Below are 72,089 nucleotides of genomic sequence, written 5' to 3' on the forward strand. Positions count from 1 at the left end.
CTAGCACATTCCATCCAAAAACAACAGAATACACTTTCTTCTCAAGTGCTCATGGAACATTCTCCAGGATAGATCATATCTTGGGACACAAATCAAGCCTTGGTAAATTTAAGAAAATTGAAATCGTATCAAGTATCTTTTCCGACCACAATGCTATGAGATTAGATATTGATTACAGGAAAGAATCTGTAAAAAATACAAATACATGGAGGTTAAACAATACACTACTAAATATCCAAGAGATCACTGAAGAAACCAAAGAGGAAATCAAAAAATACCTAGAAATAAATGACAATGAAAACACGATGACCTAAAACCTATGGAATGCAGCAACAGCAGTTCTAAGAGGGGAGTTTATAGCAGTACAAGCCTACCTCAAGAAACAAGAAACATCTCAAATAAACAACTGAACCTTACACCTAAAGCAACTAGAGAAAGAACAAAAATCCCCCAAAGTTAGCAGAAGGAAAGAAATCATAAAGATCATGTCAGAAATAAATGAAAAAGAAATGAAGGAAACAATAGCAAAGATCAATAAAACTAAAAGCTGGTTCTTTCAGAAGATAAACAAAACTGATAAACCATTAGCCAGACTCATCAGGAAAATAAGGGAGAAGACTCAAATCAATAGAATTAGAAATTAAAAAGGAGAAGTAACAACGGACACTGCAGAAATACAAAGGATCATGAGAGATTACTACAAACAACTATATGCCAATAAAATGGATAACCTGGAAGAAATGGACAAATTCTTAGAAAAACACAACTTTCCGAGGCTGAACCAGGAAGAAATAGAAAATAAAAAGAGATCAATCACAAGCACTGAAATTGAAACTGTGATTAAAAGTCTTCCAACAAACTAAAGCCCAGGACCAGATGGCTTCACAGGCGAATTCTATCAAACATTTAGAGAAGAGCTAACACCTATCCTTCTCAAACTCTTCCAAAATATAGCAGAGGGAGGAACACTCCCAAACTCATTCTACGAGGCCACAATCACCCTGATACCAAAACCAGACAAAGATGTCACAAAGAAAGAAAACTACCAGTTTCACTGTATCACTGATGAATATAGATGCAAAAATCCTCAACAAAATACTAGCAAACAGAATCCAACAGCACATTAAAAGGATCATACACCATGATCAAGTGAGGTTTATCCCAGGAATGCAAGGATTCCTCAATATACACAAATCAATCAATGTGATACACCACATTAACAAACTGAAGGAGAAAAACCATATGATCATCTCAGCAGATGCAGAGAAAGCTTTTGACAAAATTCAACACCCATTTATGATAAAAACCCTCCAGAAAGTAGGCATAGAGGGAACTTACCTCAACATAATAAAGGCCATATATGACAAACCCACAGCCAACATCGTTCTCAATGGTGAAAATGGAAACCATTTCCACTAAGATCAGGAACAAGACAAGGTTGTCCACTCTCACCACTATTATTAAACATAGTTTTGGAAGTTTTAGACACAGCAATCAGAGAAGAAAAAGGAATCCAAATTGGAAAAGAAGAAGTAAAGCTGTCACTGTTTGCAGATGACATGATACTATACATAGAGAATCCTAAAGATGCTACCAGAAAACTACTAGAGATAATCAATGAATTTTGTAAAGTAGCAGGATAAAAAATTAATGCACAGAAATCTCTTGCATTCCTATACACTAATAATGAAAAATCTGAAACAGAAATTAAGGAAACACTCCCATTTACCACTGCAACCGAAAGAATAAAGTACCTAGGAATAAACCTACCTAAGGAAACAAAAGACCTGTATGCAGAAAACTTTAAGACACTGATGAAAGAAATTAAAGATGATATGAACAGATGGAGAGATATATCATGTTCTTGGATTGGAAGAATCAATATTGTGAAAATGACTATACTACCCAAAGCAATCTACAGATTCAATGCAATCCGTATCAAAGTACCAATGGCATTTTTCACAGAACTAGAACAAAAATTTTCACAATTTGTATGGAAACACAAAAGACCCCGAATAGCCAAAGCAATCTTGAGAAAGGAAAATGGACTGGAGGAATCAGGCTCCCTCACTTCAGACAATACTGCAAAGCTACAGTAATCAAGACAGTATGATACTAGCCCCAAAACAGAAATATAGATCAATGGAACAGGATAGAAAGCCCAGAGATAAACCCATGCACATATGGTCATTTTATCTTTGATAAAGAAGGCAAATATACAATGGAGAAAAGACAGCCTCTTCAATAAGTGGTGCTGGGAAAACTGGACAGCTACATGTAACAGAATGAAATTAGAACACTCCCTAACACCATACACAAAAATAAACTCAAAATGGATTAAAGACAGAATTTAAGGCCAGACACTATAAAACTCTTAGAGGAAAACATAGGCAGAACACTCTATGACATAAAGCACAGCAAGATCCTTTTTGACCCACCTCCTAGAGAAATGGAAATAAAAGCAAAAATAAACAAATGGGACCTAATGAAACTTAAAAGCTTTTGCCCAGCAAAGCAAACATAAACAAGACGAAAAGGCAACTCTCAGAATGGGAGAAAATGTTTGCAAATGAAGCAACTGACAAAGGATTAATCTCCAAAATATACAAGCAGCTCATGCAGCTCAATATCAAAAAACCAAACAACCCAATCCAAAAATGGGCAGAAGACCTAAATAGACATTTCTCCAAAAAAGATATACAGATGGCCAACAAACACATAAAAGGATGCTGAACATCACTAATCATTAGAGAAATGCAAATCAAAACTACAGTGAGGTATCACCTCACACCAGTCAGAATGGCCATCATCAAAAGATCTACAAACAAGAAATGCTGGAGAGGGTGTGGAGAAAAGGGAACCATCTTGCACTGCTGGTGGGAATGTAAATTGATACAGCCACTATGGAGAACAGTATGGAGGTTCCTCAAGAAACTAAAAATAGAACTACCATATGATCCAGCAATCCCACTACTGGGCATATACCCTGAGAAAACCATAAATCAAAAAGAGTCATGTACCACAATGTTCATTGAAGCTCTGTTTACAATAGCCAGGACATGGAAGCAACCTAAGTGTCCATCGACAGATGAATGGATCAATAAGATGTGGCACATATATACAATGGACTATTACTCAGCCATAAAAAGAAATGAAATTGAGTTATTTGTAGTGACGTGGATGGACATAGAGTCTGTCTTACAGAGTGAAGTAAGTCAGAAAGAGAAAAACAAATACCGTATGCTAACACATATATATGGAATCTAAGAAGAAAAAAAAAGTTTCTGAAGAACCTAGAGTCAGAACAGGAATAACAACACTGATGTAGAGCATGGATTTTAGGACACCCGGAGGGGGAAGGGGAAGCTGGGACCAAGTGAGAGAGCGGCATGCACATATATACACTACCAAATGTAAAACAGATAGCTAGTGGGAAGCAGCAGCATAGCACAGGGAGATCAGCTTGGTGCTTTGTGTCCACCTACAGGGGTGGGATAGGGAGGGTCGGAGGGAGATGCAAGAGGGAGGAGATATGGGGATATATGTATATGTATAGCTGATACACTTTGTTATACAGCAGAAACTAACACCCCATTGTAAAGCAATTATACTCCAATAAAGATGTTAAAAAAACAAATAAAAACCACCTAAGAATAAAAGAAAAGAAACAAACAAAAAAACCCTCCAGAAACAAGACAGCAAAAAAGAATAGAAGGGCAAGTACTCGTGGATATTTAGTTTTGTGAAATTTTTGTTTGTTATATATGTATTTCTTTGTCTCTGTATCCAGATGTCCATGTCTCTATAATTCCACTTGTGTATGATGTTCTGCTGTGTTGCAATGAAAAAGTCTAATTGTGTGTGGTGGGCAAAAGAGATAGAAAAACATGGGCTTATGGGATATGAAGTCTGAGCTCCTTTACCAGGCATATAAGGCCCTCTATGATCTAAACCCTTGATGACCCCTAACTCTCAGCACTGTCTTGTCCACTAATTTAGAACTGTTTAGGTGGTTTCACCTAAGACAACGAAATTTTTTTCTTTCTTTCATCTCTGTGCCTTTGCTCACGTTGAACCTTCTGACTGGACGGCTGATCCTACCGTCTCTTTGCCTGGACAACTTCTACTCATGTAAGCCTCAGTTTAGAAAACATCTATTCCAGGGCTTCCCTGGTGGAGCAGTGGTTGAGAGTCTGCCTGCCGATGCAGGGGACACGGGTTCGTGCCCTGGTCCGGGAAGATCCCACATGCCGCGGAGCGGCTGGGCCCCTGAGCCATGGCCGTTGAGCCTGTGCGTCTGGAGCCTGTGCTCCGCAACGGGAGAAGCCACAGCAGTGAGAGGCCCGCGTATCGCAAAAAAACAAAAACAAAAACAAAACATCTATTCCAGGAATCCTTCCCTGAACGCCCCAGGGTGGGCTCGGCGCCCTGCTCTGACCTGTCATAACATGCTGCAGACTTCCGTTAACAGGGTAATAATGCTGTAATGATTTATTTACGTATTCATTTCCAGCACTATACTAACTTCTTTCCGTGCTAGTACTATTTTACTCACCTTTGTATCTCAAAGGAGAAGCACAAAAACCTGGAACATACTGGCACTCAGTCAATGAATATTTGTTCAAAGAATAAAGGAGCGAAGTAGGCAAGATAAATTAATCCTCTATGCAGACAATACAAGTGCATGGCGGACTCCGGCCACCGGAGGGCGCCTTGCACCCGGGCTGGTGCGCAGGCGTGCTGGGAGGGCTGGCGCCCCCGCGGCGGCAGCTGCGGAGGTGTGGGTTGTGGTCGCGGGAAGTGAATGGTTTTACCCAGAGGGCCCTGCGCCGCCTTTCTCCGCTGGCACCGGCGCTGCTCCCTGCTCCTCCTCCCCGGCCATGGCGTTCACGTTCGCGGCCTTCTGCTACATGCTGGCGCTGCTGCTCACCGCCGCACTCATTTTCTTCGCCATTTGGCATGTGAGTAGCCGGGGCCTGGGATAGAAGGGCGAGGTGGCGGCGCAGCCTCTTTTCGCCCCGGGCCCGTGGTCTGGGCGGCCACGGCCCTCGGAGGTCCGCACGCCTGGGAATGGGGCCAGGCCGGGGCGGTGCCGGCCGCGCGGCCAGGGCCCTGCGCGCCCTCGGTCCGCGAACCGGGGGCTGCAGGTCCAGGAGGAGCCGAGGCGTCCGGCGGCTGGCTGGCTGCGCCCGCTGTGTCCCGGCGCAGGCCGCGCGCGCTGCTACTCCTCCCTCGCCGGGTGGGGCGGCCGCGGTCCTAGCGGGCCCTGCGGGACAGCGCTTCGCTGGCCGGCGCCGCATCCCCGCGTTCCCTCGTCCCTCGGGAGGATGTCAAGGGCGCAGAGGGGCGTGCTACGTGCTGACCCGGAATGAAGTTTGCCGAAATATTATTTAATGCAGATTGCCTTTGTTTTCTGGTGTCCACAGGAGTGTGGCCCAAATGAGGTAGTTATAACCTACTTGAGATAAATTTCCAGCTGTACTTTTCAGGCACTTGTTGGGTGCTCTTCAGGTAGAATCACCGCCCCCGCCCCCGGCATTGTCTCCTGGTGAACTTTGATGCCGGTTGAATTGATTACTTTGTTGACCGTTATCTCCGAACTTTCCCCCTAAATCATACTTTGACCGACAGGTTTCTCGAGAGACTTCCTAGCCACCTCTGTGTTCGGAGTAGCTTGATTTAGTAGAGGTGGTTTTAATTCGATTTTGAAAATGCTCAGAAACCTTACGCTTCTCTAGGATAATTTTTTTTTTTTTCTCTTTTACTCACATCATGTTGCAGGACAGAAGCACATCCTTACTGGACCCTGTAAGGAACAAGTTAAGTTCCCTGTGAAATACAAGAGATTTTAAAGGATTCCTGTTTCTCTAACACAAAATTAGAAGCAGCCTTTTGGACATCAGCATTCATTAAAAATTTATCTTATTTTTGCTCTGCCCTCCATATTCTAGTACCTTCTGGAATATTGGTCTTAGTTTGAATGATTGGGTATGTTCACTCTCATGTAAATTTTCAGTCAGGTTTCATCATGCCCATAGCAGGGATTTGTTATGGAACATACGTGGTAGCAGTGTCTTGTGGAAAAAAAAAAAAAAAATCTCAAATCCATTCCCTTTTGCTAAGGAGTGTAATTACATTTATAATTATTTGAAACCCAACTGCTTGTGTAGTGGGGGAATGCTTATGTAGGCTGCTCCCTCAGAATGCTTTGTCAGTAAGAACCCATAACTTGAAGAGCATTTTGGGCTCTTCTTTGGTGGAGTAAAGACAATAAGTAAAGATAATTTGGGATGCAAACTAGCTCTGCCTTAGTAAGCCTCTGATGAAACTGAAATGTGTGGTTCCCTGCCATTTGTAGATGAGGATTTAATCACTTCCTGCTTGATGGGCACTCTGTTTTCTGAGCTGATGAGGATTCTTAGAAGAGAGCTGTGAATGGCTTACATTTTGAACTAGATTGTGTTTTGCTAAGAAAACCTGAACTGCACTTTAAAGAAAAAAATGGGTAATTTAAATCAATATGTATTTGGGTAATTTAAATGAATATGTGTTTGGGTGAAGTAGATGATTTTAAGTCCTGTTACAGAATTAAAAATTTGTTTGTACTCCACAGATTAGTGGAGAGCTTATACCCTTAGGGATTTCTAGTAGTTCAGAGGATTGTGCATCCTTTGGGAAAAAAATAGAAAATTTTAAATAAAGATATAGTTTTAATTTTTCTGTTAACTATGTAACCTTCAGTTTCTTTTTTTTAACTTTTCTTTTTTTATTTTTAATTTTTTAAAAATAATTTATTTTTGGCTTCATTGGGTCTTTGTTGCTGCACGCAGGCTTTCTCTAGTTGCAGCGAGCGGGGGCTACTCTCCGTTGTGGTGCGCAGGCTTCTCATTACGGTGGCTTCTCGTTGCAGAGCATGGGTTCTAGGCACATGGGCTCAGTAGTCATGGAGCACAGGCTTAGTTGCTCCACAACATCTGGGATATTCCCAGACCAGGGCTTGAACCAGTGTCTCCTGCATTAGGCAGGTGGATTCTTAACCACTGCCCCACCAGGGAGGTCCCCAGTTTATTTTCTTAGGTCATTTTAAGTATCTGTCAGAAGACGCATCTGGAAATTTCAAGTATAAATTCAGAAAATCCAGTTTATGTTAATTGTTGTACGGAGGATTTTTTTATGCTGATGGTTACGTCTGTCAGTTTAGTTCTAAATCATGTGATTGATGCTTTTTGGAGAATAGAGTTGGGAGCATAGGTTTGTTTGAAAGCTAAAAATGCAGAAGTCATTCCGCAAAGATGTGCATCGAATTTGAAGGTATCCTGAATTGTGTAGTTTGCTATCTTTAGGGATTTTTGTTTGTTTTGTTTTTGCACTTTTTTGGAAAACTTTGTGAATGTCCTTGTCCAGACCCACAGTCACAGAAGATTTGAAAACCACTAGTTTAAGAATCTTTTCAGAAGAGTTTTGACAACTCTAGCTTATAGCACTCAAACAGAAACCCATTCAGCAACATACGCATTAAAAGATCCTTTGAAATCACCTGAAGAAACGGTGCAGTGGGAAAAAAGTTAAAACACAAGTTTTGTACTCTGCTAGTAAATTGGATCTTGTTATAGGGAAGTAATTGTATTTGCGATCACAGTCCTTGTCTTAAATGTTATTACTAAAATGCATTGGGAATGTATCACAGCTAATGTCAGGTAATTGACTGATTATATCCATAAATAATCAGAAATTAGTATCTTCTATTTGTACATTTATATTTTTAACATTTATATGTGTTAGGGGTCATTAGCAAAGGAAAATGCCTTTTGGCGAGTTCTGTACTTTTTTTTTAAGCGTAGGACTAGTTTTTCCTTTTTCCCCCCTTTCATTCAGTAAATATTTGCTTTTAATATTTATTTGGCTGCATCAGGTCTTAGTTGCGGCAGGCGGGATCTTGGTTTCGGCTTGCGGGGTCTTTCATTGAAGCTTGCGGGCTCAGTAGTTGTGGCACATGGGCTCCAGAGCATGCAGGCTCAGTAGTTGAAGCCCGGGGCACATGGGATCTTAGTTCTCTGACCAGGGATCGAACCCGTATCCCCTGCATTGGAAGGCGGATTCTTAACCACTGGACCACCGGGGTAGTCCCATTCAGTAAATATTGATTGAACACTTATATAGGTGCCAGGCAGTATTTTAAGCCCTGCGACATAGCAGTGAACAGAGGAAAAATCTTTGCTCTCATGGAGCTTACATTTTAATGTTTAATTATTTTCCTTCTATTTCTACTTTCATTAAAATTTTTATTAGGCCAGGTTGGTAATTTTATAAAATTCTAGAAATTAAAAAACTCATCTTTTTATGAAGCTAACAATTTTAACAGGGTAAGCCAGTATATTAAAAGCTAGAAATATATGACTTCAGTGATTACTGGTAATATTGAGTAGCACTGTCTCACATATAAAAATACTAGTCCTAGACCACCAGAGCAAGGGCAGATTAAATTCTTTGTCCCCTGGGCGACTGGTGGCAGCAACTAAAATAGCTCCCCCATAAATTTGGGGCGTTTGGCTTCTTACTTTGACACAAAGTGGTGTGTCACCCCTATTTGATTTTTAGTGCATTTTGACTTTGAAGTTCTGTGTTCAGTGACCTTAAATGTTAAAGCCACATTTCTTCTCAGAGTGTGGACAGAAACATTCTTGATTCTTGCTGTTTTTTTTGATGGTATGATATAAAATTTTTATTTATTTACTTATATTAAAGTATAGTTGATTTACTCTTGCCATGCATTTTATTTGTTTATTATTTATTGGCCACGCCACACGGCATGTGGGATCTTAGTTCTCCGACCAGGGATGGAACTGTGTCCCCTGCAGTGGAAGCATGGAGTCTTAACCCCTGGACCGCCAGGAAAGTCCTTGCAATGCATTTTAAGTGGATGAGATCTTTCTTCCCTTATCATATTTATAACTGTTTCACTCATCACACCATGAGAAGCTGGCCTTACCTGGGCTTTACCCTTCTTCAGTCTTTAGTTTGGTGATCAAATGAAAGGACCTGCATGTGGTAGGAATATACAGAGGACATGAAAGGAGGTCAGATTGATCATTTTTGCAGTGCCCTTAAACAGGCCTGCTCTTGCCTGTGGTGCCTTAAGGTGAATTAGAATAAGATGCCTCTTGAGGCAGAGGATTAGAAAAGTCCTCCCTCCTGAATAGCCCCTGGTGCAGAGCCCATGCCAGGGTGCTTGGCAGCAGAAGCGTGTGTGGCATTGTGCCCTCACCTGGCCTTTTGTTCTGTGCAGAAACTGCAGTACTGTATGCGGTGGTCCTGGCTGTGAAGTTTAATATTCTCTTAGTGTTCCTCTATTCTGAGGCTATTTCTTGAATTTCCAAATCGAAGCAGGACCATTAAATGTATGTGTTTAGGTACAAATGGGAACAAATTGAAGCATACAAGTCCATTTCTAGTGTCCCGCTGAACACTGTGACAAGGGAGGGACATGCACAGATGATTAAAAACACTTCACCCTGAGGGGCACACAGTCTAGTGGGGGGACACAAACCTGAACTTAAATCCTCTCCTCCAGTATGAGAAATGCCAGCCTGATAGCGTTATAAAGCCTTGTTCTATGTGGAGATTAGAAAGGCGTGCAATTATTTCTGCCCAAGGGAGTTAGGGAGACCTACAGGGAGGAGTTGACATAGGAAGAATGTTTGTTTAGGATAAAGAGGAGCTTCTGTAGTTACGGCTGGGGGAAAGACTATTTCAAGCAGAGAAAATAACTTTAGTGGAGGCAGTGAAAAAATTGAGAATTGAAGGTATTTATCACAGTGATATCAGATCATTTTAATGATAACAATATACAAGTGTTTTCAGTTCTTTGAATGTGATTCTAGTTATTTATTAATTACCATATATTGAGCTTACTGTAAACTGGTACGTATAAAGTTGCTACACCTGTGCTTTTGTCCTATTAACTTTATTCAGTTATTGTTTGATGGGGCAGGTTTATTGCTGCTTTTTATTAAAGTGAGAGATCCTAACTATTTTATTTTTATTTTAGATTATAGCATTTGATGAGCTGAAGACTGATTACAAGAATCCTATAGACCAGTGTAATACCCTGAATCCTGTAAGTTATAATATAGGCTATTTCTCTAGATTTTTAAACTGTTTTTGCTTTTAACTTGATATAATTTGAAAATGGCCAATATTCTCAGTAGCATGATAAATTTGTACTTTTTGAAGTAGGCAGAATTTTAAAAAATATTCTTTTTCCTGTCCTGCTTGACTATTCTATTATTAATCTGCTGGTGATCGTGTCAGCTGTCATACTAACATTCTTCCAATCTGCTTTTTACATTGTCGGCCAAAGACAGTTGAAAAGGTCAAAAAGATTAAAAGAGTCAAAATTGCATTAAAGGTGTGTACTTCTTTTTAGTTTAATGTTTTAATGCTACATTCATTTCATGGGGAGGGTTAGGGCATTTGTATTTGTAAACTGTTCTGTTCAGTGTGCTTGTTCATATGCCTGTTGAGGTTTATGATTTCATGAAATTTCATATTTTATGCAAATGTTTGCTTGCTGGCCCAGTCAAGTAGGGAAAGCTGTTAAATGCTCATGCATTTAAAAAAATGTTATAGCCATAGGCACTTCGATATTAAATTATTAGGTGCAGTGTTTGAAAGTTGGTTAACATGAAATGACTTTAATAGGTGAGATTATTCTTTTGTGGTAACTTACTCTGAGGTAGTCTGTAGGTGGAGTCTTTAGTACCATATCTATTTTTATCTTTGGTTTTGTCTATTCTGGAATTTATTTATTCTTTCAGCAGCTGTTTATTTAGAGCCTTTTAGGTGGATAGCTCTGTTCTCAGGCTCTGGAATTTTGCAGTAAGGCTTACCTTTGGATTCATGCTGTCAGAATTTTGTGGATAACAATTTGTATACAAATGTCTACATAGTTATTTCTAGTATATATCCACTCTAAGTTTCTAAAGCAGACCTGTCTAACACTAAGTTCTGAGCTCTTCTGGATTTAGTTATAATGTGGCCCCATTGTGCTTAGGGGTTTTATATATATATTTGACTTCATTTAGTTTACAGGAAGATTCTCCTTTAGCCTGTAGGTTTGATTTTTGCCTAACTGGTCAGAAACTGAAAGGTTTTTTGTAAGAAGGCAGTGAGTATGTCTTCAGGAAATAGAATGTAATAATTCATCTTTAAACATTACTTAATGAAGATGAAAACATGTACAGACTTTAGCTGTGTAAAATTGTAAAGCCCTAGCATGCTAGAGGGATTTTATTTAGAAAGGGTCTATAAAGTTGGTTTGCTACTTTTATCATTGTTTCCTAGATAAATAGCCATGATGGAATAGATTCCTGGTTTGTCTTTAAAGAACTGCTACAGTAAGACTTGATGTAGGTACAATTAAAAGTATTAACTTGCTGTTTCTCTACTCTTATGAAGCAAAATGTGAGCTGAATCGGCTTTTTCACTGGGAAGTAATAATGTTCATTGTAAAACATCTTAACTTACTGTTTAAACTAATTGTTACCAAGAAATTAAGAAACTGAAATTTCTCCTTTTGATGGCTATGTATTAATAGTATTCTATCTTCTTTGGCTTTTCATTACTTCAAATAACCAAATGATGATGAAGATGATAATAGCTGAAATCAGATGAGGGCTTTCCTGGGTGCCAGGCTCTGTGCTAAGCATCTTTACCTGGGTTTTTTCATTCAGTTTTCATGACAATCCTAAGAGGTGAGTATATTATACTAACGAATAGGAGAGTAAACTGAGGCTTAGTGAGGTTCAGGCACTTTGCCCAGGGTCACACAGCTAACATAGAGTCAGAATTCAAACCCAGACAGCCTGATTTTTTTAGGTTTAGATTCTTGTATTTTCCTAATTTACCATAAACTTAAGAGGGACTAATTTCATTTTAAAATATAGAGTGTGATTTTTGGCTTTTTTTTAATGGAAAGAAATTCTCACTTTGTGCTTGGGACATCCTAATGCTGCAGTGGATTGGAAGGAAGTTTCTACACCAGCACAAGCTGTGTTTTGGATAGGGTGCCGATAATTGGCTTAATAGCAGTGCATCTGACAGTTTTCCCTATTGAAAATTTGTTTTGACAATTCTGCCAAAGTATGGGGGAAGACAAATACCATTATATTTAAAAATGTGAACCTTAACTACAGAATATTATGATTTGCATGTTTAAGTACTATCATTTCAGCCATATTTGCATGTGGTATTTATGGATACTAGTTTTTGTGTAAATGTGGGTTCCTAAATGGAATCATTTTGTGCCACTAATGGGGAAATTTCATCATTAAAGAATGATTGAAGAGGACTGGTCTTCATGAGAGATGCATAGTAAGAGTATCTGGACTGTTTTGCTGAGAAGGGAGGGAGTGTGGCATTTGTTTCATATTAAAACTGGTAGAGGGCTTCCCTGGTGGCGCAGTGGTTGGGAGTCCGCCTGCCGATGCAGGGGACGCTGGTTCGTGCCCCGGTCCGGGAAGATCCCATATGCCGTGGAGCGGCTGGGCCCGCGCGTCCGGAGCCTGTGCTCTGCAACGGGAGAGGCCACGGCACTGAGGGGCCCCCGTACCGCAAAAACAAAACAAAACAAGACAAAACAAAAGACTTGTAGAGTTGCAGATTATCTTTATTATCACTCTTATTAAAGAATATTGTTTAAGAGCAGTAGGGATCAAGCTTTCAAAATCATTTTCTCCCCATACCCTAGTCTGGAAAACTTGGATGATGATTTGTATTGTTAGATCACTTGGTTTTAGAGGGCCAAAATAGACTCATTATATTTTAAAGAAAACTCTTGTAATTTAAACTAGTATTATAAACAGCAGCTTTAGTGGAACTCCTAATAAAATGTAGTATATATTTTTCTTGGTTTGTCCTGCTTGTAGTCTTTGTGTTCCAAAGATTTTCCTATGGATATTTTCTTGCAGATGTTTAACTTTGATCTTAATTAAATGCTGACTTAATGGTCCATGTTATTTACATGTTTATATATATGTGCAGAGTTTATCTTGTTATTATATTACTTAAATTTGTAGAAAATATCTGGTTAGTGGTATAGATTAATTGGTTTTACTGGAATTTTATTTAAAATAGTATTAATTAAAAACTTTGCTTTACAGCTTTGAATGGGAAAAGTAATTTGGGAGTACTAGAAAATGGACTTGAATAAGTAATATATTATTTCTACAGCTATAGTCTCCCCTCAGGAAAGATCTGATGGGACAGTGCAGCACATTTGAGAAACTGGCTTTGCAGCTGTGACTTGTAGGAAGCTCTTTGGCTGAAACTTGAAATGAAAGGTTTTGGTATTTATGTTTAACAGAGTCATTAGGCTGAAATCTGTAGGATGAGAAAGATAATTTAAAGTAAAGCATGAACTCTTGGTCATTTTATAAAAAGCATTTTGCTTGAACTAATTTTTCCTCACTTAATACTACCTGCTATCAAAAGATGCATTTTGAGTTCTGAGCTCTTACTGGTCTGCTGTGTTTGTAGCCCTTCATTGGAGAAAGCAGGCTGAAAGAAATAGGAAGGCCTTGTAGGAATGGGAGCTCAGGAACCGGGAGAATTCCAATTTCATGGTTCAGATCTTAGTCTTTTCCCTCCTACATTGCAGAAAGCACATCGTTTGCATCTGTGCGTATTAATGTTCTTTCCCCCCGACTGTGCTGAGATTATTGGCTGTTGGCTTTCCATTGAAAAATTACTTTTGTGGTAATGTGATGTGGTTTGCTAAATATTGTATATGTAACATCCCTGGTTTCTGTTTAAAGGCTTAAAAACACTAATGTGTAAACTTCTAAAGGGGAGTTTTGTTTTTGTGGATTTTTTTATATCATGTTGCATGTGATCAGATATTTCATTTTTGTATTTTCATCATTCTTGAATGGTGGAAAGAAAAAATATTCTGAGTGATTAGCAAATAACTGTGTTTGAACAATCTGGGTGGTAACTTTGTATAATTTAACCTGTGGCTCTAAAAGTTTGGGTTTTAAATTTTAAGTTATATCTTATTCTTTTAGTGCAAGCTATATCCTCTGGTCAGTTGGCATATAATCCTGCTTTTGTTCAAAAGCTTAATATGGAAATAAAACTCAGTAGCATCTTTCATTTCTGATTCTAGGAAAACAGTGATTTTTCATTATTGAAACTTAGTTGCCACCTGCTTTCCAAATTAGCAGTTGACTTAATGCCAAGGCATTTTGATAACTGGCTTGTGTTTTTCTTCCAGCTTGTCCTTCCAGAGTACCTCATCCATGCTTTCTTCTGTGTCATGTTTCTTTGTGCAGCAGAGTGGCTTACACTGGGTCTCAATATGCCCCTCTTGGCATATCATATTTGGAGGTAATATTTAGATACACTTCTAATACTTTTCCTAATTAAATTTTAATTATACTATGGTTGATATGGTTATCTTACATGCTAGTCACCTAAACGAAATTAGTTAGCATTTATTTTTAAAACCACATGGATGCACAAATAACTGTGTTAATACCTCTTATGGAGCTTATGTTATTATTCTTTAAAGGGTTTTTTTTAAAAGTGAGGTATAACTTACATACGATAATGTGTGCACGTCTAAAGTGTACAGCTCAGTGGATTTTTACATATGGATACACTTGTGAAACTACCACCCAGATCAAGATATACAGCACTTCCAGCCCCCAGAAGAGTCCCTTGTGTCCCATTCCAATCAGTTAGCCCTGTACTTTCATAGGAGAACCAGTGATCTCTTGCAGCTTAGATTAGTTTTGTCCATCTTTGAACTTCATATAAATCAGATTGTACAGTGTGTGTCTAACTTCTTTCTCCATGTTTACTTTATGACTTTAAATTTGGTTATTTATAAAAGATTCATATTTCATAACTTCTAAATGTTATATCTGATCTATATAGCATTAGAGTGTTTTGTTTTAGATAGGCATGTCAAAATCTCATTGCCCTTGATTTTAGGAAATACATATGGAAGAAGTATTTAGGAGTAAAGTGGTTTCACATCTGTAACTGGCTCTGAAATGGCTCAGAAAAAAATGTACGTGTATTTAGAGAGAGAACAGAAAAGAGAAGGACAAAGCTGTGTGGTAAATGTGAACATTTGGAATATCTTGGTGAAGTGTTCTTTATGTTAAAATAAAAAGTTGAAAGAAAAAATTGTATTTCCTTTTTACAGTTATTCTTAATCTTGGATTTCTGGAAGTGTAGAGGAGACCAGATATGACTTGTTTAACCACCTTGTTCTCTGTAGGGGCTCCAGTTTTAAAATTAAGATGATAAAAGGAAAGAACTCCACCTAGAACTAAAAGTATGCTTCCCAATGTGGACCACCTCTCATTGTAACAAATATTATTTGAGAAGAAGAATGCTCCTTTCCATCCTGAAGGTTAGCTTCCATTCTGAGTGGCTAATCAACTGTGTTTATTACAGGTATATGAGTAGACCAGTGATGAGTGGACCAGGACTCTATGACCCTACAACCATCATGAATGCAGATATTCTAGCATATTGTCAGAAAGAAGGATGGTGCAAATTAGCTTTTTATCTTCTAGCATTTTTTTACTACCTATATGGGTAAGTTTAAAAAACAAAACGAAAATATGATTTCACTTTGCTGCCGGAAACATTTGCAGGCATTATGGTCTGAACACCTTAAAATCCACTTGAAGAATAACTCATGTCTTGAACGGTGGTACTGAAAACGGCACAGTGCACACCAGCAAATTCACACACATTGAATAAACTGGTACTTGTCAAGGCAGCCAACTGATGTGCAGTCAGAGGCAGAAAGTTGGGTCAGGGATGCTGCTTCCAAAGTCTCAGACAGTCAGTGAAGGACAGTCCTCATTCTCCATGGCAGAGCAAGAGGATATGGCTGTGTGCATTTGCAAAAAATTTCTGCTTGGCTTCAGTGTCTGTCTCAAGATTATGTTTAATTTTTTCTTTATCATTCTTCATAAACTGTATTTTATTTTCTGGTTTGCATGATCCGAATGGGATGGAGGAAAGAAAAGTTCTATCATATAGGATGCTGCAGTTATTTATTTTTTTAATTATTTATTTATTTTTTGGCTGCATCGGGTCTTAGTTGTGGCACACAGGATCTTCGTTATGGCACGTGGGCTTCTCTCTAGCTGTGGTGCGTGGGCTCCAAAGTGCAAGGGCTCTGTAGTTTGTGGCAAGCGGTCTCTCTATTTGAGGCACGCATGCTTAGTAGTTGTGGCGCACGCGGGCTTAGTTGCCCCAAGGCATATGGGATCTTAGTTCCCCCACCAGGGATTGAACCCGCATCCCCTGCATTGGAAGGCAGATTCTTAACCACTGGACCACCAGGGAAGTCCCGATGCTACAGTTATTGATTTTCCTCCCTTCATACAGTGATGGACTCATATCGTCATTCCTCTAGGTCAGGGTTTCTTGACCTTGGCACTGTGATATTTTGGGCAGGATAAATCTTTGTTGTGAGGAGCTGTCCTGGGCATTGTAGGATGTTTAGCAGCATCCCTGGCCTCTGCCCACTAGATGCCAGTAGCTTCCCCCGCCCCAGTCATAATAACCAGAAATGTCTCTAGATGTTTGCCAGATGCCCTCTGTGGGGCAAAATCAGCCCTGGTTGAGAGGCACTGTTCTAGGTGTACTGTAGGTGGAGGAAAACGGCTGCTTATTAAAACTGGAAATGGACACAGGCGAGTGTGGAGTTATAATTTTTCTTTAAGCTTTATAAATACATTTTTCCCATTTTTTATTGATAAATATTCAACTGGAGAGGAATTTCTACCTGATTGTCAAAATATGAATAAAATTAGTTTTATTAGATGAAATTTTGGCAGTAATTAAGTTTCTCTTCCCTCTCCTTTTTGTTACTTGAAAACTTGCTTATTTCTTGTTTACATCATACTAGTTTCCATTATGGAAAAGGGTGAAGTGCTAGACTTAAATTTATGGAAAATGTATTTTTATGATTTTAGATGTTATATTTGTGAAAATACGTGTCCGTTAGTACACCTAGAGACGTTCATACCTGAAACAAAGATAGTGAAAAAGTTCTGAAAAGTGAAATTCCATGTGTCCTTTTAATTTCTGTTAATTTTCAGTTTTTAGTTTCTATAATAAGTGTCTGGAACAGTGCTGGCATATAGTAGGCACTTAAAACATATTTGTTGAAAGAAGGAAAATAAATGAATGCTTGAATAAATGATAAAATTGGAGATGTAGAGTTGTGGGAAAATGTTCACCAGGAGATGGTGGCACTACATCATTCATTTGTTTTAAATTGTCTATCAACACACATGCATACACACACGAATCCAGGCGGGAGGCCCAGCCAACACAGTGCCTTGATTGAGGAGAAAGAGAAGGGCAGACACCCAGTCTGGGGGTCATATCAGCCACGAGCCCCCATAAGAGCAGCAAACTAAGTCCCAGGCCTATCGATGGAGTAGGGTATCACCCCCACCCGAAAGGCCTTTCTGAGAAGAGCCAGGGACAGCCAGCTGTCGGCAGGAGGAGAATGGAAACAATCACCCAGATTGCGAGAGCCCACAAGTCCACTCTGTCTCCATCATCTGTCCTCAGGCCGAGCACCAAGACCATTGACCCATTGGGCCCCCTCCCAGGCTGTCTGTGAACCTCTGTGAGCCCAGCCCTTACGATGAAGCCCATTGTCTGTCTTTTAAAAGCAATAGTAGGGACTTCCCTGGCAGTCCAGTGGTTAAGCCTGCGCTTCCACTGCAGGGAGCACAGGTTTGATCCCTGGTCGGGGAACTAAGATCCCACATGCCAGGCAACGGGGCCAGAAAAAAAAAAGCAATAGTAATGGATAAACATATTTAATCTGTGGTCCATCCAGACAATGGAATATTATTCAGAGATTAAAAGAAATGATCTATCAAGTCATGAAAATACATGGAAGAAACTTAAATGCATGTTGCTAAGTGAAAGAAGCCAGTCTGAAAAGGCTACAGATTGTCTGATTCCAAATATATGATATTCTGGAAAAGGCAACACTATGGAGACAGTAAAAATATCAGTGGTCACCAGGGGTTAGCAGGGAGAGAGGGATGAATAGACAGAGCACAGATAATTTTTAGGGCAGTGAAACTATTCTGTATGATACTGTAAGGGTGGGTACGTTTGCCAAGCAAATATACGTTTGTCAAAACCTGTAGAATGTACAACAGCCAGTGAACCTTAATGTAAACACTGGACTCTAGTTAATAATGATGTATCAATATTCGTTCAGTTGTAACAAGCATACCACACTAATGTAAGATGCCAGTAATAAGGGAAACTGTGTGTCTGTATGTATGTCTGTGTGCTGGGATCGGGAGGTCCATGAGAGGTCTCTTTACTTGCAGCTCAATTTTTCTGTAAACCTAACACTGCTCTTTTAAAAAGTCTATTAATTAAATAATGATAACAAAAAATAAATAGTCTATCAAGTTTGCTCACCTCCTTGCTTTGTATTTCCGTCTAGACACACATGCTTTTGAACCATGCCTCTCCCACCTTGCCCTTCATGTAGGATCAAATGGTTATTGCTTTTTATTTGCTTGTTGGTCCCCTTTTCCTTTTTAACCTTGCTGCTATTGCCTAGAGCCTTTCTCTAATGGGAAAGTTCCTTGATTGATCATTCCTGTCTGTAAAATGGGGATAATGGTACCTACCCTACCTCCTAGGACTTAACAGAAGGCCTGGCATGAAGTGAGCCCTTGGAGATGCTCACTCCTATTCTTAGACATAGCTGTGGAGCAGTGTGCTGTTTGGATTGCTTCTCTAAGCTCTGATCCCTATTAAGCTTTCAGCTGTGCTGTTCTACTTGCTAAAATTGGAAAGGAAATAGGGGACAACTACAGCACATGCACTGAGCCAATCCTACCTTAGGCAAAAGTCCATAAATGCAGATTAAAATCATACTGTGAACTTGTCATTCATCGGTCTTTCCATTTTCTGTGATGGTGTGATATCACAAACTAGTTTGCTATATAAAGCAGACTCAACTTTTTGGTGCTCTTAGTTTTTATAATTAGGAATGTTTGAGTTAATAATAGCCTTTTTCTTCTTTTCAGCATGATCTATGTTTTGGTGAGCTCTTAGAACAACACTCAGAAGAACTGGTCCAGTTAAGTGCATGCAAAAAGCCACCAAATGAAGGGATTCTATCCAGCAAGATCCTGTTTCCAAGAGTAGCCTATGGAATCTGATCAGTTACTTTAAAAAATGACTCCTTATTTTTTAAATGTTTCCACATTTTTTGCTTGTGGAAAGACTGTTTTCATATGTTATACTCGGATAAAGAATTTAAATGGAATTACGTATAAATTAATATAAAATGATACCTCTGGTGTTGACAGGTTTGAACTTGCACTCCTTAAGGAACAGCCATAATCCCTTGAATGACTGCATTAATTATTGACTATCCTTAGTCCATTGGAAGCTTTTGTTTATAGAAGTTGTAGGGCTCATTTTGATTTTATTGAAATGCCATTTAATTATAAATTAGCTGTAGATATCAGGTGCTTCTGATGAATTGAAAATATATATCTGACCTGTGGAAACTTCATGGGTTTCCTCATCTATCATGTAGGTGATTATATATGGATGCATTAAAAAAATGAGTGGGATTTTTTTCCCTTTGACTTGAAATATTATCCCTGTATATTGCATGAATGAGAGATTTCCCATATTTCCACCAGAGTAATATACTTGCTTTAATTCTTAAGCATAAGTGAACATGATACAAAAATATATGCTGACTTACTTGTGAAGAATGCATTTAAAGCTATTTTAAATGTGTTTTAATTTGTGAGAAATTACTTATTAAGAAATTGGTTATTATACTTAGTGCTCTAATCTGGTGGTAAAGATATTCTTAAGAGTTTGCAAGTACTTTAGATTTTCAAAACTGAATGAGAGAGAACATTGTATAACCGTCCTGCTGTTCCTTTAGTGCAATACAATAAAACTCTGAAATTAAGACTTATTTTCAGTGCATTGTTTTAAAGATTACAAATAGCTATTCTTAAACTTGCTTATTCCAAATAAAGACATATCACTGTCAATTTTTTAAAAAGATAGTAGAGTATTACATTGTTTTTTTAATACCATGCTTGGATCTAAAAAGGAAGATTTTTAAATGGTTAAGCACATTACCTTCTTTTGTCACTTGACAAGATTCATAAACACTGATGGCACAGCATCATCATTTTTCTTACCAATTAAAAACAATTATTGTGAAACTTAAAATGTTTAAAATATTTTTTTCCTTTTTGAAACAGCATATTTTAAGGTAAAATGACTTATAAGTTTGGTTTTTTTGCTGCTGCTTGTAAGGCAGGTAAAATAATTATGGCTTGCATGTTTCCGTAAGCATTCTTGTGCTTTATTTGGGATGAGGAAGTTAAGGCAATTGAAAATAGTCTTAAGTGGTTCAAAGTTTCTTCAAGGATCAAAGAAAGAAAACCATAGGCAGAAATTCCACATTAATGATCAAGGGAGTTTATGGATGTGTTTGTGGAAGTCTTACTCTAAGTACCCCTTGAATTAGATGCTGTACTGTTTTATTCTCTACTAGTGAAAAAAATGCCTCTCCACCTTTGGGAGAGTGGCTGTTACTGTTTTGAGATTGGGTAATGAGGATGAATATGTTGAAGAAGAGGATGTAGAACTAGAAGAGTGAGGAGAGTCCAACCATTTCATAATGAGAGACGCTTTAAAGACCTTGTCTTTTGTAGTCTGGAGCACGCTTCGAGGGATCATCAGTTCATGTGGTAAATTGTTTACTGAGCCCTTACCAGGCACTGAAGACTCATGATCTGAGTATAAGCAATAATTCAGTTTCTAATCCACCCAGTTGTACCACCTTGCACTCATTTTTCTTTCTTGTTCACGAGAACTTTTGATCATGAGAGACTTGGCCAAGTCTTCTGTACTTCACATAGGTTTCCTGGGGCAGTTACTTTTGTATTCCTGTCAAAGCATTTTCATGAGCCCTTGCTGTCTCTCAGCAAACACCACTTTCCTTTATAAATGAACATACCTTTAATAATGTATTCCACAATACTCTCCAGGATTAATGCAAGGTTTACTGGTTGTAATTTGTGGAAGCCACCTTCTCATGCTTCAAAAATTAGATATGTAGTCCTTAGCTGATTCCTCAAAGATGACTGACAGTTGAGGTTCACCCATCTCAGTGGTAGATTGTTAGTTCCTAGGCATGTGATTTGGTACCTGGATGCTCTCATAATATCTACTCATCTTTACCTTTTCCAGTGTTTTAATGAAATTAAGTCACCAAGAGAAAGCAGAAATATAATATTTGCATTTGACAGTATCCCACTTGTTCTTTCCCTTGCTCTGAGTTTGCTTTGTTCCCCCCATTAATCTGGTTTGGGTGGCCCTAGCCATATTTCTATTTTTCCTGCATGCCCAGCTGAAACGTAGTTAGCCTGGCTTTGTAATCCTTTCCAGCTTTAGTCAGACTGCACCCTGTGTAGCCACAGCTGTTTATTTAGGAATTCTTTTTTCCCTTGTTACAATTACTTTTGCTATTGTGTGATTTATCTTTAAGAGCGTTCCAACTCTCTGAAACCATTAGTGTAACACACTGTGGTTTTTATCTGTATCAGCAACTCCTTGCTGTTGGTACAGATTCTCCTGCATTAAAAATCTTACGTAACAAATGTAGTCTGTTTAGCAGTTATTCTGCTTGGTAACAATACTGTATCATGCCAACATGTCCTATTAGTGTTAAGGAGGTATGGGGTAGAAACTTAACTTGAATGCCTGAATCTGAATTTTATTAATAATGTTTGATGATTTTCACAGTATTTAACTGATAGTACCCACTCCCTATCCCAGGATAGAGGAGAGTTGGGTCACAGGCTGTACATAAACTGCTAATTTGTTTGAAGTTTGAATTACTTTTCATGGGAAGGGGGTAGTGATAGGAAATGACCAGATGATCCACTTTTGAGACATACCAGGTATTACTGAAGCATTTGAGAAGCCTCATGGATTACACCATGAATTGCGAGACCTACCAGTCAAGTTTAGATACCCAGGTAATGGTCTTACACAAAGCAGCAGAGTGCATGGCAGTTTGTAGTATGTGTCTTTTAAAGCCTGTTCAGTATTTTCCAGCTTGAGGACCACTTAGGTTAATAGCTCTCATCTTCTCTGCAGATCAACAACATATTTTGAAAATATTTCAGATAATTGCGTAGAAAGGAAATGAGATATAGATACACTTTGAAACTAGCAAATTATTTTCCTTGATACAACACTTCTCTTTTCCTCCAATTGTATATATTTATGAACAGTGTTCATGGAATATTATTGCCATGGTACTAAGAATGACTTCTGTGGATTTCCTCTTACACCCTGGAGGAGGGGGGGCTTTCATTTCAGGTATGGCTATAGCATAGCAGCATCAAGCCCATTAAAATAATCTATTTAAAAGTTTTCATCTAAGTTACTTATTTAAAATGTGCATCTCTCAATAATCAGTTGTACAGTATAATTGGAAATCAGAAGTTCTGACAGCCGAAATATTTTAAAACAACACTCTTTTCAAAGGGGAAAGATAGTAATGTCGAATAATTTAAGCTCTTTTGTTCAAACCAGTCATTGGTCAGACCAGCAGCTAATGAGTCTCTGGCACTAGTGTTATAGCTTAGCAGATGGTTCTGAACTAATACTCTGGGGCGATGCTAAGAGAGAAGATGGGGTTCTGTTTCCGGATGTGTTGAATAGCTTTCTTAGAACAATTTTACTTTGATTAAAATTAATGGTTTTAAAGCTAAATGTCTAAAAGGAGTAAACAACTCTGCTGCTTGTTCTGCTTGTTTTTGGAAAATAGTATTAACCACCTGAGGTGATCTGGGGGATTGGAGTGAAGGTTTTACCCTACTTTAGTTTCATTGATGCACATTGTGGAAGATGTAGAGAACATCTTGACATGGAAAAGAATGAATAAGTTAACGTTCATTGTACAGTGCTTTCCTAAATTTCTTTGGTTATCATGTTCTTATATTCTGGAGAAGAAAAATGTCTTAAATAATAAATTGATGACTAGGTAGATCTTAAAACTACTAAGGGAAACAGAATATAGTTAGCCATCTGTGCTCATGGTTTGTTAGATTTGAAATCTAAGTTAACCTTAATGGTGCTGTCCACCATCCAAAGACCTGTACACCATGTACAGCCCTTATGTCGTCCTGCCTTCTTAGAGCTTGCTTGCTTGATTTTGCTTTTGTATATTTAATAAAAACTGTCTCAAATGTTTCCTTGTGTAGTTTGTGGATAACAGTTGAGTTTGTGTTGATTCTATTTCAGCAACTAACTGGCTTGTGTATGACCAGGATTCTAGCTGGTCTCTCTGTCTCCCCTCCCCCATTGTTTTGAGGGCTGTCCTGCAGATTAACCAGAGAAAATGCTTTTCCAAGAATGTTGGAATTACATGTTATTAAACTTAATTGGATAATTATATTTGAGTAGTGACATCCCATGTTTCTTTGTTATGGAATAATTGATGTTTTTCCTTATACCTAGTATTAAAATAGTTTAGTCAAGCATTTTAAATGCGGAACGCTTAACAAGCACTTGTAGTGGAAATTGAGATGCGTGCACTTTGAAAATTCAGTTGATTATTAAAGGATTTGATTAGTCCATGCCAATACTTATCTTCCATTTTCTTAAGTATTCATGAGTAAGCTATATGTTCATATTGGGAGAAAGCTAATATAAGATTTGGTAATGTCAATTTCAATGTTTAAAGTTTAATGGAATATTGTGATTTTTAAACTGTATTTGGTTATAATACCAAAATCATGAGGAAGGTCAGTCTATTATTACAGCCTGTACTTTAAAAAAAATAAATAACTTTCTAGCTATAACTTTTGGCATTTATTACCTTGGGTAAGAAATCCCTAGGGATATGCAATTCTCCCACCTTCCTTAATAGTCTTATAAAACCTTAAGTTCTAGAAACACTGTGTATATAAAAGTATTAAAACATTGATTTTATATTATGGTACATGCTGGCTCTCTGGTCTGAAGTTCCCAAACAGCACCAGTAATTGTTTTATTCTCTAATGAAATTAAAGTAGTCCATCAGAGCAAGAAGAATGACAGAGTAAGACTTTGGGTAATTATATGATTATTTAAAATTAAGGGTTGATGTAGTGAAATTTGCTTTGTCTTGTGTGGAAGTAAGTGCCTCTGACTGTTGGTCACGTTTGTGACTACCAGTAGCCAAGAGAGCCATGGCACTCTGCAGCAGTGGAACCACTGAGGTCTCTTAACTTTGACTCACTGTATGATCCTTGTCTACAAATGACTACTTTTGGTAGCTCAACATGGAATTTAAAGACAAAAAGACATGTTCAGTAGCATAGAGTGAAGTGAAGGAGTGAGAGAACTGGAGACTTAATCTGTAGGTAAGTGCTTTTATAAAATAAATGTGGAAGAGGGATTAAATTCATTCTGTGTAGTTCCTAGGGTGAAAAAATGAATGCTGTAAAAACAGAGCAGCTGTCTGAACCAATTGGAAGATTCCAGCAAATGCTGGATAAGCACCTGTTGGGATGATCTGGTATTGGGAGGGAGGTGACGAGGTGATTCAAAGGATCCCTCACAATTCTGTATGTCTATGAAGTAGAGAAAACAGTGGGAGAAATTTTCAGAGGAATAGAGGGTAAGAGTTATTTAAATAATTTTAGCATGGCTACTCATACCAATTTTCATATGTATTACTATGTCATATGCTACCCAGTAGTTACTGATGATATGAGGTAAGAGTGTGGTAAAAAATAAAAATGTATTTTTCCATATGCTTTTTTCAGCATTGCCTCCAGGTAAAATATATCAGAGCAGCTAGTGCATTTTTAAAAGGAATATTGTATACCAGTTTTTCTATCTCCTATAAGAGATGAAAGAGACACAATGAAATTTGTCAATAAAAGCTTTAAGAATATCTGCACATATACATCTACATTCATTTCATTCCATTTGATAACAATAGTAGTTTCATTTCAATACGAATGTTAGAGAACTCAAATTTCTGCCATGGTCATATATATATGCTATTTGAAATTCTTTTATCTAGATACAGATCTTGATAGTGAATCTCTCGATGATAGGTGTGCAGCTAGTTTGTCCCGGAACTCATGAAGATAATTATATTGCTGAAAAAAGTAAAGATATATTGAAATACATTGTAGAAAGCTGATTACCAGAGTAGTCATACTAGTCGGAATCGGGAATCAAAAAAATACTTGATAAAAACAGTTCTACATCCTTTTGTGTAAGGAGGTATTTCTATCTTGAGGAAGTTTTATCTTTCAATAAAGCTACATATAGTGTGAAAAACTTGTTTTAAAAATCTCTAAAAATCAGGAGGTAGCATGAAATAATGGCAGTGTTTTATAAATCTTTAAAATCCTTTCTCCCTTTACTGGCAGGAGGAAGTAAGATTAAAAACACACGAAGATATGCTTTTCGCTAACGCATTTTCCCCTGGGGAGTAAGTACAGGGGAGAGGGCACTTTCTGCAGCAGTTAACAGCAGCGTATTCAAGAAAATCTATTTCTTAATTTACAGAGCCTTAGTTTTCTGCTTTTGGTGATGATAAAATCCATTTGGAACAATTTTCATAGTAGATAATATTAAAATATTAAATTAAAATAAAATCACTGATCTTAACAGATAAGCAAAATAAAATCTTTAAATAATTCATTTGGAGTTTTAATAGCTGCCCAGAGGATATTCTCACTCTGCCAAGAATCTCATTTTGTATTACTATTCAGAAATTGAAATTGCATACTGCTAACTTACATCAGCACAGAGATGGAAAAAGCACGTTTGCCCCAGAATGCTGAGGTGATAATTAATATGGGCTTAATTCTCTCTACGATTAAAGATGTGAAACATGCATATACATATGTTTGACCATGTATTTTGTTTCGTGTCAAAGAGACACTTGGGAACATGTTGATAATAAAGATAATAAAGGGAGCTGCTTCTCTGTTTTCAGAACCTGCTCCTCAGGCTTCGTCCTAAAATTGAGACTGGGTAATTGGGAAAGGAAGGCAAGTTAGCTTTACAGATCTATAAATCAATAATATCCTTGGGGCTTTGCCACTGCAGTGTTTTGGTGTTAAATAGAAAGTTAATGTGAAAGATGTCACTTAGGTTATCCACAGCAAAGGGTAATTAGCATGGTTTTACTTTTTTTTTCTATTATAGTCATTCATCTATCTTTGTTAATTGTTTTGGTGATACAGTAATAGGATCTCCATGAGATCTTTTTGGTCAAAAATATACCCAGGAAACTACCAAGTTTATAGTAACTGCCTCATTTTTCCAGGTGAGAGGATCCATTCCCAGAACAGAATGGGCAAAAACTGAACAGTAGTGGATCTTGAAAGAGTAAACTGGAAAGTTCAAATTTTTCATTATTTTGTTTGAAAAACTGAACTTTTTCAGACATCCAGGTTATATTTAAATGTAAATTTTTAAAAAGTCAAAATATAAACAGGTGATACATGAATAATAAAGTGCTTTGGATTTTCATTACCCTTTTGGTGAGGTGTTACACTGTGACGGTCTGCCCCTGACCACAGCCTCACGAGAACGGTCACCCTCCTTACCTTTATGGTCTGTATTGCTCCAGAGCCTCTCAGGTCCCTCAGGCTGTCGATGGCTTGCTGCGGTGATATTGTGTCAGACAGGTATAGGAGGAGACAAGCGGCTACTAAATAGAACACGAGACAAAAATTGTGTACTACGTGTAATATATATTCTTATAGTATATTATAAATTAATGATATGCTTATACTTCAGACTTCTGTTTGTGCAGAAGACTGAGTTTGGGAAATGAATTAAAAGACTGAGGACTTCTAGTATGTGTTTTTGACAAATTATGATTTTAAATGACTGTGGTTGGATTAAAATTTAACACTGGCTTCATTCTTTTTAAACAGCTTTATTGAGTTATTATAATTCACATCCCATACAATTCATTCATTTAAAGTGCACAATTTAGTGGATTTTAGTGTATTCGCAGTTAAATGCAGCCGCCACCACAGTCAGTTTTAGAACATTTTCATCACCTCAGAAAGAAACCCTGTATACTTTTGTTATCATCCCTCTATCACCCATCACCCCTCCCCTAAGCAACCACTGATTTACTTTGTCTTTATGGATTTGCCTGTTCTAGACATTTCATGTATATGGAATCATACGTGGTCTTTCGCGACTAGCTTCTTTCACTTAGCATAATGTGTTCAAGATTCGTACATATTGTGGCACATATCAGTACTTCATTCCTTTTTATGGGTGAATAATATTCCATTGTATGGCTATACATTTTGTTTATCCATTTGTCAGCTGATGGACATTTAGGTTGTTTCCATTTTTTGGCTATTATGAATAATGTGGCTATGAGTGTTAGTGCACAGGTTTTGTCTGGACCTGTTTTCATTTCTTTGGGGTATATGCCTAGGAGTGAAATTGCTGGGTCGTATGGTCACTCTGTGTTTAACTGTTTGAGGAAGCACTGCCTGGCTGTTTTCCAAAGCAGCTGCACCTTTTTCACTCCCACCAGCAGTGTATTTAGGTTCCAGTTTCTCTACATCCTCTCCAAAGCTTGTTCTCCATTTTTTGGATAACAGCCATCCTAATGGGTGTTAGGTGGTATCTGACTGTGGTTTTGATTTGCATTTCTCTGAGGACTAAGATGTTGAGCACTTTTCCATGCGCTTATTGGTCATTTGTATATTTTGTTTGGAGAAATGTCTATTCATATCCTTTGCCCATTTTTAAATTTTTTAATTGTCTTTTTACTATTGAGTTGTAAGAGTTCTTTATATAGTCTGGGTAAGTCCTTTATCAGATATATGGTTTTGCAAATATTTTTTTTCCCATTCTGTGGGTTGTCTTTTCATTTTGATAATGTCTTTGAAACACAAAACTTTGTAATTTTGATATTGTCCAACACTAAAAGGAATAACTGTTACTCCCACTGTGGTATTTCATTAGCTGTTTCCCCCCCAATACATTTTTTAAAAGTTTATATATAACCTTGTTTTTATGCTTATATTACCCATGGATATTATTTAGAAGTTACTGTCAATATCTTAACACCTGCAAAGGGAGAACATTAGAAAACAAAACAAAACACAAGAATGCAGGTGCTAAGACCTGTAAATTATGTTTTATAGAATCCTCCAAAACAATGCTGAAAATACCTCTGACTCCCACCCAGGCTTTCTCGGGAACACCAAATTTAGGGCTTTAAATAATCCTTTGGGTCTTAGCAGATATATATTGTGTTTCGTCTCATTTTCATACAAAGTGAGCATATGGCCCAGAAACACGAGTTTTCGTACTTCGAGGTAAAAAAACAACAACTGAATAATAGAAATGTATTTCTTACCAAGACAGGATCTCCCAAGTCCTCCATAACAGCTGAAAGGGAAGTACAGTTTTGAAGTTTGTACATTTTCATTCCATCCCAACAATTACAACCGGAGACTTGCTCTTTCTGCCTTCTATTTCTACTCTAATGCCTAGCACAGTGCCTTGTACCCAGAGATTAATAAATATTTTTGAATAAATCAATCAAGAGCAAAGTGTGCTTATTTGTTTGTTGGGAGGTATTCCGTACACCTATAAGGGACAAAGAAGGCAGGGCCTTTTTATTGACCTCTTTAAACATCTGAGGAGTGGAACGTGTTACTAAACTGATAGAAATCAGACTACTTTTACCAACTGCCACTTAATTTTTCTCTAAACAAAACCTTAGTGGTTATGGGACAGGTCCGTATGATAATTCTTCATTCATCTAGAAAGAGTAAAGAGGCAGTGTATCCTAGAGGTTTAAAGCCTGGGCTCTGGAGCCCCACCGCCTGGGGTTGAATCCTGAATCTGTCACTTATTAGATGTGTGAACCTAAGTTATTTAACCTCTCTGGGCCTCAGCCTTTTCACCTATAAGATGGGGCCGGCAACAGTACCTATGTCACAGTGAGGGCTGAAAGAGAGAACATTTGTAAAGCTCACAACAGAGCTTGGCACAGAGTAAGAGGTAAATGAACGTTAGCTGCTATTACGTAGCATTGTGAAGAAATGAGCAGTTCTGTATAACTGGATTTTCTAGAAAAACAAGGACTGATTCTTAAGCAATAAAACCATTCACTTTAATCAGTTTCAAAGATCCTAAAAAAGTGCATTCCATACTTCCTAACTTTCTCAGAGGGTGTACTGATCCTAATTTAGTGCTGACAACTCATCATGAGCATCAGTTACTGTGGTGTATTTGTAGATGGATATGTAGATACATGTCTTATGATAGGATGTGAAACAGAGGACCAAACAGGTACTGACCCCTGTATAACTGATGAACTTGCTTTCTACAAAGTGTCCCAGCTGTAGGCCTGTTTCAGAGATGAGGCTCTACTGTATAAAGGTAGAGAGAGGTAGAGCATTTTAGTGGCTTTCTGCGAGATTAAGATGTACCACTTTTGGTACTTCCCTGGTGGCGCAGTGGTTGAGAATCCGCCTGCCAATGCAGGGGACGCAGGTTCGAGCCCTGGCCCGGGAAGATCCCACATGGCGTGGAGCAACTAAGCCTGTGCAGCACAACTACTGAGCCTGCGCTCTAGAGCCCGCGAGCCACAACTACTGAAGCCTGCGCACTTAGAGCTTGTGCTCCGCAACAATAGAAGCCACCGCAATGAGAAGCCCCGCACCGCAACGAAGAGTAGCCCCCGCTCACCAAAACTAGAGAAACCCCACGCACAGCAATGAAGACCCAACGCAGCCAAAAAAAGAAAAGAAAAAAGAAAAAGATTACTTTATATCTTGCTAGCTTTATCTTTACTCCCGTTTGATTGATTCCTACTCATCCTTCAAAACCTAGCTCAAATTTCAACTTCTGAAATGCCTCTGTGCCCCCATAGAAACCACTGCCATCCTGTGTACTGCCTCGTATACACCTGTTTTGAGTATTACTACACTTACATGATAGTGGTGTTGGCTGTGGGTTCCTTGAGAGTGGCGACTGTGTCTAGAGTGTGTGTTTTATATTCACAATGTTTCATACACAGTAGGTGCTATGGGTTGAACTGTGCCCCCCGCAAAAGACATGTTGTACCTAATTTCTGGTACTATGCATGTGACCTTATTTGAAAATAGGGTCTTTGCAGATATAATCAAGTTAAGATGAGGTCATTAGGGTGGGTCCTAATCCAATATGACTGGTGTCCTTATAATAGGAAACACCATATGAAAACACAGACGCACAGGGAGAATCATGTGATGACAGAGGCAGAGGGGAGTGATGCAGCCATGAGCCAAAGAATGCCACGGATTGCCGGCCACCACCAGAAGCTAGGAAAAAGTGAGGAAGGACTCTATCCACGGTTTCTGACTGAAGATAGCCCTGCTGACACCTTGATTTTGGACTTCTAGCCACTAGAACTGGGTGGGAATAAACTTCTGTTTTTTAAGCGACCCGGTCTGTGGTCCTTTGTTACAACAGCCGCAGGAAATGATGTAACAAAATAGGCGAGCAGTGTTCACTGACTTTATAAAGGAACAAAAATGTCCAGGGAGGACAGACAACAGAACAGGGAAAAAAATGTACCAGACCCTGTTTCTGAGGGATAAACTCTAGAGCTGTTTAGCACTGTGGGCACCCAAAGATAGTAGAAAGGATAGAAAATCATCTTTGTCCAAACAAACATTAGTCGCTGTAGGGACACCTTTGAAAGCTCTCGGACAATGAAAATTTCCAGTCATCAGATGCTTTATTTTATGGGAGCCTGAAGCATTTGACAGATGCAAGACTGCCCATCCACCTTTCCATTCTGTTTGTATTCAAACACCAGAGCATTTGGTTTGCTAGAATTTGCTAGAGTAGATTTTGTTAAGCTTTTCTAAACTGAGCTAGTTTGATCTCTGGTAATCTTTCAGTAGAGGCTGCTTTCAAAGATGCGTTTGAAAAAAAATCTCACAATTGGTTTGAAAATGGGTTCAAAACCTGTAAAGTGTTTTTCACTGGCTCCATCTAACCACCTAATGCTATTTTACTTAGAGTTATCAGAAAATGTAGCACAGGCAACTATTTATTCTAAAATTTTGCTTCTACAATTAGTATTAGATGAGAGATGATGTGTTTCTATAACGTTTGGAAACTGTAGGATGTAGGATGGCTTCTAGTTCTTTTTCCCCTACTTTGCAGGTGATAGTTCTCTATATCAGAGTTTAGTTTGGTCACAAACAGATATGCGTCCCCTTGTACTGGTTGGTTTGCTTTCAGAACATGAGCTACTGGCATGAAGCCCTGGGGCTCTTGGTCTAAGGAGAGAGAAGCTGGCTGGGCTTGCCCTTCTCCAAGGTGCCTGAGACTACTGAGTTATTTGGTATAGTCTGTATACTTTCTAGCTCAAAGCAATGACCTTAGAGCTTTTGAGGTATTACACTACTTAATGCTCTATCTTGCTCCAGAAAGGATTAAGATTAGGATGCAAAAAAACAAACAAAGAAACATCCCCTAAATCGAAAAAACAAAAAAAAACCCAATAAGCACAAAGACCTATGTTTAGTAAATGATGAGTTCTCTTTGCTCTTCACAAATACCTCCTCACATATTAGAATAAGTCTATAGTTTTCTCCTTGTGGCTGGCTCCCCTCTGCTCTGTGGGTCTCACTTCTGGTATAACTAATGTTCCTTTCCACGGTACCACTTAGCGTCTTTCCAATGCTACTGTCTACTGCTGATTGTCACTTTCTTCTTCCTTTCTCCAAGCTACTTTTTTCTTTTCTTCCCATTTTTTTCCCCTTAATCCATTTTCTTTTGTTTTAAACTTTCATACCAGCAGCTTATTTACAGCCACTGACAAACGATGAGAGTCCCTCTTTCATTCAGGTAGCAAATTCATATCATCAAATACAATTTTCAAGTCCTGTTTTTAGGATTGCTCATTGCTTAGGGGTAATTCCTTTGCTAATTTTTTAAAAATGGACTTTCTTGCTGTTGGAAGAAACTAAACAACTGAAAGGCCGACCAGTAGGTATGGTGTTACATAACAGGAATGATGCCCTCACCTTTTTGGGAAGGAGAGGGTCCCAAAATCATGAGTAAAGGTCTAAGACAAAAGGAAAGAAAGCAAAAAAAAAAAGCCTGTTACCCTATCCTAAACATTTCCTAATCTACTCATCTATTGTCCTTACTCTTCAAAAGTAATAATGGCAAATATCTGAGTGCTTGCTCTGTGCCAGGCATGGTGCTAGTACTTTTCATGTTTTATCTCCTTTTGATCCTTGCAACAAACTATAAGGTAGGTAATAACTGCATACGGATGCAATAATTTGAGAAATCATTTTGACTGGGACATTTTTCATGTAATATATGGAGAAAAGGAAAACATACTGTATTAAGGTTTTTCGGTTATTTTTAAGGCAGATTTCAAGCTCCTCCATTATGTCACAGCAGCTGGCTATGTCAGGAGTCCCTCCATCTGGAATCGGATGATGATGAGTGATAATTCCATACTGATGGTAGAGGCCCACAAGGTTTGGAACTCTATATTTTGACAGTTCCCCTCTGGTGCAGAAAACAAATATGTCTTGTATACCATAGCTCTTTAGTTCTTCTGCCAATAGACCAAGATACACAAGGACACACATGGACAAAACATTACAAATTTAAATACAGTCGGGAGGGAAAATATGGAGTTAAGTTCCTTAAGCCAAACAAACTAAGTAAATAACAAGTGATAACCTTTGAAGTGCTCATTGATAATCTAAAACAATACTGATCTGTCTTCAAACTAGGGTAAAAACCAAGTCACTAAGCACAAAATAGTAATTAGAAACATCTGAACCAAAAGGTTATTAAAATGAAACCTGACTTTATAAGTCAAAATGTTTTTTTACTGGATTGTAAGACATCCATTATATTGCTGTTTTGAAAAAAATTTTTTTTTACAATAAACACTGCTTTAAAATAAATTGTAAAAACACCTAATATTTCAAAATAAGAAGGAATGATAGCACATTTTTTCCCATTTTCTTCTCACCAAATCAATGGTGTTTGCTGTGTACAAGTCTCTGTTATTTTGTTTTAGCCTAAGCACATTTTTTCCCATTTTCTTCTCACCAAATCAATGGTGTTTGCTGTGTACAAGTCTCTGTTATTTTGTTTTAGCCTAAGCACTGTATATAAAATCTCCAGCATAGCCATGGTGCCAGAGCTCTTGTATCCTCACCTATATTTGCACTGTACCACACCATCATGTATTTAATTTTAGGGACTAGGTTTCTAGGAAATAAAGCATTAGCTGTATGAAAATTATGTGACTTAGCGAATTTCAGTATAATGATACGAACCAAGGGATAGTACTGCAGGCCATTCTGTTCACTGGAGCTTCCTTAGGGCAATATTCACTACAGAGCATTTGGTTCATAATGAATAATTCTGACTCATCTGGTTCCCCTTTTTCTCTCCCCACCCACTAAATCCTAGGACATTTAGCTCTTTAAGTACAAAGTACTTTTTATCATGAAACTCTAAACCTGTACTTGAAATATGGCTAGTCCAAATTGAGATGTATTGTAAATGTAAAATACGTATCTGATTTCAAAGACCAAGTACCAAAAAACTCCTATCTCAATAATTTGTTTTATACTTAAAACCCACTGAAACGATACTATTTAGCCTATACGAGGTTAAATCAAGTATATTACTAAAATTAATTTTACCCGTTTTTACTTTTTTAATGTGGCCCCTAGAAAATGTCAAAAGTACATATATGGCCTCTATTTGTGGCTCCCAATATGTTTCTGTTGGACAGTGCTCCTCTAGATAATACTATTAAGCTTTTGTACTTGTAAAAGGGTTTAACTTGTAGTTGACATCCGTAACCATTTTTAAGAGAGTAGGTAAATTTCCTATTTGCCTCTTGCACGCATTGAATAATTTCTATTATACAGTAGATTTCAACTTTCCCAGAAAGGACTCTGAGGATGGACACAGGAAGTGCTGCCAGGAGAGTCTAGGTCTCCCCCTTCAGACACTGTCATCTGTTTTGTATATTGGATTCCATTTAAGATTTCATTGGAAGAAAAAAAGGTTTGGTAAAAAATTGGAAACTCCTTTTACAGAAGAGACTAAATGAATAGGGCTTTCCAAAATGTGCAAGACTGGTTCTTGAACCAATGATTTCAATGATATTTTGCTTATAACTGAATGTTCTCCAAATGGAAATTTCCTACCATGGTGGGTATCTCTAGAGCAGAAAATCTTTACAAATACTGCAAGGGTCAACTAATCTATTAGTCTTTTCTGGTAGGTAAATTGAAGAAAGTATATTAGCAAATTGATATTCTAGGATAACTAGGACAGAATTTTAAGATTTATAAAATCTATAGTGGTCAGAATCAAACAATATATACATTTTTGTATTGGTTTATTATAAGGACATTGGTAGGACTATCAGGCTTGAGATATTCCAGGCCAACCAGAATAAAATATTTTGGAAGTCTAAATTTGTTAGTATCGTACAATATACAAATTCCAAATTGGGACAGATTATCGGGATATTTGTAGGATTATTAGACTTGAGGCTAAGAGCATCCTTGGGCATGTAGAGATCAGACCCTATTCCATCTTTTCCACCTAGACACTGGTTCTGTAAATTTTCTATGTGGGATGGACAATTTCAATACTACCTCTGGGTTCCCAGCTCAGGCTTAATTTCCAGTATCACAGTCAAGTCTGCAAAGAACAGTATGTTCAAAGATCTGGGCAGTGCAATATCAGCTTTCTATTTACATACTTTTCCCCCTCCAACTTATACATTATAACTCAAATGCAGTTTTTACGTATAGAACTACAAAAATCAGTGAAAAGCAACACTATGTTTAGTAAATGATGAGTCTGCTTTGCCCTTCACAAATACCTATTCACATATTAGAATAAGTCTATAGCTTGAAACTTTATGAAATACCAAACATTTTTTTGGAAAATTCAGGAGAGACTACAGTTTGTTCTTTTTGACAAAGATTTTTAGTATTATTTTTTAAGAACCTTTAAGATGGTTCTGTCATATTACACCTACCTGTATCTTTTTGGATATTTCTTCTAACACCTTTAAATTTACAACCTGTAATAGTAACAAGGCAAGTGCAAGAGTCAGTTTCTGGTCATAAATAACAAGTATATTAAACACATATATAGCTACTGCAGAAAGTCATTACACATGATCATTTATATGCTTCAATTCCATTCTGAATGGGAATTTAAATTTCTTATATTCTTAGGAATATAATTCCAGGGATTCATAGATCCCAGCTGAAGGAACTCTTAATCCAAGGATTCTTTATTCTGTGTCCTTTCTGTAACAGGTAGCTGGCGGTAGTCCTTAGCCTCACATTGTCCCCCTGTGTTACATTTTATAAGATAGGTAAATCAGAAATGTAGAACTGTGAATGTGGATGTGGAAGGGTTGAAGAGTGGGTCTACGTTCCTTTCTCTGTAGCCCACCAAGAGGGTTTCCAGAACTGAGTTCCTATGCTGATAGTCTGTGAAATTCTCTTACTGCTCAGTACAGAGAATTATATAAAAAATAATTTCGAATACATCAATAGTGTCACCTACCTGGAAGAGCACATAAACCAAGAAATTGAGAACAGTTCACTCGTGACAGGGGTAGCCTGAAAGGAATAAAACTTTGTCAAGTTTAGTTCAATTTAAAGTTATAGATGGACATTTATACAAACGTGTGCGTCTGCCACTAAATGAAGGTGTTTTAAAGTTTTACAGCAGCCACAAAACAAAAATTCATAGTTAAATATCAATGTATTGGTCACAAAAAGGCTTAGAAAGACTAGGAGTTTTAAAACAGGAACTTATCATTTGCTTTGTTGCAATTTAAGTCTTAAAAGTGGCAAGCTAATTTAAACTAACTTAAAGATAGTAATGCCTAGGTTGCTTACAGCTAGTATAAAGTGTACTTAAGTTATCCTGTGGTTTGTTACCTGAGATACTTTGTGTTAGTAACCTTAGGAAATAAGCTGGAAAATGACCATCTGGCGATTTCATCTTCAGCATTCATTCAAAATTACTATTTTAAGATTTCTTTATAGGACTTCCTTAAACAGATACAATTTCATAGAATAAAAACCACTGGCTACCTATTCTTTGTTGTAATGGATTTTGGTTAAAATGAAATAATTTCAAGAAATCCTATTCCCAGTTTGCAGTGCCTGGGGACAAAGCGGGCAGAGGCTCACCTTGTCTGCAAAACAGAAGATGAATTTAGAGGAAAGTATGGGGCATTGTATAAATACCACCTGACTTTGAAAATTAGATGAGTTTTTGAGTTTGAAGGCGGCTTAGAAGGGGAAATGAAAGTTAATTGCTATTTGATGGCAGAACAAAAGAACTATAGGGACAACACTTTTTTTCTCTTCCTACAGCAGGGTCAGTGCTTAAAGAGAGAGATTATTACACTTACAGCGATTGTAGAGAATCTGCTGTAACCGTAAGTCACTGCCAAAATTCAGAAGTTGATTTTATATAAAAACATTTGTTTTTGTTATTGTATCTATGGTGATGTGGCTTTTATCTTAAACAGGGTCTGCTGATAGATGCATTATTGTGGCAAGTAGTTCTAGGACTGGAATAAATGATAACATAGGATATCTCATCCTATGTTTGGTACACTATTCTTTTGTTGTAAAAGAATAAGGTTTTGGTACTAAATGGGAGCTCATTCAAATCTTAACTCCTTGTTTCTACTATGGTTTTCTCAATGTATAAGGAAGGAACTCCCACCACTCCCCTTACCCCCCCCCCAAAAGCTTTATTCTACCATAGATAAGAAAGATAAGAATTATATAATCAGCAGAGGAGAATCATTTTCAATATGCAGACTAAATTCTACAAAGATTATTATGTACACATCAAATATTTTAGCTCGTCATTGATCAGAAAGGTTAACATACCATGATATCTGAATTGGAGTCTGTTCGTCTTCAATAGGCTCTTCGTCTGATGAGTCAAACTCACTTGTTTGCACTGAACTAGGCTTCAAAAGAAATCAGTTATGTTAAATAACTTTAAAGAATATTTACATACAGTTTTAGTATAGCTGATCCTTGCTTAATGACAAACTGATGCATATTTGCAATTTACTCAAACCTGGAATATCAGAGAGATCAGCGATATCAATAATAAGCTATTGCTGTTTACTGTCCTATTAATAATTACAGCCCCATGTAGTGGAAAGAGTGTTGGATTGGGAACCAAGAAACCTGTCTTCTGGTCCTGGCTCTGCCACTTACTGTATAAACTTGGACAAGTGATGTCAGTTTCTACTGGATCTCAGTTTTCCAAAACTATAAAGTGAGATTTATTCATTCATTCATTCACAAACATTTCTTGGACACCTTCATTTGCCAAGCTCTGGAGATGCAAAGATCCATAAAATAAACAGCCTGCCTTCAGTATAATTGGAGAGACAATGTGTAAATAGATTCAAAAATGTTAGAAGTGCTAAAATGGCACTATGCCCTTCAGAGCAGACAAGGGAGTGACTGACTGCTTAGGGAGCTGGAGAAAGCTTCACAGAGGAGAGATCCGTTAGTTGGGTTTTGATGGATGAGCAGGAGGTTTTTAAGCAGATAGAGAAGTTAAGGCAATTAAGGCAAAAAGAGAAAGGGCTTTGTACAGTATATTCCCTTGGTGTCCGTGGTGGGTGGGGGGGATTGGTTGGTTCCAGGACCTCTCCCCCCACCGCGGGTTCCAAAATTCCCAGATGCTCAACTCCCTTACATAAAACGGACCAACATGGGACAGTTGGTCCTCTGCATCCACGGACACCGAGAGCTGACTGTATCCAGGAACTGTGACATCAGAGCAGAGAAGAGGAAGCTAAAGAAGTAGTTTTCTCTACTCCATTTCTCAATAAATAACCCCCAAACAGCCTAGCAATTTGGTTGGTGGGTGGGTGGGAGTACAGGTGGAATAACATGTCCCTAACTTTGTGAATCACTGGACTAGAGAGACTGAGATGAACTTTGTGTGCTGATCTAAGGAGTTGAAAATCACGTGGGAAGCATTTCTACATGGAAGATGTGTTATAGGACCAATAAAAAAACACACCTTTCTTCTACTTCCTAGTTGGAACCAACTGAGGAATGAGACACTGGAGAGGCAAATGGAGATCAATATATCAGTTTTATTACTGACTGTCAGGTGGAGGATGGAGGATGTGGCTTTAAAGCTGAGGTCAAGTGGGCTTGTCAATTCTTCACTCCAGAATTGGACTTATCCACCCAGGCACAGGCAGTGATAGACAACCCGTGGCTCCCCTGTGGCAGAGAGCACCCCAGATAGTACTGTCTGCAAAGAGAAGGGAAGGAACACAGCTACTTGTGTTCAGTTCCTCCCAAACTCAGGGATCAGATCACTCACTCTTCCCCTTCTGGGGACAAGTGTAGAAAAGAGGCCAGGAGTGAAGGAGAGCTGATGTCCCTCCACATGGAAATATGGGGATTAGCAAGTGTAACTGCCTAATGTCTTTTCTAGCTCTGAAGCTATATTCTATTCTATAATGGTCTTATTTGTAACTACCAGATCACTTTACAGAGCCAATTTAGGCCATGGATTTGAGTTGCTTTGGATCTATCCGTATTATTATTATTAACTCAACTCAAATGGAGCCCCTTCAACAGGTTGTTAGCTCTGTTGGTAGGTGATGTGAGTCAGGTGGGGCTTCAGATCCTTAAGCCTGTTTTTTCTTTCTTTAAGGCAGTTTTGATGATTCAAGAGTTTCAGTTTGCGTGGCCCATTCACTCAGGCTCTCCCAGCCAGCTTTACAAATCCTAACAGAGTTGGATGTTTCCGCTTCCCCAAGCCCAGAGATTCTTAACTCCAGGGAAAGGGACGCAGTGCCAGGTGGCCCCGTGGAATGGTGGCCGTGGTGACACACCCACAAGCTGGAGGGGTGTTAATCATCTTCCAGGAAGTTTTCCCCGTCCGCGGAGAGCACTGCTCCCCAGGGGGCCCAGGGCATCCCAGGATATGCTTTGGGGCTGGGGTATCAGGCTGAATGATGCACGGAGACACTTAAGCTCTCTATGCCTCAGTTCCTTCGTAAAACGGGGCTCAGCCCTCTCTGGCAGGGCTGTCGTGAGGCTTAGGAGACCCTGCATGCGACAGCTCACAGCCCACAACAGGCGCACAGCGAATGTCTGTCTTCCCCTCGCCCGCCTCCGACCCTATTCCTTCGCTGCCATCCTTCTTGCAGGTTCCGGGAAGCGCCACCTCCCCTTCCCTGGACGGTTACTGCGCGAGTCGTGTTGCGACCAGGCTGGGGCTGTCCCCGGGCTCAATAAGTCGCATCGGGGCCGCTCCCATCCCTGCGTCTCGGTTCCTCCAATCCCCGTCCCCACTCACCGGCTTCATAGCTGGCCGCCAGACAACCAGACCGGCCTCCTCCTACCTCGGGCAGCACCAGCGTTTCAACCTCCGCCCCGCGCCCTCTGCCCCTCAGCTCAGCTCACTGGTTCATCCTTCTGTGAGGTGGGGCGAGGCTTCTTCTTGGAACCAATCGGACACTCCCCCTGTTTCTTACTCCGCCCCCGGTGCCCAGGCTCGACCTCTAACCGCTCATTGGTTCCTACGGGGCCTTTGAAACACGCGCCGGAGGAGGACCCTGCTGAGTGTTGATTGGCTGGGAGGGAGTCCTCCCTCCCCCGGTTGGGAGCGGGGTGGGGCGGGGAGAGGGGCGGAGCGATGTCGTCTAAAGGTCGCCACAACGCTGTGGGGATGTTGGAAAGCGGTACTTTCTCGAGGCAGGATCCGAAGTGGTACCAGGGTAGGGAATTTTGTTTGTTCTTTTAAATTATTTTTTAAGGGCATGATGGGAAGCATTGACCTGGAGCATCTTGTGAAAACACACCACATCCTGTAGACTTTATAATTGTGGTCATATCTAGTCATATAAATATTATGGGAACCGCCAAAAATCCAGAATGTAAGCATACCTTATCAAACATAGTATGTTTGCTATCTTATATTCCTTACCATTTCAGGATATATACAGGTTGGGATGTAGATCAACCTTCCTGTTAACAAAATATCAATGAAATAGTATGTTATGAAGAGGCGATAAAGTCTCCAGATGGTTTTAAGTGCCAGTTTCTAAGTAATTGGCTATTATCTTAAAAAAATATGTTTGATTATTCTCTCCCCCATTCTCCAGTCCCCATTTAGTTGGCCATGGGGAAGAAGGTCACCTGGAGCAATATTACCTGCTGATCTGACAAAAATATGCAGAGCTTTCAGCTCCCTGACTCATGTTGTGGAAACCAGTGGGTAGAGAGCTAATGGGAAGAATTCTTTAGCAAAGAAGATAGCACAGTTTGACTTAGAGACTGTATTAGTCAGGGTTCTCCAGAGAAAAGAACCAATAGGATATGTACATGAAGAGATTTATTTTAAGCTTGGCAAGTCAAAAGCTGATGGGGAGACTAGGTGGGGCTGGAGACTCAGGAAAAAGCTGTAGTTGGAGTTCAAAGGCAATCTGCTCTAGAGCCAGGAATACCTGATATTGCAGGTGAAGTCCAAAGGCCATCTGCTCCAAAATGCCCGCTTGCCTTTTTGTTCAGGCCTTCAATTGATTCAATCAGGACCACCCACATTATAGAGGGGAGTCTGCTTTCCTCAAAGTCCACCAACTGAAATGTTAATCTCATCCAAAAACACCCTCACAGAAACATCTAGAATACATTTTGAGCAAATATCTGGGCACCATAGCCCAGCTAAGTTTGCACATAAAATTAGCCATCAGACAGGTCCAATCATCATTGAACTTGATTCATTAATTTATTCAGAAAATATTTATGAGCATCATCTGTGTCCTAGGTACTATTCAAGGTGCAAGGAATATCTGAGTGAACTAAACAAAGTCCCTGCCTTTATGGGGCTCACATGCTGCTGGGGGAGACTGTCAGGTAGTGATATGTGCTGTGAAGAAAAATTAAAACAAGTGGAGTCTGATGAGGATGCTATTCTAGATAGAAGTCAGGGAAGGCATCTTTGAGCTGTCACTTGAGAAACACCCAAATGAAGAGAGAGAGTGAACCATTTGAATAGTTAGAGGAAGAGTTTTCAGTCTGCCTGAAGAGTAAGGAGGTGCAAAGCCCCTGGGGTGGGAATGTGCTAGGTGTGTTCAAGGAACAGCAGAGAGGCCAGTATGGGAGAAGCTGACTGAGTGAGGCTGAGAGAGGTAGGCAATGAAGCAGGGCCTTGTGGGAGGCTTAAGAGCCTCTTTTCTGAAGCATTGAGAGAGGGTCCAAGGAAAGACTGGAAAATTAATTAATTAATTTTTGGCTGCATTGGGTCTTAGTTGCTGTGCACGGGCTTCTCATTGCGGTGGCTTCTCTTGTTGCGGAGCACGGGCTCTAGGCACGCAGGCTTCAGTAGTTGTGGCAGGAGGGCTCAGTAGTTGTGGCTCGCGGGCCCTAGAGTGCAGGCTCAGTAGTTGGGGTGCAGGGGTTTGGTTGCTCCGCAGCATGTGGGATCTTCCGGACCAGGGCTTGAACCCGTGTCCCCTGCATTGGCAGGAGGATTCTTAACCACTGTGCCACCAGGGAAGTCCCCTGATTGTTTAAGTATTATCTGTGGCTACTTTTGCGTTACGGTGGTAGAGTTGAGTAGTTGCAGCAGGGACTGTACGGACTGCAAAACCTAAAATATTTACTCTCTGGTCCTTTACAGAAAAAGTTTGCCCACCCCTGTGATATAGTCTGTGAGAGAAATGTATATTTCTTCTAGTAACATGATTTTAACTCTGTTTCTTGCAAAGGAAGAATCCTGGCCTTATTATGCTAAAACATTCTCCTCTGCTTGGCTTGGTCCCTTCATTATGGGGGTCCCACATAAACTGACAAGGGCTATGGCTGAACTATCTGGTTAAATGGCATCATAGTAACCTAGTTTCTCTCTAATCCCCAAGATTCTCCCTGGAGAGGAGGAGTGGGGGCTGAAGTTCAGCCTGCCACACCTGTAGTCTTCAGTTAATTTTTTGGTGTGTGACTCACGGCTGTTAACAGAAATGTGTGTGGTCAAAACAATGTGGAGGATTTATCCAAACCATCAGAGGGAAAAGTGTTAACATATGTTCACAGACAGATGAGTATCTTTAGAAATGCTCAAAGAGAAACGAAACATGATTGCCATCAGAGGTTGTACTTGGATGTATGTTTTACAAATAGATCCATATTTTAAAAATATTTTAATATGAATGCTAATGGATTTGACATGTGTGTTAGGGAGAGAACACTGGAATCTTAGAGTTGACTGCAACTTGGAGAGATCATACCTCCCCATTCGTGACATGCCAAGTTTAAAAATTTCTCTTGTGCTGACCATCGGTTACAGTATATAACATCTGCAGTAGGCATATGTTGTTTTCCAATTGCTTCTTCCTTTGGTGAGTTGCTCCTGTCTCATTTCATGCAGTCTTGTTGGGCATGTGACTGGGACTGATCCATAAGTGTACCCTATTCCTCTGGTCACAGTTAATGGTCCAGGGAATGCATGTGACCCCAACTGAAGCATCCTTCCTTGTCTTGGGTGCTTTGGTTGCTGGTATCCTTATTTTCTTCTTTACCTTCCTAAGGTCTCTGTTTTACCCCAGAATGATGATGAGTTCTAATTTGCACTGGATAACTGGAGTAGATTGTAAAATGTATTTAAAATATTATTTAAATTTTAAAATGCTATTGTATTTTATAGTGGGAATGGATGTAACAACTTCGCTCATTCCACAGACTCTTCTGTCCTGTGACTTTGTCATGCTCTGTCACGAGGTGGAGTATAATACTCCTCTTAAATATGCGCTGGCCTTAGTGACAGTTTGACTGAGAATATACCAAAGTGATCAATGATAAGCTTGATAAAATTGCATCCTCATGTATCCAGCACCCAGATGAAGTAATGGAACATTACCAGCCCCCGGAAGTCTCCTTCGTCCACTAGCCACCCCAGAGGTTAGCTCTGGTTTGATTTCTGAAACCATTGCTTAATTCTGCTTGCTTACAAGTTGTATATAAATGGTATCTTTGGTGTCTGGCTTCTGTTGCCCACTTCGTGAGATTCATTCATGCTGTTGTGTGGGGTTGTACTTGTTCATTCTCATGGCAGTATTCTGTCGTATGAATGTGCTATAATTTATTCATCTCATCTACTGTTGATAGGCACTGGGTTAGTTTCCAGGGCTGGGCTATTATGAATAGTGCTGCTAAAAATATCCTTGTCCACATCTTTTGGTAAACATATGTACATAATGCTGTTGAGTATATACTAGGAGTGGAAGTGCATATGTTCATCCTTCGTCCGTACGGCCAGTTTTCCAGAGAGGTGGTACCAATTCACACTCCCACGGGCTGTGTTAGAATTCTAGGTCAACGTTTTGCCCAACATTTAGTATTGCCTGTCTTTTTCATTTTAGCCATTCAGTGGGTGCTAATTTCAAATTGTCAAGAGACTAACACTAATCAGTTGGATATCAGAGAGAATCAGTAGATGCCATTCTTTAAGAGGTAGCAAAATTTCCGTAATTTTTAGGAATTTTTGGAAAATGTTTTTGTACTATGTTATCATGTGTAAATATTTTATGCATTATTTTATAAATGTCCATATCACTGCAGTGTCTATATTTTGAGGGTACATGCCTACTTTAGACCGTAAAACTACTGATATGAACAGAGTGGCCCCCAATTTAGGAAGCTTCCCAGATTTAGGCCTCATCAGTGAGCGCCTCGCACTGTGGTGGGAGAAATATTATTTAAGTTTCCCAGGCATCCCCAGCTTGGGGCTAAAATTAAAGTCACAATAACCATCCTTTATGAAATAATATTTCTTTGGTTCCTAGTCTGTCTACTCTATGAAATTGCAGCCCCTGTTTATTCCTCATGCTAGTTCAGTGCATACTCATGGATGACATCCATATGCTCAGAAAGGCAAGGGCAAGGCACCCGCTGTCTTTGGCTCTCCTGCTCTCCCTTGCTTGTCGGGTCACTGCCCAAACCTGGGGCAGCAACCATGCTGACACCCGCCGAAGGTGCTGGGACCACCGCCGACCACTGACGTCCCACCCATCTGCAGTGCCAACTGCACCTTCTCTGTCGCTGCTGAAATTGCTGGCACAGGATTTTGCTAACACTTGCATCTTCGATGTCCCCTGGAGATTTTAATGAAATAGCTCTTTTTAGTTTCACTGGCTGTTTACAGCCATGGAACTTGGGTCGCAGGATGTTGGGGGTGGCCAACACTGGGCAGTACTGAGAATTGTCCCTCCCCTCTGGCTCTGTCTTGATGTCATGGAACCCAATTTGTGTACTTTGACTTTCTCTTCCTTTAGGGTGAGTTTCTTCCCAGGAGAACTCTGGCCTCTTCTGGGAAACAATCCTGACAAGATTATCTCACCCTCTGCTAGCTGTGCTCAAGTATGTCTGAGTCCCGAGTGCTTAGTCTCAAGCTGGGGTGACCTCATGTCGGGTTTAAGCCTTAGTCCTGGTTTATGACTGTTGGTTGCCCTAGCGTAATTATTAACAGCTCTCTCTTTTACTTTCCAAAGTGTCCAGGGTGGGGTAGTAAATTATATGGACATTCTCTCTTCAGCCATCTTTAGGAAAGTTTTCCAGAGGTAAAACAGAATCAACAGCACATTTTAGAACAGTCAAGAAATAGAATATATAGGAAAGGGTTTTGAACCCCGAAGGCTGGGTGTGGCGTTGCAGCTACGGCCTCATTTGCTGCCCCTGCTTTTCCTCCCAGCCCCACGGCTGGCAGCCACTTGGCTCCACCTACAGCCTGGTTTCTGCTCTGGTTTTAGATGGTTTCTTCTTTTCACAGGGAGATAGAAGGAGAAAGAGTAAAAGGCTCTGATACTCAGTTGGAGGTTAATACTTGCGGTGGGGGGGCCTACCTGGCGTGGCCTGGGCCCGATTTTGCTAATCTGGCTTTTGCTGTCTTCCTGGGACAGTTTCTATTTTCGATCATATCTTAGTTCTGAATGGAGCCCTGATGATCTCTTGCCGTTTCCCCTGTCCCTGGCCTGCCCTGGACCTGAAGTCTGGCTCCTGACCCTCAGTCACCTGGGTTCTGCTGTCCATGGCCAGCTTTCTCAACACGGCCTGTCCTACCCTGTTGCCTGCTTGCGCCCCATCAGTGTCCTCTGCTCTTTGGAAGCCATTTTGTAACCTCTGGTTGCCCTTGCATGCTGGGTTCCCACCAGGAAGGCGGGGTGCTCTAGCAGGAAGGGAGAGGGCCTTGAAGTCGAAAGACCTGGCTTCAAGTCCTAGTTCTGCAATGAGCTGTGTGACCTTGGACTAATCACCTAATCAGCTGACCTGAATTGCAGTCTCCTCATCTGTAGCATGTGGAATGGAATCGCTGCTTGAAAATGAATGAATTGACTTCTGAGCTCAGAGAGTTTCCTAGTGAGTTTGTTTGGTTATGAATCAGTTATCTGGGGCTGGAATAATCCTTGGGAAGTCAGATTTCTGAACTTGAGGAATCAAGCCTCTACAAAAAAGAAGCTGGGGAAGAGAGCCTGGAACAGTTGGCTGGATTTTCCATTGTCATCTTAGGAGAAAGTTTGGCCAGCTCCTGAAGCTGGGCTATTCACCTGTCCCAATTGCTTTCAGCCCAGAGAGGGTTTGAATCAGACAGCTTCTCACATGGGAGTGTCACTAGCACCTTTCCCCCATCTTCTCTCATTGGTTTTGGGAAACCAGTTTGAGAAATTTGCCAGGAATGGAGAAGGGTCTTAAATTTCTGTCTTTCAGTTATACTTAGTTCATTTTCAATAGAATCTAAAATAGGGACCTCCCTGGTGGCCCAGCGGTTAGGAATCCGCCTGCCAATGCAGGGGACACGGGTTCGATCCCTGGTCTGGGAAGGTCCCACATGCCATGGAGCTACTAAGTCCGTGTGCCACAACTACTGAGCCTGCGCTCTAGAGCCCGCGAGCCACAACTACTGAACCCGTGCGCTGCAACTACTGAAGCCTGCACACCGAGAGCCCGTGCTGCGCAACAAGAGAAGCCACTGCAATGAGAAGCCCACACACTGTTGCTTGCCTCAACCAGAGAAAGCCCGCGTGCAGCAACAAAGACCCAACACAGCCAAAAATAAATAAATTTAAAAAGAAAAAGAAAAAAGGGTCCAAAATAAAATAGAATCTAAAATAAGGAGAAAGAGCATTATTTTCATCACATCGAAGTGAATTCAAAATGAATTGGAAACAGGTATGTTATAAGCATCCATATTAATGATCTAAAATATAAAACAGAAATTGGCAAGGCCAACCTGATTATAGTTCTGTTCTGCCTGGAATAGGAGATAACAGGCGAGAAAAGTAGGATTTCAGAAAACATCTTCCTCCCATGCAGAAATCCCCAGTGGGGGACTCAGATCTGATTAAATGAGTCAGGCTTACATTCATTATGGTATATTACAAACATTTTTCAGCATTCAGAAGTGACTAGTGTCTCTGTGGATTTGGCCAGTTCCTGACAATTATGCACTTGGATGCTAGTGTAAACCAGTGTGCCAAGCGCCTGGAATGACGATCCATGTCTGAACAACTTTCAGTCTGGGAAGGATGTTGTTCAAACACCACGCTCCTTCCCAAGATGGCCAAATCCTGGTTACAGTTTTATCCTTTAAATCTATTTATCCTGAAACCTGACCTTTCGAAAGGATATGGCCACATCCCTTGCCCCTTTCAGCTTCTGCAGCAAACACCTGGGGGACCTTGCATGTGCTTTACAGCGTCTGTCTGCAGATTTATCAAGAAGTAGTTCCGTGCCTAGCGCCTTAATCGGAAAATCACATTCTGAACATAACGTGTCAGATGGATTAGAAAACGCTAATTTGTTCAGAGGCTGTTAAATCTGGAGTCCTGGCCAAATCCTGAACTGAGTCATGGCATTCTTTTTCTGAAATTTCCTTCCACTTTAATTTGTATGAGTATTAACCAACCTGTCCTCCACTGTAGCTGATTCACACTTGTTCTTTGTGCTGCAGCCCTTTATTAGGAGGAGAGGCTGTCACGTGGCATGTTCTGTATAGCAGTGGAAGCCGGTGCAAAAACTTAACACTTTTTAGGAATTTGATCTAGGACTACCTTGGCATATCTGGAGAGGACAAGAATGTGTGCTCTCTGAGGCAGGAATTTTTGTCTCTCAATGACTGAACAGCATCTAGACCAACATCTGGCTCGAAAGAGCCATCCAGTAAATATTTGTTGAATGAATAAATAAGTGAATAAATAATTATAAGCCCACCCTCTTCTTTTCTTAATTAATTAATTTATTTTTGGCTGTGTTGGGTCTTCGTTGCTGTGTGCAGGCTTTCTGTAGTTGCGGCGAGCGGGGGCTACTCTTAGTCGCGGTGCACGGGATTCTCACTGCGGTGGCTTCTCTTGTTGCGGAGCACGGGCTCTAGGTGCGCGGGCTCAGTAGTTGTGGCTCATGGGCTCTAGAGTGCAGGCTTAGTAGTTGTGGCGCATGGGCTTAGCTCCTCCACGGCATGTGGGATCTTCCCGGACCAGGGCTCGAACCCGTGTCCCTTGCATTGGCAGGCGGATTCTTAACCACTGTGCCGCCAGGGAAGTCCACCCACCCTCTTCTTAATTGCACAGTAAATATCATCTTGTCCATTCCTTACTCTCTTTTATTTTCTCACTCTGTTTTTATTTAGTTTACACAGAAGGCATTTAAAAGCATTTCTCTACCAAATGGGGCAAGTTGAAAGCAAATATGGCCACCTTGAAGGGGGCCTTGTGGGCACTTGTCAATCTTTTCACTCATCCCTCTTGCCTCCCTTCCTCGCCCAGCCTTCACCCCTCTCCTCTAGAAGTAGCCCTGCTTCCCGGCTCGGCACATGGCCTGGCCTTCCTTTGTCTGCACCTGTAACATTATGTGGCCACAGCAATGCTCGCCTCTTTTCCCCTAGTTTGAATCCCTTCTATGTAAGACAGACTCCTTCCCTTCTGTGGAATCTTGTAGCACCAGTTATTTCCTCTCTTCTGCCAGCTCCTCACTATTGACTTCCGCAGAGCCCATAGGAGAGCTCAAGTCTTTCCAGTGTTAAAACACACACAACACACACACACACACACACACACACACACACACACACACCCATACCCCAAAACAAATACCCCTCCCCAACCCCTCCAAATTTGCTCCATATCACTTTTACCCTTAGAGCCTAGTTTTTCAATAGAAAGGTCCGTATTCAGAGATTCTACCTTTTCACTTCTTTTAAATCTATTATCCTTTGCAAAATTCAGTAAGAAAAAAATGTTCTTTCAGAAGGAAAATACAAAATCAGAAAATATGTCTCTCCTTTAAGAATGGAACCAGAGGGCTTTCCCGATGGCGCAGTGGGTGAGAGTCCGCCTGCCGATGCAGGGGACACGGGTTCGTGCCCCGGTCCGGGAAGATCTCACATGCCGCGGAGCGGCTGGGCCCGTGAGCCATGGCCGTAAAGCCTGCGCGTCTGGAGCCTGTGCCCTGCAAGGGAGAGGCCACAACAGTGAGAGACCCGGGTACCAAAAAAAAAAAAAAAAAAACCAGACATTTTTCTTCCTTGCTAGGTAGACTTGTTAGGATAAGAGCATGAATCCCAAGTCACCTTGCATTTTGTCATCACAGAACTTTCCATTGGCAAAATCCCTTGACGACAAAAGAGAAAAATACAAGAACGATCTTTTATTGTAAAACTTGTTTATAACCCAAGAGGAAATACACATCTGGAGCCCTTGTACTGGAGTTTGTTTTCAGGTTGAGGGACTGACTAGGTGAAAAGAAATGATGGTTCTTCAGTTGAACCAGTTGATGAAGAATAGAGTGAACCAGCAGGATGTTTGCTGATCTTTCTTAATGGGCATTATTGAAAAGGGTATAGAAAGGCCATGTAAACGCCTCCTGGTTAAAGGGAACAATTCTAAATGCTGTCTTCCTCCCACGACAGAGTCCTTATAAAGGAATTTCTGTTTTTTTCCCCTGAATCCTAAACACAACACAGTATCTCGTTCGAGAATTACCTTCCCGTCAGCCACACTCAATGCCAGCCTGTACCTCTGGAGTTCTTCTGATGTGCTCTGCGCAGGTTCCCTCCAGATGACATCCTCCGGTCACAGGCAGTGGACATTGCAGGTGACTTGTCTGTGGTCTTTGATTATGATGACCCATCCCTTTGTGAAAGTCCCTCTTTCCTCAGTTCTGCAGCTGTCAGTTCTCCTAGCTCCTCTTTTCCAATTCCTCCTCCTCTGTCCTGGAAACTCGGCCTTCCTCAGGGTCCTTTCCTTGGCTTTCTTCTAACTCCCCATACTCACCGTTGGCTGCCTTAGTGGTCCTTCCACTGCCAATAAGCCCATGAATTCCTAATGTCCACCTCTGGCCCTTACCTCTTTTGAGTTCAGACTCATGTGCACAGTTGCCTTCCACCTTGATGGCCCTCAGGCAGTAAAGCTGTCACACAGCTCATTGCAGAACTAGGACTTGAAGCCAGGTCTTTTGACTTCAAGGCCCTCTCCCTTCCTGCTAGAGCACCCCGCCTTCCTGGTGGGAACTCAGCATGCAAGGGCTGGAATTATGATCTCTTCCTCAAACTTGCTTTTCCTCCATCTCACTGTAGCCACACACCTGAGGGTCATTCTATCTCTCCCCATCTCACCCCATATTTAATTGGCGGCCAAGTGTTGCCTTTTCAACTCCTTACTACCTTTCGTTTTGGCCCCCTTCTCTCCATCCCCACTGCCGCTGCCCCGGATCCGACCTTATCACTTCTCACCTGTAACATGGACAGTTTCCCACCTCCCTTCCTCCTCTTGCTCATACACTTCACCAGTGCATTCTCCACCTGGATCTTTTGGTGATACCAGAGGGATCATTTTAAGATGCAAATTTGATCATGTCACTTCCCTACTGAATACCCTTTACTATTCCCCACTCGTGAGATTGTCAACTAAGGAAAGTCACTTGCCATCCAGCTCAAGAAAGATTAGGTCATTAGCCACTGCAGCTGCTGACCTCCAACACACCCTGAATGGAATTCAGGGTGGAGATCAGGAATGAGGCACTCTGTGCTTCGGGAGAAACTGGCAGGACAGGCCTTCAGATAGTTAGATATTTTCAGGAGAAAATTTTATGAACCAACTTCTTGCATCTTCTCATATCTAGAAAAGCACTAAAATCATTAACAGGGACATCTGCTCCCTCATGACTAGGAGCAAACTTCTGTTGAAATGTGTGCTTGAGGGCACGTATCCCCCCTTCACCAGAATCGTATATATACTGACTTCCCCCAAACCTTTTCAGAGCAGTTCCTCAGACCCATCTGAGAGGCTGTCTCCCATGCTATAGTCCTCAGTGAGCCCCAAATAAAATGGAACTCACAGCTCCTACATTGTGCGTTTCCCACCCTTGTGCACAGCATAAAAGATTGTTAATTGGCTCCCTTGCTTAAACTATGCATCTTAACTTTCTTGGGGGAATCTCAGACCCAGAGGCCTACAGTGGAGGGGACAGTGGGGACCAGGTGGGGGTGTTGTGAATTAGAGAGTTCAAATCCCATTTTGAATTAGAGAGTTCAACTCCAGCCAGTTGTTGCCAGGTGGGAATTTGGGCACAGTACAGCCAAATCAAATCAACTTTGTGTGTGTGTGTGTGTGTGTGTGTGTGTGTGTGTGTGTGTTCAGCTTTCTGTTTATTAAATGTTAGAGACTAATTTTAAAAATTAAAAAAACATCGTGTGGTAGTTCACTATGAAAGTGAAAAAGAAAAACAAACCATCTGTGGACCAAAGTAAACACACCTGTATAAGATGGTGCATAATTGATGCCTGTGTTTGTAAGCTCCCCCTGCATCCTGTATCTCAGCTGCATGCAACTGCTTCCAGTGCCCTAAAAGTGTCTTATACCTCCTCGCCTTTGTTTCTGCCGGCTGGCTCCGTTTGGAATGCCCTCTTTCTTCTCCACACTCCTCCCATCCCATCCACAGTCTTCTCCCAAAGAAATGCTAAGGAATTTGGGAGTTTTCCTTATTTGTCAAGACTCCCCTATAGGTCCTTTCTCTCTGAAGCATTTCCTGACATTCCTTCACCCCATTTCAGGGAGAACCAACTCTCTTTCTTTTGCACTCCAATAGGTTTTATGGAATTTTGTTTTTATTTTTTTATTTGTTTTCATGATACAATCTCTAGACTTTAAGCTCCAAAGGGATAGGTTCCACGTCTAATTTATCCATATACTCTTAAGACTTGCACAGTGATTGGCACAGAGTAGCCACTTAATAAAAATTTGTTGAGTGAATAAACTAGACAGTAGTTAGTTGCCAAGATGTATACTTTCTAAAATTGACATTCACTTTAATTCTTATCAAAAAGTGCCAAAAAGTTATTTTATAGTTGAAAACTTAATATCATTCCAAAATCCTCATAAATACTGATGCCTCTTCTGCAAGTCAGTCTCCAAAGATGGCCACTAAGGAACATGCCTCCCAGTATTCATGCCCTTGTGTGGTTCCCCCCCCAGCCCCCAGCTTGAACCTGGGTTGGCCCTTTGACTTGCTTTCTGATCAGTAGAATGAGGTGGAAAGCACACTGTATGACTTCCAAGCCTGGGTCAGAAGAGGTCTTACCGCTTCTGCCTGAGTTTCTTGGAATTCTTGCTCTTTTTTACTCTCTCTGGGAACCCAGCTGCTGTGCTGTGACGACCTCAAGTCACATGAAGAGGCCATGTATAGACCCCTGCTGGGCTCCCAGCCAACAGGTAGCATCAACTACCAGCGTGGGAGTGGGGCATATTGGACATCTAGCCCAATAGAGCCTGTAAGTGGAAGCCATAGTCAACTTTGCAGTGCAACTGTGCGACATCCCAAGTGAGAACTGCCCAGCTGAGCCCATTCAACACACAATCTGCGTGAGATACAATTAGGTTATAAGCCAATTAAGTTTGGCCGTGGTTGTACAATGATGAAAAGCCAGAGCATCTTAGAAGTGAATAAAATCTTCTGCTTGAAATAATTATGTTAAGGATAGTTTAACCCAACTTGCTACAACTGACCTTGGAGTTCTGTGCTACATTATTTCACAGAGAACCTATTAGACCTCATGCTTCAATGAGAGTTTTTAACTGTGCAGTGTCCTTCATTTGGAGAGTTATATGCTCCTGATACATTTACATATTTATAAAAAAATCTTAGTAAAGTTTTCTGACAGGCTCACACACATCAGATTCTTACACAGCGAATAACGTGCTGGTGAAAAATTGCCAGTATAACTTCCATCCTGTAGTAGCCAGTGCGTTTTTCATTTCATTAGAATGAAATTGTAGAAAAGATTTTCTATGGTCCTTTCTATAGAGGAGTCATTCTTTAGCAAAATAATATAGGGCAGATTTCAGTAAACAATATTTATTTAGCTTTTATATGTTAGATAGTTCTCTTGCCCCATTAAAAAAATTAAGCTATAATTTATAGACAGTAAAATGCACCATTTTTAGTATACAGTTCTGCAAGTTTTAACAAATGTAGGCAGCTGTGCAACCACCATAACACTCAATACAGAACAGTTCCATAGCCCCCCTGCCCCCCCAAATTTCCCTGGGCTCCTTGGTAGTCAAGCCTCCCCCTTGACCACTGAGCTTTTTTTAAAAACAATTTATTGTGATATACATATAATATATAAAATAACTATTATTTTATATATTATCTATAAATATATAAAATTAACTATTTTAAAGTGAACAATGTAGTGACATTTAGTATACTCATAATACTGTACAGCCACCGTCTCTGTTTAGTTCCAAAAATATTTCCATTATTCCAAAGCAGAACTCTTTGCAGTGTTCCCTCCCATTCGCTCCTTCCCCCATCCCCTGGCAACTACTAGTCTGCACTCTGTTTCTATGGACTTATCTCTTCTGGGTATTTCATATAAATGGAATCATACAGTATGTGACCTTTTGTGTCTGGCTTCTTTCACTTAACCTAATGTTTTGGAGGTTGATGCCCTTTGTAGCATGCACCAGTACTCCATTCCTTTTGACGGCTGAATAATGTTCCATTGTATGGGTATGATCCATTTCTTTGTCCTTATAGTTTTGCCTTTACAAGAATGTCATGTAAATGAAATCGTATTGTCTGTAGCCTTTTGATTTCAATGAGATGTTTTGATCTTTGCTTTTAGAGTGTAGGGGTACCTTCAATAGTCCCTATCACTTATGAAACTGTTTTCCTAAAGGTTCTTTGGGGGTATGATAGTTTGGGGTCCTAACTTGTGTGTACCCGTCTCCCTCTGCTTCATTGAACTTCCTCAGTTTTACACTGAGGCCCTGCCCAGAGCCTGGGCACACAACATATTAGTCGCTATCGATTTAGGGAAAGGTTGTTGGTGTGAAATCAGAGGACACAAGTGTCTGATCCTTCACTTTATATTCAAAAGCCATTTTATGGGTATAAGTAAGATTTGCGAAGCACATATAAGGAGTCAGGTTTTTTCCCCTATGAGCTGATAGTTAGGGGCAGAAATGAGAGGATCAGATGCCACTGTGTTCCCAGAGAAAGGAGCAGCAGCTGCCTCCCACTCCCTTTATGTGCTGGGGGAGGGTCAGCAATACTAGGACATTCAGATGTGTTAGGGGATAGGAGGAAGGAGGGAACTTGTGATTATGTACAGGGTTGGGTCTGAGAAAGCAAGGCTTTCCTACTGCACCGGTGAGATGTCCCTGAGGATATGTAGATAAGGCAACAGAATGTGTCAACACAGAGAGGGCCTCCACAGCCTGCCTGCCTCGCTTCCTGGCCGAGCATGCCTTAGGAGAGCAGACACGGTTTCACATCTCTCTAGAAGGGCTTGGGAGATCGCCAAGAAGCAGAGCGAGAGCAGGTGGGCCTGAAGGGGTCTCTTGGTCAGGAGACCAGCCGTGGTGAGAGTATGTGCTGTGTGGCTGGGGACCAGATGGGATTTCAGCCCCCTCAGCAAAAGCTGGCCTGCAGGGTCATCCATCTGAGCCGGGGGCCAGACGGGGCTGAACATCTCAGCAGAAGCCATTGTACGGCAGATAATGGCAACAAGGGACGGGATGCCTTCTCCAGGTGTCATGATGCTGCACGAGCCCCAAGAGCTTGAAAACCACCCAGGGAAAAGGAGGGGGCGGAGAAATTCCAGACTGATTTTAAACTTGAAATAGCTAAATGTCCTTGGGAGCCAGGAGTGTAATTTCTGCCAGCAGGTGGAATTGGAACTTGAGATAGAGAATATGAGGAGTAGACTTATTAGTCTCTCTGGAGCTCAGTCTTTTCATCTGGCAAAGAGAGGGGTCATTCAGAGTCCCTCCTTTATACGGTTATTGTGGGCGTTAAATGAACTGATGTGTGCACAGCATTTAGGATGGTGCCTGGCACACAGCGAACAATAAATGTTAGCTCTCATCTGCAAAATGCATACATATATACATATGAATACATACCTCAAGCAAACAAGCTGAAAAACAGAAAGTGATTGGAAAATAAAGACAATGCTTGAAAACCTCATCTGCTGCCGTTCTGTGCTACCATACAAGTGAACCAGGAAATCAGAGTTCCTGCCCTTTGGAGCTTTCAATTTAAGAAACAATGTAAGTTCTGACAGTTCCTACTGTTGTTGCTAAAGCTGAATTATCAGTAACTATTGACTGCCTGCTAAGTGAATTAAGAAAACCGGCAACCACAAGGCTGGCTGGTATTTCAGGCGTGGCTTATGGGGCTTTGCACGCGGAGGGTTGCTTGGATCTCCCCCTCAACTTCGTGCCTTTGTGGGCTTAACTTTATCAACTTACCCACAGTGGGTAGTCTTCCTGTGACCCCCCTCTCTCACTTTTTCTCTGTTTCTCTCTCTATATATATTACACATAAAAATATTTCCTATTCAGTCACCTTTCCTGTTCTGTAAACCTTTTTAAGTAGTTTCAAAGATTTATTGGTCCATTTGACAATACTGTATCATTGTAAGTGTTATTGCTAGGAATTAGTAGCCAAAATATTATATGTGATATAGTTTTCCCTGTGGCTTCCTTATTCATTCTTATTTTGCCCATTCTAACATTTTTAGGATTGTTAACCATATTATTTTTTTTACCCTTCACAATTCTGTAGTTACGGTTAGTGTCTATCAATGTTTACTATAACCCTGTACTATTGGCTCTCAGCCAGTTAATTATTGTTGGAGTGATTTTTAGAGAATTGGCCGCCTTCCTGAGTACTGGCTGCAGCCCTTCTCTTTTTTTTTTTTTTATTCAAACAGAAAGTCACAAAAATTACAATCATCCTCATCAGTGCACTCAGTCCCATGTAATTAATTCTTTTTATCTTGATCTTTTGTTAGCACTTTTATGAATTCATCCGTTTTCCATTAGAGTTCTGAAAATGCTTATTCATTCAGTTCAGCAGTATAGTCAGTTATCAGAAACCTGTACTTGTCAGAGTCTTTTCCATGAATTCCTTGAAGATGAAACCCTTTTATAGGAACATTTTTGCAAAAGCATCAGAGTACACTCAGAACTGTCTGTAAATGACAAAAGACTTGAAAATGACCACGGTTAAAGATTTGATGAAAGTTCATAATAATGCAGTTGGCAAGGAAATTTAGTTATTTCTGAGATACACATTTTAAAGTAATAACTAGAATTATGACTTATAACATTATACCAGAACATATAAGATTTTTAGAAATTTCATGTAATGTCTGAAACATTTATATTAACATTTTCCATACAAATAACCCAAAGAAAGTTTAGTATTAGTTTTTTTTAATTTTTAAATTTTATTTTATTTACTTTTTTATACAGCAGGTTCTTATTAGTCATCCGTTGTATACACATCAGTGTGTACATATCAATCCCAATCGCCCAATTCATCACACCCCCCACCCCCACCCCCCGCTGCTTTCCCCCCTTGGTGTCCATACGTTTGTTCTCTACATCTGTGTCTCAACTTCTGCCCTGAAAACCGGTTCATCTGTACCATTTTTCTAGGTTCCACATACATGTGTTAATATACGATATTTGTTTTTCTCTTTCTGACTTACTTCACTCTGTGTGACAGTCTCTAGCTCCATCCACGTCTCAACAAATGACTCAATTTCGTTCCTTTTAATGGCTGAGTAATATTCCATTGTATATATGTACCACAACTTCTTTATCCATTCATCTGTCGATGGGCATTTAGGTTGCTTCCATGACCTGTCTATTGTAAATAGTGCTGCAATGAACATTGGTGCAGCCCTTCTCTTGATCATCCTACCTTCCTGTTCTTCAGGATTTTCAGGCAGTCATGGTTCTCTTATTGCATTCATTATGCAAAAGTTCAAAACTTAGCCCTGTGAAAAGAGCTGAGTCCCTGGTCTGTTTTCCATCACCAAAACCAAATCATAAACAAAAAGTCCATTTTTTAAAAATCCACATTACATTGGGAAAAAGCTTTTTTTAATGCTACTAAGTCTTCTCCAGGAAATCACCAGACCTGAGGCCCCCGCTGAGCTTGATCTAGGCCCTTGTTTGTTAAAATGGTATTACGTTGATTTTGGATAGTGTATTACAGAGCTCAGAGGCTGCTTGTTTCTGTTTTAATGGGGGGTGGGGGGAGGATCGCCTTTTCTTCCAAAATACTCATGTTTTTCTCACATGTCACAATTCATTTGTGACTAAATCACTATAGTGAAGCACTTGGAAACCTTTTTATTCTGGAGAGTTCTGGGTACAAACACATCCTCCAATGGCGATGAATATCAGACTCCTGCATCCTCCAAGGGAGAAGGATGTGCTGGGTGATAAACCAAAAGGTGGCACTCCAGCAGGCTCTTTTAGCTCAAACAGAAGCAAACGCAAGGACAGGAAAGAAGCACTCCAAGGGCCATGGCACGTTGCTCTCAGGAAAAGAGAATCAGTCATTTATTTTTAAGCCATCTATCAACCAGCCTCTACATGATCTTCGCTTTTTCTTTTTTCCCCCAGCTTAATTGAGATATGATTGTATATTTTTTTAAAAGCTGCTTGTGACCCCCTACCCACTGGGGCAATGGAATTGTAAGCTACAGACAGCCCAGCTTCCTAAGACATTGTGAGAGGCGATAAGGAGAAATGGATGTCCTTTTAAAGCTCTTTCCTCACTCTGCTTCCCAAGTTGCTTTCACTTCGTCAGGAGAGCGCACTGCAGCAAGGTCCCTCCCGCGGCTTGCTGGCCGGGGAGCCGAGCGCCACTGGAATGTGGGGCTGTGAAAACCGGGGATGGGAAGCCCCGAACAGCTTGCTGAATTATTACTCCATTCTCTGCCAAAGCAGCGGGAGGCAAGATGATGAGTGAGGGAGAGAGCCCGTGGACTCCAGTGTGGGCTGAGGGAACCAAAACAAACACGGAGAAGACAGGCCAATATTTAAATCTGCTTAAAGGATGGAGCGCGCAGGAATGTTTGACTCTATTTTGTCTGGGGAACAGATTTCATTTTTTAAAGGCCGTGCTGGTCAGCGGAAAGCAGCGCTGGGAAGGGGTCTGTTTTGCTGCCCCCTTGCCCGCGTCTCTACCGGCTCCTAGGGACATCTCCCCCTTTCTTTATTGGTACTTACCGTGTCCTGGAAGCTTTATAAACTGAGTTGGGTTCTGAGCTCGCATGCCCTGTTTAGATGCCCAGTAAACACACCCCGTTCTTTCTCCTTCCCGAATAAACTTTGCCTAAGAATATTGGGGGTGAGGAGTAGACCGTGGAGGGAGCAATCAAAGCATTTCACAAATTCTGGTTTCCCACTTTCCATGTTGCTCAGCCCCGGTTGAACAGCATTAATCTGGACAGAGAGCCTCTCCTCACACTCTCTCCAGCTGTTGCATGGTGCCTCTCTCTGGGTGTTTTTTTTTTTTTTTTTTAAATCCCTTCCTTGGATATTCTTATTTGTAAAAAAATTCAAAAAAAAATTTATATGTATTTTTTATGGCTGCACGGCTTGTGGGATCTTAATTCCCTGACCAGGGATCAAACCCGGCAGTGAAAGCGCCGAGTCCTAACCACTGGACCACCAGGGAATTCCCTGGGTATTATTTTTTACCACTTTACACAGATCTTCGTTCTCCACTCATCTCTCCATTTCCCACTCAAGGCCACCCTCTCAGACTTCCATTGCATTTTCATACATGTCCATACCATGTTCAACTGGTGGTTGCCAGGTCTTCCCTTGGCCTCCTGCCACTGTCACTGGCCAGGGGAAGTCAGTCCCTTACCTCCTTGATCCGTTGTTTTGTGGCAAGTACTTTTCATTGACTTGCTACCAAGTATTTTGATGAACACGAGACGATCATTCAAACACATGTTCTGTCCTTGCAATTACATAATGAGATGGAATGTTGGCAGTGAGAATATATGTGTATATGTGCACACACACACACACACACACACACACACACACACCCTCCTTTTGGTCTGTGGAGGGAGCTTATTACCCCAAAAGGCAGAGTCGAATCTCTGTTTACACTATGACTGTCCAAGAAAGCTGCCAATTTCACTTCCTTTTTATATTTTTCACTTTCAGGAAAGTGTTGGAGGAGCTAGCTTATCATGGGTGGTATGGGCTTTGGGGATGGTAATCTTTCAGTCACACTATTAATAAAAGACATTTTTCCAAGCTTAGTCCGTTCAATAGTAAAAAGCAATCTAGGCTCATAACTGTAGAGGGCGCTCATGTCTTAATAATAGCACTGCCATTGCTGCTAGAAGCAGCAGTGAGGTGGTGGGAAGAGAGTAACCTTTTATTACTAGATTATTTTATGGGAAAGGATATAAGGTGCATTTAATTTTCATATTACCTCTCTAACTTCTTTCTTCTTGCGAATAAACTCGTCTAATTTGTATCCTTTGGTTACAGTTTTGTTAAAAGTGCACCAGCCCTGCCCAGTGAGAATTCTCCTATTTAATATATTATACCTTGTGTTGGTCCTACCTCTGGATAACTGATACTGTGTGTGCAGGGAACTATAGGTGATCTTCCAAAAATGGCAACTGGAGCAGGACACTCTTTGCCTAAAAACCTTTAGTGGTTTTTTTTTTTCTACTGTACGCGGGCCTCTCACTGTCGTGGCCTCTCCTGTTGTGGAGCACAGGCTTCGGATGCGCAGGCTCAGCGGCCATGGCTCACGGGCCCAGCTGCTCTGCGGCATGTGGGATCTTCCCGGACCGGGGCACGAACCCGTGTCCCCTGCATCGGCAGGCGGACTCTCAACCACTGCGCCACCAGGGAAGCCCCCCTTTAGTGGTTTTTGATCTCATTTGGAATGAACCCCCGACCCCCTTCTTACTGTGCTGACCAAGGCCTTGTAGGATATAGCCTCTTTCGACTTGTCAACCTTCTCTCTCTCTCTCTTCCTTCCCTGACGTCCAGGCCGAATCTGGGACAGTTTATGTACCGTGCTCAGTGGTCCACACTCAACGTCCTCCTCAATTGCTGCTCTATCTGCTCATTGAGCCCATCCACCCGTCTTCCCATGGCTGGCTTCTTTCCACTTCTCAGTCCCTTGCTTCATATAAATTCCTCAGAGAGGTTTTCTTCTTTGTCTGCCCTACCTAAAATAGGTCCTTCCGCGCCCAGCTTTTTTTTTTTTATTAGAAAAATTTGAATTGCATTATGATTCACATAAAAGTTTACATAGTGTAGAATTCACCATTTAAAGTGTACAATCCAGTAGGTTTTAGTCTATTCAGAAGATTGTACAATTGTCATAACTACCTAGCTTCAGAGCGTTCCCATTACCCGAAGAAGAAATCGCACACCATTAGGAAGCCTCTCCTCACCCCCCATTCCTCCAGCCCCTCATATTCACTAATCTACCTACTGTCCCTATGGACTTGCCTACTCCGGACATTTCACACCCACTTTGTTTGAAATGTTAAAGCACCCTGTTTCCTTCCTTTCTGGCACACATGCATATTTTTTTTTCACATCTTTATTGGAGTATAAATGCTTCACAATGTTGTGTTAGTTTCTGCTGTAGAACAAAGCTATATGTATATGTTATCCCCATATCCCCTCCCTCTTGAGCCTCCCTCCCACCCCCCCATCCCACCCCTCTAAGTCATCACAAAGCATTGAGTTGATCTTGTGCTATGCAGCAGCTTCCCACTAGCCATCCATTTTACATTTGGTAGTATATATATATGTCGATGCTACTCTCTCACTTCATCCCATCTTCCCCTTCCCCCCACTCCGTGCCCTCAAGTCTGTTCTCTATGTCTGCACCTTTATTCCTGCCCTGCCACTAGGTTCATCAGTACTGCTTTTTAAAATTCCATATATATGTGTTCACATATGGTATTTGTTTTTCTCTTTCTTACTTCACTCTGTATGACAGACTCTAGGTCCATCCACCTCACTGCAAATAACTCAATTTCGTTCCTTTTTATGGCTGAGTAATATTCCATTGTATATATGTGGCACACATGCATTTGTTTCCTTGTTTATCATATATTCTCATGCTCCATGAATATGAGTAGAGTTTTTTCCTATTCAGTCAGCCTAGCAATGCAGTGAGCTCAGCCTCTTGTTGTGGGAGCGAATCAATGTGCTGGTGTGATCACCCCTGGGACTCTTGCAGAAGAGAGTCCTCCTGGGACAGGATGACCTCTAAGAGGTCTTCTAGTTCACAGCTCCTACACTTTTGTGCAACATCTTTTCACTCATTACATTTCCAGGAGCAGCTCTTTGAGGCTCCAGGTCTTCCCCAAGTATTTTCTGTTCTTCACTTGCAACCCACAGGTCATAACTGATTTAATCCCATTCAACAAAGTGCCACACTGGGCTTCTAGAAGACTCTGAGGGTTGGGATCATGCCGGAGCAATAATAACAGTAACATTCACGAAGCATCGGTCACGGGCCAGGCATGGAAATGCGTGTGCTATTTGCATTTTTCCCACTTATTTCAATGGTCTTATGACAACCTTGTGAGATAGGTATTGCTATTATCATCCCATTTTGAAGATGGGAGCACTGAGGCCTAGGGAGTAGACACATTTTACTCAGCCAGCTCTTGGCAGAGTAGGGACTAGAGTCTTGCAGTCAGACTCCAGGGCCCACTTTTCTTAACCGCTTTACTCTCTGTTCAGCTTCTTAGGTTACAGCTATGTGTTTGCTCAAAGTTCAGCATAATGTTTGCATGAAATGTGAATATTATTGCATTAAGATTGTTCACAACAATGATACCATAATTAAAGAAATATTCTTTGCAGTTCTTAGCAGAGCAGCAGAGCAGCAGTCTTTGTTATATGGGATTCTCTGCTGCCCTCTGGGCTAGGGATGTGACCAGCTAGTGTTGTTTGGAATGCCTTGGGGCTGTGTTAGCTTTTGTGCATGGATGGAGGGAAGGATTCCTGTCAGGGACAGCAGTTCATACTTCCAGAGCAGCTGGCACCTGGAAGAGTGTGGTTTCCTGCAGGAGGGTTGATCCCCAGGAGAACTGCCTCTGAACAGCTCAGGCAGTATATGAGTCAGGGTTCTCTCCATATATATACATGGAGAGAGAGACTGAGAGAAAGGGAGAGAGGGTTGTTTTGTTTTTTAATATGCAGAGTGGGCTGGTTGGCTGGAGACCCGGGCATGAGCCGAATAGTAGTTCAAATCTGAATGCCATCTGTGCAAAATTCCCTCTCGCTCAGGGTAAGTCAGTCTTCTGTTCTAGTCAGGTCTTCAACTGATTGGATGAGACCCACCCACATTACCACAGGGAGAGTAACCTGCTTTATTCAAAGTCCACCAATTTAAATGTTAATCACATCCAAAATACCCTCACGGAAATATCTAGAATAATGTTTGACCACATGTCCGAGCCCTGTGGCCCAGGCAAGTTATCACATAAAATTAACCATCAAAGCCCGTACTTGATGCTTGGGTCCAACCTGGGCTAGGCTGGAATGCAGAGAGGGCAGTATTGCTGGAGAACTTTCTATTTCTCATTTGGTGAGGGGAGTCCAGCTCCCATCTACTGTAAGTTACTACCAGTCGGCTCCCCAGGGGCAGTGCTTGTGGTTAAGAATGTGTGGTTTGTCCAGAGAACAAGCATTTGCCTGAGACCCATCTTTTGGTTGGGGAGGGGGTATGTGAGCACCCCACTTTTTAGTGACCCTAAAAAAGGCCCACGTTTTTAGCTGGGTGGGCCTCAGGGACCTAGTAATCACTCACCCAAAGAGGACCCACTTGGTTCTGGCTTGAGCCATCTCTGGATTGCATTCATTTATTCATTCAACAAACATTTGGTGAATGTTTATTATGTGCCAGGCTCTTTCTAATTCTGAGGAAACAGCAGTGAACAAAGGCGGACAAAAATTGCTATTCTCAAGAAACTTATGTTCTGGGAAGTGAAGAGAGATAGACATTTAAAGAAAACAGATAAATTTAAAAAGTGTCATAGACCATCTGGTGATAAGTGCCGAGGAGGAAAATAAAGGTGAGACAAGAAATAGGGAATGCCTATTCCCCTGGGTGGGAGGCTGCTGGTTTGCATTATGGAGTAGAGTAGTCAGGGAAGGCCTCACTGGAAGAAAAGTTACCTTTTGAATAAAGAGCAACTCATGCAGATAACAGGAAGAGAACTCCGGGCAGAGGGAACAGCCAGTGCAAAGGCCCTGAGGAAGGAGTGTGCCTGGAATAGAATGAAAGGGGAGACAGTAGTGGGTGGTGCAGGTGGAGAAGTAGGGGAAGGCCAGGAGGAGTGAGGCCTTGAGGGCCACAGCTAGGGCTCCAGCTTCTTCTCTGAGCGAGCAGAAAACTACAGGAAGGTTTTGTGTCCAGGAGTGATGTGGTCTGGCTGCTCTTATGAGGTGTATGTTTGCGGTGGGGGGCGGTAGGAGTGTCTTCATCCATTTGGGCTTATATAACAAAGTACCACCAGACTGAGCAGCTGGTAGACAACAGAAATTTATTTCTCGCAGTTCTGGAGGCTGGAAAGTCCGACATCCAGGCACTGGCAGATTTGGTATCTGGTGAGACCCACCTTCTGGTTCATAGATGGCCGACTTCTCACTGTGTCCTCACATGGTGGAAGGGGCGAAGGAGCTCTCTGGAGCCTCTCTTATAAGAGCACTAATCCCATTCACGAGGGCTCTGCCTTCATGACCATTCAGCACACCACCATCCCCCACCACCCGCGGTTTTAGGAGGGAGACTCTTGCTGGAATTCAGGGAAGAGATGGTGGTGCCACGGACCAGGTGGTGGTGAGAAGTGGCCTGATTCTAGGTCTGTTTTGAAGGCCAGGATTTGCTGCACAGAGTGTGGCCCTTGCGGAGCATGTGTGCAGTTTGGGGAGTGACTGGGGGGGTAGGGTTAACATTTACATTCCCATCCAGCCCTCTTGCACCTTTACAGTTGAGGTGAGAAGAAGATGGCCTTAGATTTTTGGGATTCCTGCCCTCAACAAGAGTGTCCGAGGACTGCCTTCGGGGCTGTTTTAGGATGCGTGGCCAGGTCTCAAAGGGATAGAGACTCATCCAGGGGCCGGTGGCTGTGGCCAAGAGTAGACTCACCCAACCGCCCACCCTCCAAGCTCTCATGCGCTGTGGACATACGCTGCCCCGTGGCCATTCAAAGGAAGTGACCTCATCCGTGTGCCTTTCAAGCCACACAGGATGGTCCTTGCGTGACATTCAGCCATCGCTCTGGTTTACACCAAATCCAACAACTTGTGGCCTGCAGATCTTCAGTATAAATAGCTGGAAAAGCCTGACCTTGACAACCTCATTTCTCATTCCTTTCTTGTTACAGGTAATAGAGCTGAAAATGTGGTTTTAATTATAGCACTAATGAAAACTGAAAATCCAGACAGACACTTGACGAACTCTGCTGTGCTTTATATTACATTTGTGCTAACTACAAAGTGCCCAGCTGGGTGTAACATTATCCCCCTTTCCTCGAGCATCCGCCTGACTGAAGCTGTATAATTGATGTGTACTTTGGCAGGAGGTCAGCTTAAAGGGTTTTTTTTTTTTTAAGGTTTTTTTTTAAAGCATCTTTAACGGTATTTTGGGGGAAAGGAATACGTTTATTACCTGGGCTGGGAGAACATTTCTCTAGGTTGCCTGACACTCCCCACCCCCATTCCAAACTTCTTCTAGAGTATTCCACACATTACCTTCAGGAACTTCCAGGGCCAGAAATGAGCAGAGACTTACTTTAACTTGGAGCCACGTACCTTTGTCCTTGGCCAGTAACGCTGCCTGGGTGAAGCGATGCCTTACCATGCAAACCTGTTCAGCTCTCTGTGCCTTCCTGTCAGAAGGGTGTGTGCTGTGTCTATGAAAGGGAGAGTGATGGTGGCGGGGAGAGGGGGCTGCATCCATGTCATGCGCCCGTCTGTCCTCACCTGCTGGTCCATGGCCATCATGGGGCCTCTAAGGAAGTTTAGAGGTAGGGTTGTCAAATAAATGACGGGATGCCCAGTTAAATCTGAATTTCAGAGAAATAGCAATGATTAAAAATCTAAAAATATCTCTCCTATTAAAAAATCTTAATATTTAACTGTTGTTTACCTGAAGCTCAAATTTATACTGGGTGTCCTGTAGTTTTACTTGTTGAATCTGGCAACCCTACTCGACAGGGTTTCTGAGACTGCATAAGGTTTCTGTAAGGACTTCTAAAGAATTCTCGCCCATGGCTTAAAGCAAATATAGATCCTCATTTGGAGACAAGGTAAGGTTACCTCTATTATAGCTCACCGCGGGCTCCATTCACATCCCACCTGATTATGAAATCCCTCTCTCATCCAGCTCCTTAGGTCACAGAGAATGCCATGAATCCACCCCCAAAGGTTCTAGAATGATTGGAATTCATGGCATTGCCTACCTCAAAAATAACAGAAGTTTCTTCAGAGACCCACTGATGGTAATGGCATCTTTACTGACTTGGTTGGTGATCTGGTCAAGCTTCAAAATCTCTTTTTTGTTTAATTTATGCTCTTTCTGTTTTTATTTAAATTTTTGAATAAGTAGTATCTATTCATATTACATATACTGATTTCAACAAAACATAAAATGTATATAGTAAGAAGTCTCGGGCTTCCCTGGTGGCGCAGTGGGGCTTCCCTGGTGGCGCAGTGGTTGAGAGTCCGCCTGCCGATGCAGGGGACGCGGGTTCTTGCCCCAGTCCGGGAAGATCCCACATGCCGCGGAGCGGCTGGGCCCGTGAGCCATGGCTGCTGAGCCTGCGTGTCTGGAGCCTGTGCTCCGCAACGGGAGAGGCCACAACAGTGAGAGGCCTGAGTACCAAAAAAAAAAAAAGAAGTCTCCTGTTCCCTTCTAATGTCTAGCCATCCAGTTCCGTTCCCCACTGGCAACAAATACTATTAATTATTTAGTCTTCCAGACATATTTATGTGTATATATGCAAATTAGTATATGTCTTCCCTCCTCCCCATTTCTATATAATTGTTAGCATACTGTACCCACTGTGCTTGTTATACTGAAAGCATCCTCCTTTTTAAATTTACTATATCTTAGAGATCTTGTAGTATCATGACATAAAGACCTTTCTTATTCATTTTTTATGGCTACATAACATTACATTGTGTGGCTTTATCATATTATTTAATCAGCCTCCTTTTGTTGGACATTTACATGAATTCCAGTTGTTTGCTTTACAAACAACAATACGAACCATGCATCATTTTGCATGTGTGTGAATGTATCTTCAGTTAAAATCCTAGATGTGGTTTGTTGAGCCAAAGAGTGTATACATTTATAGTTTGCCAAATTTCTCTATTAGTTTCCTATTACTGCTGTAACCAATGACCACCAATGTGGTGGTGTAAAACAACACAGAATTGTTATCTTACAGTTCTGGAGGTAAGAAGTCTTTTTTTTTTTTTTTTTAATAAATTTATTTATTTATTTATTTTTGGCTGCTTTGGGTCTTCATTGCTGTGCGCGGGCTTTCTCTAGTTGCAGAGAGTGGGGGCTACTCTTTGTTGTGGAGCACGGGCTCTAGGTGCACGGGCTTCAGTAGTTGTGGCGCACGGGCTTAGTTGCTCTGCGGCATGTGGGATCTTCCCGGACCAGGGCTCGAACCCGTGTCCCCTGCATTGGAAGGCAGATTCTTAACTACTGTGCCACCAGGGAAGTCCCCAGAAGTCTTAAAATCAGGGTGTCAGCAGGGCTGTGTTCGTTCTGGAGGCTCTATAAGAAGAGTTCATTTCCTTGCCTCTTTCAATTCTAGAGGCTGTCTGCATTCCTTGGCTTGTGACCCCTTCCTCCATCTTCAAGTCCAGAAGTGTAGAATCTTCAAATCTTCTTTGACCTCTGCTTCCAACATCACATCTTCTCTGACTCTGATTCTCCTGCTTCCCTTTTATAAGGACTCTTGTGATTATATTAAGCCCGTTTGGATAATCCAGGATAACCTCCCATTTCAAGATCCATGACTTTAATCACATCTGCAAAGTCCCTTTTGCCATGTAAGGTAACATATTCACAAGTTGCAGGTTGGCATGTGACCATCTTTGTGGGTCATTATTCAGGCTACCACACTCAGAGAATTTGTACCAATTTAAACTCCCATCACAGAATGTACATTCACACTGTTTGCAACTTTACCAATCTGGTAGGTTAAGTAAATGGTAACTCCGCATTAAATTTTAAGTTGCATTTCTCTTGTTGATGAGTAGGTGGATGGGGAATCTATCTGGGAGCCCTATCTTTCTTTCCTTTCTTCTTGAACTGTTCAAATCATTAGTTATTTTCCTATCAGGTTTTCAGTCGGGAAATGACTGTATGTTGGAGTTTCTGAGAAACAAACTGCACATATTTTTTTTCTAGTTTGTCATTTCTATTTCAGCTGTCCTTATAAAAGCTTTTTTTTTGCCACACAAAAGGTTATTTTTTTAACTCTTTAGTTTATATCAGAGTATAGTTGATTAACAATGTTGTGTTAGTTTCAGGTGTACAGCAAAGTGATTCAGTGCATATACATGTATCTATTCTTTTTGAAATTCTTTTCCCATTTAGGTTGTTACGTAATATTGAGGAGAGTTCCCTGTGCTCTACAGTAGGTCCTTGTTAGTTAGTTAGGTCTTTGTTTGATTTTTATGCAGTGAAATTGATCAAATTTATTTATGGCTTCTAGGTTTTATGTCATGGTTACAAAGATCTTCTCCACTTCAAGGTAATGAAAGAGACACAGTTTCTTTTTAAATTTAAATAAGTAAAAACCAACACAGGAAACATGGTCTTTGTTTAAATGGCAGAAAATATAGATTGATAACAAGATAAAAAGAAAACCACTTAAAACATGCATTCTGTTGTTTATTCGGTATAAGAGTGGCCTACAGATTATAGTATGTTTGCAAGTGGGGCATGGGCAGTGGGTTGCTGAAGCTGGCCACGTGGCTGCGTCAGAGCAGTTGAACCTATTCTGAGCATCTCCTCCCAACACCACGTTCCGTAAAATCAAGTTGGTAGCTTAAAACTGATCATATTGAGACTATTTACACTATGGAAATTGGTAAATGCCACAAATCAGGCCTTTCCTCCTGGGGAACCAGTGGTTAAACATTTACCGGCACACAACTAGAGAACTTGTCTAAAATCCTTTTAAAACAATCCAAGAACTGATTTTATTTAGATTTTTTTGTTTATTTGGGAGAAAAGAGGGAGGAGGGGGGAGGGCTCATGGGGATTTTCTGTGCGTGGAGGGGGCAGTTTTATTTTTTATTTTATTATTATGTTTTTATTGGAGTATTATTGCTTCACAATGTGTTAGTTTCTGCTGTACAGTGAAGTGAATCAGCTATATGTAGCTGAATCAGCTATATGTAGTCCCTCCCTCTTGGACCTCCCTCCCACCCCTCCATCCCACCCATCTAGGTCGTCACAGAGCACCGAGCTGAGCTTCCTGTGCTTTATAGCATGTCCCCACTAGCTATCTGTTTTATGCATGGTAGTGTATATATGTCAATCCTAATCTCCCAGTACGTCCCACCCTCCCCTTCCCGCCCTGTACCCACATGTCCATTCTCTACGTCTGCATCTCTGTTGGGGGGGCAATTTTAGATCGGTGGTGTCTCTGTATACGTGCGCGCGCGCACACACACACACACACACACACACACACACACTAAAACATCATATTTTATATTAAATCTGGTAACCTGCCTCTTTGTCTCCTTAATGCTATATTGTTGCCACCATCTTTCTATCTCAGTAAACATTTATCCAAGTCATTATTTTAATAATTGCATAGTGTGCCACAGAATGACTTACTGCATTTGACCAATCCTCTCATATGAGACATTTATGAAACTTCTGTCTGTGTCAGTTGCCTACTCTGGTTGATATGATATTAGGCCACTCAACTCTCTCTCAAGGATGTGGAATTTATCAGTGAGAACACTTTCAAGAAGTGCTTTCATGCCTTCAGATATATGAGACCTTTACAATGTTGGCATTACTATTCTAATTGCCCCTAAATGGGCAGGCCTTTTGGGAGATACCTTGGTTTCTTTTGGTATAACCTGCTCAGATCCCTTGGAAACATACATTCTGGAGCTATTTATGTGGCAACAACAACTTAGGAAGAAAGAATGCTAGAACTAGAGATGTGGATTCCAAGAGACAGAAGCCCTGCAGTGAGACAGACAGGGAAGATGACAATTAAGCCATAGATAAAAATAATGAGGATAAATCCCATCAACTCACTGAGAGGTTTCAGACAGGCCAGCAGGTATGGAGGATTCAGAGTGGGGATAACTAGAGAAGATAAATTTGGGCTAGGAGACAAAGTGAGAATGACACTTCCTAGTCAGCACAGACTTTTAAAAAGTGCAATACAATAACTATTTCTCAAGGATGCAAAATAGCCTTAATCCTGCATTAGGTGTTTCGGGGCATTTAAGAGAAGTATAAGGAGTGAATGGGTGGACTGGTTTCAATCAAGGAAAATTTGGGATTTTCATAAGTTCATAAGCACCTTTGAACAACCACTTTGCAAAGCATCACTTGAATTTTTCTGTGTCTGGAACCACTGGCTACTGAGTATGCTTTTGATGATGACATACAGGATTACCACACTCAAGTTAGTTCAGAGTTATCCTGTGACTTTATTTGAATAACATAATGGCTCTGAGTGGGATTCATCTACAAAAGGGAGGTAGGTGCTCTAAATTTTTTCAGCACGTAGTACTGAGAAAGAGTATTATTACTAGTGGAATTTTAATTAGTGCCTACACCAAAGCTTTGAAAAGACTCTTTTGGTGTTTCTTTGGGTCTAAGAGTAAAAAGACACTACCTAGTTGAACTACTATATACTCTCTGCGGTTTCTGATTCTTAAAACATGTTGTTGCCACTGGAAGGCAGTGTTGCCCAGTCACCGGGTTCAGCCAGGAACTTGGGTGGATTTGAAGATTTGGCCTGAATCTGCAAGGAATTCAAATGAGGCCAGAGACGTGCTTTTATCTCTGTCTCTTTTCTGAAGCTGGCAAAGATCCTGGGCTCCCCGTCGATGTGCCATCCCTGTTGGATGTTTCCTCGCATCAGGTGTGCTGGCATTAATCATGTGACATCAGTCAGTGTGTATTAAACTTGTGAGACTTGATTCCCTTTGGTCTCCACTTTTCTTACGTGTAAAATGGGACCATCAGCTCTGGCAATCTTATAGCTTCATTGAATAAAAAAAGCAGATGGTGGGCTATCCAAACAATCAGATAGAAACAACTTGATCAATGAATTATACACGTATCCTTTCAGAAATCTCACTTTGGCTATTAATTTTCATTAGACCAAGTTGTTGCATGATTATCCTAGATATTTTTTTTCCTTATCACCTATTGCACCCGGTAGAATTCTAGGTCAATCATGAGTTATCAAAGAAAATGTGTTCAACAATTAAGTAGTCTTTTGGCACTTTTTTCTTCTTATCAACAAATATTCAGGTAATGTTTTGATTTAGAAGCATACTTTAAGTTAGGGAGTATTCTCTGTTGATTTTTTAATAGTAGACGTCTCCTCTTTAGACTATTAATAATAATCCCTTATCTCTGTACAGTGCTTTAACAATGTAAAGCCTTTGTATATATCTTCTCATTGGAGTCTCATAACAGTCTGGTGAATTTGGTAAAGGAGGAATCATGATTTCCGTTCTGATGCATAGGAAACAAGTTCAAGTTGAGTCATGCACCCAAAGACACTTAATCATCTTCCAGTTCTAAACTGTGCTTTCCCCTTCCTCATACACACAACGTATAAACAAAGGCCCCTTCATCTTGCAGGCCGTGGTAATAAGGCTGGAATTGTAGCCTTTTATTCATGGCAATTTTTTGGTCCCATCTTTCCTCCCTTGCTTCATAGACAAACATACCTGTTTTGGGTTGTGTCAATACATGATCGGCACAGCATGCTTTTTCATGGACTTTTAGAGTGAATAAGAGGCTCTATACATTAAAGGCTTTCCGCTTCTTAGGGAGCTTTATTCTAAAGAGTGTTTCTATAGAAACGTTTTTTACTTGAGAGACTGTGGATCACTTTTCAAATGCTGAATTGTCTTATCTGAAATACATTCCTACCTGTGCTGAAAGACACAGGTATAATCAATGCCTTGATCATAAGGACAATCTTTATCAAACGTGCCTTAGATCCCCAAGAGCCTGAGGGCACGAGAGAGAAGGCCTTTACTAGTGTCAGAATGTGATCCGCCCCCTCGTGGACCAGGCACGAAGGAAGGTTTCAGCAAACTGCCTCAGAATCCCCCTAATCCCTTCTGTGTTTTCAGCATCAGATAATTAACATATCTCTAGTTGTAAGTCACATTAGTTCAGTTGGTGCCTTTATGTCCTGCAACTTCTTAGGTTTAGTGTCATTGTGAAGATGGAAAGCTAGAACATACCAGGCGGTAAATTAGTTAATGAGGATTCCTTTATCTAGGATACTGGCTATCAAAATGGATTGGAAATTGAATTCACCTTCTTCACTGCCCTCCAGCAAGATTCATCAATGAGGAATAGTCTTTCAGAAGTTGCTTAGAAAAATCAAAGTCAGATTTACCAGTGGTATGCACACACAGTTTGTACATACCATAAGGTAGGGTCCTTGTATCCTTGAGGAATCCAGCTCTGTGCTGGTATGCTTTTAAGGAGACTAGAGAGATCAGAGTTGGTGCGCTTCTTTTTATGTTAACGTGCTGTGTGATAGTGAAGGGGCTCACGTTGTGCCCATATCGTTTAATAATGTATCACAAACATGTAGTTTTAATTTAAACCTTTTTTCAAAAATTTAAAAGTTTTTGCTGAGGTAATTGGAGATTCACATGCAGCTGTTAAGAAATAGCACAGAGAGAGCTGGTGTGCACCTTGCCCAGTTTCCCCCAGTGGTAACACTTTGGAAAACCCTAGTGTAATATCACCACCAGGATATTGGCACTGATACCACCCACGGATCTTGTTCAGATTTCCCCAGTTTTTACTCGTACTCGTGTGTGCAAGCATGTGTGTGTGCATGTATTTAGTTCTCTACAGCTTTATCACTTGTGTAGGTTCATGTATCCACCACGCCAATCAAGACACTGGAGAGCTCCATCACCACCAGCATCCCTTGTGTTGTTCTTTTAGAGCCATACCTGCCTCCTTCCCACCCTGTTCCCTTCCCTATCCCCTGGCAACCATTAATCTGTCCTCCATTTCTACAATTTTGTCATTTCAAAAATGTCATATAAATGGAATCATACAGTACGTAACCTTTTATGACCGCCTTTTCCCACTCAGCATAATTCCCTGGAGATTCCTCCAAGTTGTTGTGTGTGTCAATAGTTGGTTCCTTTTCATTGCTGAGTCATATTCCATGGTGTTGTTTAACTGTTCACTCGTTGAAGGACAACTGAGTTTTTCCAGTTTTGGGCTATTATGAATAAAGCATCTATGAACATTTGTGTGCAGGTTGTGTGTGAATGTAAGATTTCATATCTCTGGAATAAATGC

At 40.8% G+C, this 72,089-nt stretch overlaps 2 protein-coding genes across 3 annotated transcripts; one reads left to right on the forward strand and one right to left on the reverse strand.

Moving 5' to 3' along the window:
• Nucleotides 1-4,772: 4,772 nt before the first annotated feature.
• On the forward strand, nucleotides 4,773-23,319 carry CNIH1 (cornichon family member 1). Its single transcript, XM_019923846.2, has 5 exons — nucleotides 4,773-4,961; nucleotides 10,049-10,117; nucleotides 14,273-14,385; nucleotides 15,466-15,609; nucleotides 19,104-23,319. Exons 1-5 carry the CDS (start codon nucleotides 4,881-4,883, stop codon nucleotides 19,129-19,131), a joined length of 435 nt encoding a protein of 144 aa, XP_019779405.1. The 5' UTR covers nucleotides 4,773-4,880; the 3' UTR covers nucleotides 19,132-23,319.
• A 1,665-nt stretch (nucleotides 23,320-24,984) lies between these two features.
• CDKN3 (cyclin dependent kinase inhibitor 3) lies at nucleotides 24,985-39,638 on the reverse strand. Of its 2 annotated transcripts, none has more exons than XM_033851132.2 (8): nucleotides 39,502-39,638; nucleotides 37,047-37,129; nucleotides 35,698-35,753; nucleotides 35,159-35,203; nucleotides 32,470-32,557; nucleotides 28,472-28,503; nucleotides 26,685-26,788; nucleotides 24,985-25,220 (listed from the first exon to the last, which is right to left on the reverse strand). In XM_033851132.2, exons 1-8 carry the CDS (start codon nucleotides 39,508-39,510, stop codon nucleotides 25,134-25,136), a joined length of 504 nt encoding a protein of 167 aa, XP_033707023.1. In that variant the 5' UTR covers nucleotides 39,511-39,638; the 3' UTR covers nucleotides 24,985-25,133. The 2 variants fall into 2 exon arrangements, with proteins under 2 accessions (XP_033707023.1, XP_033707022.1); XM_033851131.2 differs by having other exon boundaries at nucleotides 32,470-32,692.
• Nucleotides 39,639-72,089: the final 32,451 nt, after the last annotated feature.

This window comes from Tursiops truncatus, chromosome 2 (genome assembly GCF_011762595.2).
Source record: "Tursiops truncatus isolate mTurTru1 chromosome 2, mTurTru1.mat.Y, whole genome shotgun sequence".
NCBI classification, from domain to species: Eukaryota; Metazoa; Chordata; class Mammalia; order Artiodactyla; family Delphinidae; genus Tursiops; species Tursiops truncatus.

Coding starts and splice junctions, on each gene's coding strand:
- CNIH1 (XM_019923846.2), top strand. CDS start 4,881: ATGGCGTTCACGTTCGCGGCCTTCTGCTACATGCTGGCGCTGCTGCTC. Junction 4,962..10,048: donor TTTTCTTCGCCATTTGGCAT/GTGAGTAGCCGG, acceptor TTTTTATTTTAG/ATTATAGCATTTGATGAGCT. Junction 14,386..15,465: donor TTGGCATATCATATTTGGAG/GTAATATTTAGA, acceptor TGTTTATTACAG/GTATATGAGTAGACCAGTGA.
- CDKN3 (XM_033851131.2), bottom strand. Junction 32,693..35,158: donor AAATATCCAAAAAGATACAG/GTAGGTGTAATA, acceptor GTCTATTGGCAG/AAGAACTAAAGAGCTATGGT. Junction 25,221..26,684: donor GAGCAATACAGACCATAAAG/GTAAGGAGGGTG, acceptor TACTTTTTTCAG/CAATATAATTATCTTCATGA.